Here is a 52,500-nt window from a genome sequence, read left to right as displayed (position 1 = left end):
ACTTTCAGAACTACAAGTTTCAACCTGAGACTGATCTGTATATACAGTAGGCCTATATGTAAATATTCATTATACTCAACCTATTTTCATTTATATATTTGATTATGTCACACAGCTCTGTTACACTTATGCTATTAGATCGTTGATCAGCTGTTTCTCTGTGTCGAGAGATGCGCAAAAAACAGCTGTTTTTCTGAAGCGTTGATAGAGATACAGTGGGGGAAATAAGTATTTGACCCCTTGCTGATTTTGCAGGTTTGCCCACTTACAAAGAATGCAAAAATCTACAATTGTAATCATATGTACATTCTAACAGTGAAAGACAGAATCCCAAAGAAAATTCCAGAAAATTACATATGAATTTATTAAAATTGATAACCATCTGATGAGGAAAAACAAGTATTTGACCCCCTGGACAAACAGCATGTTAATATTTTGTAGAAAAGCCATTATTGGCCAGCACAGATGTCAAACTGTTTTTATAGTTGGTGACAAGGTTTGTGCACATTTTGGCAGGGATGTTGTCCTACTCCTCCCTGCAGACAGCCTCCAAATCATTCAGGTTCCGAGGTTGTCGCCTGGCAACTCGAATTTTAAGCTCCCTCCAAAGATTTTCAAATCGGATTCAGGTCTGGAGACTGGCTAGGCCACTCCAGAACCTTGATGTGCTTCTTCTTCAGCCACTCTTTTGTTGCTTTGGCGGTGTGCTTAGGGTCGTTGTCGTGCTGAAACACCCATCCTCGACCCATCTTCAGCTCTCTCACTGAGGGAAGGAGATGTCGGTCCAGAATTCCACGACACATGGCCCCGTCCATCCTCCCCTCAATACGATGGAGTTGTCCCGTCCCCTTGGCTGAAAAGCACCCCCAAAGCATGATGTTGCCACCACCATGCTTGACGGTGGGGATGGTGTTCTTTGGGTTGTACTTGGTGTTCTTTGCCCTCAAAACACGACGAGTTGAGTTGAGGCCAAAAAGTTCTATTTTGGTCTCATCTGACCACATCACCTTCTTCCAGGCCTCTTCTGAGTCGTCCAGGTGGTGAATGGCGAACTTCATGCGGGCCTGTACATGTTTCTTCTTGAGCAGGGGGACCTTGTGTGCGCTGCAGGATTTCAATCCATGACGGCGTAGTGTGTTACCAACTGTTTCTTTTGTAACTGTGGTCCCAGCTGCCTTCAGTTGATTCATCAGTTCCCCCCTTGTGGTTTTGGGATGATTCCTCACCGTTCACATGATCAGGGACACCCCACGAGGCAAGATCTTGTGTGGAGGCCCTGACCAAGGAAGGTTGGCGGTGGTGTGGTGCTTCTTCCATTTCCTGATAACTGCACCAACAGTTGATCTTTTCTCTCCAAGTTGCTTTCCGATTCTCTTGTAGCCCATCCCAGCCTTGTGCAGATCAACAATCTTGTCCCTGATGTCCGAGAAAGCTCTTTGGTCTTGCCCATGGTGGTGATGTTGGATGCTGGTTGTTTGGGTGTTGACAGGTGTCTTTTATACAGGTAACGAGGTGAGGCAGGTGTATTTGATGTAGATAATTGGTTCGGATTGGGGCTGTGTCTTAAAGAAAGACTAACTGGCTTGTAGGAGCCAGAATACTTGCTGTTTGTCCGGGGGGTCAAATACTTGTTTTTCCTCATCAGATGGTTATCAATTTTAATAAATTCATATGATGTGATTTTCTGGAATTTTCTTTGGGATTCTGTCTTTCACTGTTAGAATGTACATATGATTACAATTGTAGATTTTTGCATTCTTTGTAAGTGGGCAAACCTGCAAAATCAGCAAGGGGTCAAATACTTATTTCCCCCACTGTATATCCACACTCTCACTCACTCACTCACTCACTGGCCCAATCCCAAAGTCCGGACTCACAGACTCACGGACTTTGGTGCGCGTTCTCGCGAAAATCGTAAGGGCTTAGGGTTGTCCCAATGTCGAATTTCAAAGGGCGTGAGGGTTTGAGTATACACTCACCGAGCCCTTTCCGTGAGTCTGCATCGATGCAGACTTCACCAAAGGGAATTACCCACAGTTCAAAGCATTGTGACGTTTACCGCGGAGACCGTATGGAAATCCGGAAATTACAAAGGTAAACAACATCATGACACACGGCCACGGAACAGACCAACCTGTTTTCCAGCTTGTAAAACAAGAGCTTGAAATAATGTGGAATCACGCAGCTGTCTCCTGTGCCTTGGCCGTGTGGAAAGCAACAAACTTAAAATAAAAATTCCCAAACCGGCAAGTGTCAGCAACATCTTTTTTATTAAACGTCGCCAAGGTAACATGTGATCTCATGTGAAGTGCTGTCCCAATCCCATTTATACCTATTTGAGCCCATGTGGCCTCACACACTCACTCACTTAGCACCTGAGATCAATTAAGTCTGTGAGTCTTTAGTCCTTAGTCCTCAGGGCTCACTTTGGGATTGGGCCAACCACACACACGAGTCCTCACTAAGACCAAGAAATTGGATCACATCCCTCCAGTTCTGAGGACTTTACATTGGCTTCCCGTCCCTCAAAGAACTGATTTCAAAATACTACTGTTGGTTTATGAAGCACTGAACTTAACAGCTTAGAGCCACAATACAATTCTGATCTGCTGCTACATTATGAACCACCCAGACCTCTCAGGTGGTCTGGGACAGGTCCACTTTCTGTCCCCCAGAGTCAGGACTAAAACTGGAGAAGCAGCGTTCCATTTTTATGCAACACACTAGGGCTGGGCGATATGGTTGAAAACTGTATCACGATATAAGTTTTTCATATTGGTTGATATCAATAATTATTGATATTTTTTATGACCCATTTAAAATAAGGACCAGGAGAAAAATATATTAAATTTAAACATTTTTATTTTAAACTTAACCCTGCTCTGATTATAATCCCCTCAGTTATAAAAGCAGAAATGTCAAAACAACCATGGAAAACACTCAAATAATTAAAATGTAAACCGGTCTAAAATCACAATGAACACTTAACGATTATCTCTTAACATTAAGGTGCAAAATTAAAGAATAAGAAAGAAATGCTTAATAAAGTGTCATAAAATAGTGCAAAGTGTTAGCTAAATATAAGAAACCTGAGAAGGAACTATTTTCTGCAGGTTTAGTGCTAGGTTGGTAACCTGGCTTCTGGACAGTGTTCAGCATGTCTGCCTTCGTTATTTCTTGGTAGCGTTTAGTAAGGCACTGATGCAGAGTACCTCTCCATGGTGGTCTGCTGCTTGTAGCGTTTAGTAAGGCGCTGATGCAGAGTACCTCTCCATGGTGGTCTGCTGCTTGTAGCGTTTAGTAAGGTGCTGATGCAGAGTACCTCTCCATGGTGGTCTGCTGCTTGTAGCGTTTAGTAAGGTGCTGATGCAGAGTACCTCTCCATGGTGGTCTGCTGCTTGTAGCGTTTAGTAAGGCTCTGATGCAGAGTACCTCTCCATGGTGGTCTGCTGCTTGTAGCGTTTAGTAAGGCGCTGATGCTAAAGTGGTAAAACAAGTTTATGGTATTACCAGTGTTGGTCAGATGAGATTGGTCTGTCTACGGTCAGACTTATAAAATCCCCAAAACTGCCATACTGACTTTTCCTGTTTTATCAACGATTTCCTCGCTCGCTGCGGCACTCACTTTCCACTCCACGCCGGTTCTGTTATTGAAGAACACAAGACAGCGATGTGGCGCAACCAAACATGATACGGTTACATGATTGGCTGTTAGAGTGTCACTCCCCACGTTGATAGGTTGCCAGAGAGTGAGGGCCTTTGTTCATGCAACCAAACTTGATTCACAACCTCGGGTTTCTTCTGATGAAGAAAAACAAGTTATCGAATGTTTTATCGACCGCATTTTCTATTGATTATGTGTCTATCGCGATACATATAGTTATCGTTTTATCGCCAAGCCCTACAACACACATCTGGAACAAAGTCCCAGAAAACTGCAGGTCAGCTGCAACTCTGTTCTATTATAGTGATGGGACAATCGACTCTTTTACGAGAGCCGGTTCAACCGGACGGTCGGTGATCGCGTTTAACTTTACACATCTATCAAGATAACATTACGTGTATTTGTATGTGATATAGGCCTAATACTTTCCCCTTGGTAATGTAGCATATGCATTTCCATGAACACAATTCTAAAATGCACGAGACATAAAGGCTTCTGCTATCGGTTGATAACTCAAACTTGCCGAGAACCTAGACACCCGTTTGATTACATGACTCACGCATTAGGCACGGTTACGGTCTTGTTCAGTAGTCTGGTGCACTGTCTCCTGGTGACAGCCTACCTATCACGTAACAAACATTTAACTTAACATAACTACTAAGATAACATGACGTGCATTTGTATGCGATATCCATCAATAATGTAATCTATTAATTTGTATGTACACAATCATCTAAGATGCACGAGACATAAAGGCTTCTGCTATTGGTTGATAACTCAAACTTGCCGAGAACCTAGACACCCGTTTGAATATAGACTCACGCAGTAGCCTCGGTTACGGTCCTTACAGTCTCGTTCAGTAGGCTGGTGCGCGGTCTCCTTGTGACAGCCTAGCCTAGCTACCACGTAGCAACATTCACTTCTCTAACATTTAACTTAACATAACTACCAAAATAACATTCGTGTATTTGTATGTGATGTACTGTACTTCCCCATCGATAATGTGTGAATTGCCGTGAACACAATCCTCTAAAATGCACCAGAAACAAGGTTTGGTTAATAACTCAAACTTGCCGAGAACCAAGACACCGCTTGATTACATTAGAGTCGAGCGGGCCGGCCGGTTGCATTTGGTCTCATTCTGCATAGGGTCTAGGCATTAGTAGCTCATTTTCCTGATTGATTCTACCACCACCACTCCAGTCCAGTGGAGGCGCTAATGAGCTAGATTACAACACACACAGTAGCAGAAGAATACCAGCTACACAACGGCCATATATATAATGCCAACGGCACGAATGAAGTAAAAGAAAAAAAACAGGAGTGAGTCGGTTCATTGACGTATGGCCCTCGATTCTCCCGGCTTAGTGACACGAGTCGGGTTAATTAACCGGCTCTTCGGTCAGTTCGTCAACACTATTCTATTAAATCAAGGCTGAACAAATCTAACAAATGTTAATTTCTTATATTGCATTAACTTTTATTCTTGTATTGCACATCTGTCGTATTCTTTTTTTAGCTGTGTAACTGCTCTTTAACGTTGTATGTAAAGCTGCCACGACCATGTAAGGGTTTAACCCGAGCCAGACAACCAATCTCATCCATACAGGTTAACTTAGAGAAGAATACGTATATAACATTGTAAACGTCTCCCACCTCTCCGCTGGTCCGCTGACAGTTTCCTCTCAGAGTTCATGTTGAAGTGCCTCTCCTCAACTTCTCCCCGACCTGCATTTGGGAACAAAATACGGAGCTTACGACACGATAACACGCGTTTGCAGGAGCTAGCTGAGGCTAACGTTAGCTTAGCGCACGGACTCCGTGTAACAACAGCCAGTTTCCGGTCGGAGAAAGAAAACAGACCTGCTCTTTGTAGCTTTGTTTCGTGTTTGAAATTCACAACCAGCAGTTGGTGATGTTTCTTTCTTTAGAAAAGTAAACAGTGACGTGTTTTACTCCACCGTCGTCAAATTATCTTACATACACATACATCACCCATGGGTTAATACATTTTATATATGTCAATTGTTAATACATCCGGAAACACAAACAAAACTTCCGCTACACTTCTTCTTCTATTGACGTTTTTTTGGTGGTTGGCAAACAGCTTTTGGTGTGCATTACCGCCACCTGCTGAAATGGAAGCGTGGATCAGAATAGCCTACAATCACAACCATTAAAAAAAATAAAATTAAATAAACCTCTATATTCTTCTAAAAAGACAATGTTTTTTTTTTCTCCAAAAATATAAATATTCCTCTATACTCCACATGCCCTGAATTTAGTTGCAATATTCCTTTAATATTAAATCTGATTTGTTCTCTACTTAGATTATCTTTCAGAATCCTCCTTTCCTGCTGATACCTATACAAGGACAATATAAAATTACATGTTGTACTGTTTTTTTAGACTATCACTGTGCTCACATATACCATTTTCATGTTTGCCAATTATTTTAAGTGCACTATTTAGTCTAGTATGTCCAAATCTCATCCATAAAATTATGTTGTTGTTTTTTTAATTATTATTATTTCTGCTATATTCTCTCATCTCTCCTACCTTCTTTTGAATACTGTAGAACATTCTAACTTTGGCTTCCCTATTCCAATCCTCCTGTCACTTCTTATTCATTTCTGCTTTGATTGTACTTGATTTAACTTCAGCCTTAACATAATTTACTTCCATATTTCTTGTGACCCCTTTTGCGTATTTGTCAGACAGTTCATTTCTGGGCTGGAATCCAGATTTTTGCTTTGCTTGGTTTGTTGTTTTCCACCCACTCAAGGGCTTAAAGAATGGCCAACATTTCTCCCGTATGCACTGATAAATTATTACTTATTCTTTTATTTGACATAACATTCAGATTCTGGAAATAATGAAAGCTACTCATACTTTATCTTTTTTCGAAGCATCAGTATATATTTTAACAAACATAGTATAACGTTCCTCTAAATATCTACTAACCTCAATCTTATCTTATTTTCTCTTTTTTACAGTCTAAAAGGTGCATATCTACCCCTAACTCCCCTAATATCTAATGTGGGACAATGGCAAATGGTACAGTTGGGCCTGGCATTATATCCCCTATCCCTATTTCATTTACTGCATCTCCAATTGTCCAACCAAAGCTCTTAAATCGGTCGTCTTTCCTTCTCTTGGCAAGGTTGTAACAGTAAGTGGGTAGGATGATTATCCTTATGACACTTCCGCTACACTTCAGAATAAAAAAAGCGTTTTAAAAGACAATTTTACGGTGCTTTAATACGATGGGATAAGATCATTGGTTCAGTGTACATTTACTCCTGTACTGTACAATTCCGAGGTATTCCATTATCCTACTCTGCACTTCTACTCTACTACATCTCAGAGTGAAATATTGTACTTTTTCATTTCGATTGACCGCACAGATTCCGGCAGTACTAAATGAGGTCTCTCTGTTCTCTTAAGCCTCTGGTTTACGTTTAAATATGAAAAATGAAAGTAAAAAAACTTTTTACTATTACGTGAGCTTAGAATTATAAGGTTCTATCTCCGTTTAGGGTAGTTCTGAGTTATTGAGCATCAAAGTTTTTACATCCCAGCTATTTTGTGAGATGGAACCTTTTTATTTTATTAATAACTAACTAAGAAAATATTTGTTTACAAAAATAACACCACACAGGCATTAATAAACACCTAAGGGATCAGATTATGTCAAAAACTCAATTTCGGCCAAAAGTGGAGATAGAACCTTATCATTCTAAGCTCACGATTAGCCTCTGAAACATCCCTGTAACGTTAAAGCTAAATATTTAGGGATCATCTATCTAATAAACCGGGAAGCCTTTTTGTGTGTGTGTGTGTGTGTGTGTGTGTGTGTTTGTGTGGTCTGTCTTTGAAATATCTCATGAACCATTAATCCAATCTACCTCACACTCGGCTTCCTGGGTACCTTTCATTTATTCAGGTGTGCTATCAATAAAGGCCTAAAAATGGCCAAAAACAAATATACAAAACATGACCAAATACTATATATATATATATATATATATATATATATATATATATATATATATATTCTGCAAATACAGAAACAATGCAAAATGGAAAGCACACAAACCCCCAAAACAAACGCACGAGTTTACACAACGGAAGACAAGGTTATGTCAGAGAGAGTGAGATATTTAGTTTTCTTAATTTTTTTTACAAGATTTTTAATAAGTGTTCTATGGACTTTTAACTAGTGTTAGCTAGCAAGCTCTTGTAAAAGTCAGTATCTAAAACGGTAAACCTGTTGCTCTTTCATAATACTGTAAAAGACTATAGGGCCAAACGTGAAAATGAATATGCACCATTTGATGTCGACACTCTTCAATACACTTTTCTTCTTGTTTCCAAAACTCTCTCTCTTCACACACAGTTTAATAGTTCTTCATCTCCATCCACGCAGACACAGAACAAGCAGCACACCGATTGGTTAATGCAAAGATAGAGGGCTATCATTACTATGAAAAACATTAAATATAACTGTATTCCTTTTTTACCCAGATTTCCTCTTAATAAAGGACTAGGAGAAGGGATACAGAGCAGATATGTTCACTGGAGCAGAACAGAGCAATTCAATTTCAGGTGGAGTTCAAAATGTAATGATATTTATAATATATTCAGAAATGTTCACGCTTTATGACAGAACGTGACTTAATAGTCACATGACTGCTACTATTAAAACAACAAGTGGTGTTTTCAGACATGTACAGACTGTACTTTTACTCCACTCCACACACATTTATCAGACAGCCTCATTTACTTTTCAGATGACAATGAATCCTATATTGTTAAGTCAAACTGAGCACAACCTAGTGCCCCGCTACGTCCTTTAACGCCCTGCAGTGCCCTGCTATGCCATGAACTACTACAACTACTATTTCTGGTCCCTGTTCCATTATCTTTATTGTGACAATTAATGCCATTGTTCATGTGATCAAAGTGATCCTGGTTATCAGACATGTACAGATTCCTCTGGTAGGATTCTCACCTGGTTATTTTTTCAGCATCATTTTCAGATGGGGCGAACTGACCATCTAATGAAATTACTTTCATCATTGGTACTTTTATTTTATTTATTTAACCTTTATTTAACCAGGTAGGCCGTTGAGAACAGGATCTCATTTGCAACGGCGACCTGGCCAAGAAAAGCATAGGCGTGCAAGACAACAAATCACATTCAATACAAATGGTTTCACATTCAAAACAGTACAAGAACACAGAATACAATATGCTACATAAAGTGCAGAAAAAGTGGGCAATTACAAATGCCGGCACGTTGTGAGGTGCGAATAGGTCGATGGATATGCAATATACATGAACAGAGAGTCCATATCACTGCTGAGATGGTGTAAAGAGTCGATGGTGTAAAGAGTCGATGGTGTAAAGAGTCGATGGTGTAAAGAGTCGATGGTGTAAAGAGTCGATGGTGTAAAGAGTCAATGGTGTAAAGAGTCAATACAAAAATAGTGTAGTGGTCTAGTTAGTGAGGTAGATCAGTTATAACACAATGTATATGAATAGACAGTCTAGATAAATGCTGAGGTGTAGTGAAGAGTCAATATACAGTTAGTGCAAGTTGTGGTCTATTAAGTAGATGTAGATCAGTAATAACACAGTAAGTAGTTATCAGTCTATATACATGCTGGATGTAGAAAAGAGACAATATACAGTTAGTGCAAATGGTGGTTTACGTAGTGATGTAGATCAGTAATAATTCAATATGCAAGAATAGACAGACTATATACTAGTAGATGTGTAAAAATTGTGTGACAACAAAGGTGGGAAGCAATAACGGTTGTGCTTACAAGGGCGAAAAGGTGAATAGTGCAAATTAGCGTAAACGGATTTGATAGTGCAATGCAGGTGAAGATGTGCATCCGTGCAACTCAGCAATGGGGCATGACAGAGATAATGGAGTAAGGGTGTGCAAAAACAGTGGATGAAAGATGGGGAACATGTAGCACGTACAGTACACTACTATGTCAGAATGAAAAAATAATTTATTGCATAAGTAGAACTTATTAACACTTAAATATTGGTCATTTTAAACAACGACAAAAAAACATTTTGAACAAAAACCAAAGAAAACTGCATTGCAGAATAATAAATTCAATATAATATAATAATAAATTTAAATATTTTTTTTCCCTCACTTCTATTTGTTAACCACAGAAGCCCTGAAAGGTGAACATTTATTTTTTGGGGGCATTGCCAAAACCTATGTTTATCTAGTATGTAGGAGATAGTATCACGTATGTAGGAGATTATATCTTAAAGTGTATCTCCCAATTAGTAGGTATTATCTCGTTCGTACAAGATAAACTTCTATAGGCTTAATTAGGCTGTTTTGAGGGCGAGAAAGTGGTGCAGAATGAGGCATCCAAAGTGGATGATACACAGGACACGTTCAGCCGAATACAGCATGAACAAATGTTTTCACCTTATTAGCTAACAATAAATGTCTACTGGAAACCATAATGGATAGGGTTAGACGGTGTAGATGGAATTTCGGCTCTGGTAATACAGGGAGGAAGGCCTGATCCAGTTCTAGTGTTGGATGAAGACATTAAGAAAGATTTAGTTAATAAGGAGGTGGTGGTAAGTGTGTGTTTTTTTTTTTTTACATAGATAAGCCTATGAAAGGTTGTGGAAAGAAGGAGCACAGAAAATCGAGCAAAGGTAATTACCTCTTCATGTACTTTTAATCCTCCGTGTCCTCCTTGGCTACTGGCAACTGCGTGGAGGAGGGATGAGGGTGGTGCACGATCATGGAAGGCTTGTATCATGTGGATGTGCCCAGTTTTGTTGTCATTACTTGGAATTCCTCATGGGGGAGACAGGAACTACGCACTATAGTTTTTACACTGTTTACTGGCTATATTAGCCCATAAGCACAACCCCTCCCTCCCTCCTTCCCCCAACCTGGACTGAGGTCTAACTTAATACTTGAACAATTAGCTGTAACCCTATTACTTCAAACCTGTAATACTGACTGTTGATTTGTGTCTATCATACTGTCTACTTTATTCCCTTATAATGCCCATATTTAATGCTGTCTTTTTTCAACTTTATCCTTGCACTGCCATAGTTTTTATATTACTATATGTCTACATTATTCTCTCATATTGTCCATATTTAGTGCTGGTCTATGGACTATATCCTTGCACTATTGGGCTTATTTGCACTACCACCATGACACACACTCTCATAGAGCACCTTACCTACCATGCATACTGAATCTGAATCTTTTCTTTTATTGTCCATATTATTCATGTGGATTTGTTATTTTATCATCCTGTTTGTGATGTATGTTGTGTGTGATGTCTATAAGCTACTGGGACCTTAAATTTCCCCTTGGAGATCAATAAAGTATCCATCTATCTGTCTGTCTGTCTGTCTATCTATTTTTTTTTTTTTTTTTTTTTTTTCAAGTTTTATTTCAAAATACAAATAACAAAAATTCAACCATGTAATATGACTATTTAAAAAAAAAAAAAAAAAAAAAAAAAAAAAAAAAAAAAAAAAAGACAGACTTACAAAAATGTTAAAAATAAGAGACAGCAAAATCACTTAAGGAAATTTAAGTAGATATCATATATTAGTATAGCTTTCTTATTAGATACCAACTTAAGAGACTCAAAGTATATGTCAAATTCAACTTGGAATAATTTGAAGCACGGTGTTGAGCTGGAAAATTTTGCCTTGTGGATATGAAACTTACCTAATAAAATAAAAAGATTTACAATATTACATAACTTCCGATCTTTACATTCAAAGTATGTAATAATATGTTTCCCTTCAAGTGTGATTGTATATTTTGTTTTAGATACCATATAATCTTCAAAACTTTTCCAGAATACAATACAAAATGAGCAACCATAAAAAAGATGGGTTAACGACTCTTGTTCTGTTTTACAAAAACTACAATAGTTATCAACAGGCATGAATTTCGAGATAAATAAGTTTGTAGGGTATATATTATGTAATATTTTCAAATGTAATTCCCTAACCTTGTTCGTGATACAATATCTAAAGGGAACAAGCCACGCCTTATGCCAGTTAACATCAGTAAAATGAGAATTCCAGAAAAATTTCCCACGAGGTGATATTTTCTTTAAATTTAGAAAGCATTTTCTAATGTGTTTATTGGTACAGTTACTGCTCATAATATCTATACCATTAATATAAAAAGTAAAATTAAAATCAGTAACTTCATTTTGTTTTTTATAACTTTTCATTAATTCTAAAATGCCAGTAGGTATAGATTTGAAAACTGAATTATATTCTTTGAACGTTATTGGGAATGCTTTCTCTCTGAGAAAAGATTCATAATTAAGTAAATGACCATTACAATCAAAAAGATCCTTCACGAAGATAATCTCTCTATTGATCCAGTTTTGCAAATAGAGTGACTTGTTCCCCCTAGTGATGCATTCATTATTCCATAAGATAGACTTGTGTGGAGAAAAGTTGTGAGAATGACATAACTTCCAGGCCAAAAGAGCTTGTTGATAAAATTGGGATAGTTTTAGTGGCAATCTTGTAATATTGTAGTTACATTTTAATACAAATTTAAGACCTCCTACACTATTAAAAATGTTATTGGGGATAAAGTACCACAAAGACTCAGGTGCTCTCAAACATTCCTTCAACCATTTCACCTTAAAGGTGTAATTCAAGTCCAAAAAGTCTAGAAGTTCAAATCCACCTTCATCCTTACAACCAGAGAGCACTGCTTTTTTTAAATGATGGTGTCTGTTTTTCCATACAAAATTAAGTAAATATGGAATTTATGTCTTTACATGTTGAATAATGGACATTGAGAGAGAGGGCAGGGTAAACAAATCTTGAAATTCCTTCTGCTTTTGTTAAAAGAATCCTACCTAGAATAGAAATGTCTCTTTGAAGCCATAAATTCAGTATTGTTTTAGTCTTCTTCAATTTAGATGAAAAATTAAGTTGTTGACGTTCCTTGTGGTCCTTGCAGATATGAATACCTAAATATTTGACACATTTCTTAACAGGTATATTAAACATTTTTTCCTCTTCAGTCTGATACAAACATAAAATTTCACATTTAGATTTGTTAAGTGTTAAACCCGAAGCATTGGAAAATTGGTCAATTAGGGATATAGCATATTCAATCTGATGTTTGTCACTCAAAAAGAGAGCCGTATCATCCGCTAGTTGAGTAACTCTAATTTCCTTACCAAAAATAGACAAACCTTTAAAAATATGATTATGTCGAATATGTAATGACAGTAATTCAACCACCAGCAGGAACAAGAACGGTGAAATAGGGCAGCCTTGGCGAACTGATCTCAGTACAGGAAATCTTTTTGTGGTATTTGGATATAATATCACAGAGCTATTAATATTTTTATAAAACATTTCAACTGCAGATATAAAATTTTGTCCAAAATCAAAAATTTGAAGTGCTTTGAGTAAAAAAATAGTGTTCTACCGTATCAAATGCTTTATAAAAATCAAGAAATACTATCAGTGCATCAGTATTGATGTTGTCAGAATAGTCCAGCAGGTCGAGAACAAGTCTTATATTAGAGCTAATGTGACGCTTAGACATAAAACCTGTTTGTGTTTCACTAATTATCTCATGAAGACCTCTTTTTAATCGTTTAGCAAAAATTAATGATACAATTTTGTAGTCAATATTTAAGAGCGTAATAGGTCTCCAATTTTCTATCAAAAAATGATCCTTATCAGGTTTAGGAAGAAGACATATTAAACCTTGTTTCATACTTGTGGACAATTCCTTTTTTAAAATGCACTCTTTGAATAAATCAAATAGAGGGTTTTCAATGATTTCCCAAAAATGCAAATAAAATTCAACTGAAAGCCCATCATTACCCGGAGATTTCCCTTTTTTCATTGAGCCAACAGCTTCTGATATTTCCCTTTTAGTAATGGGACGTTCGCATTCCATTTTAAATTGTTCAGATATAGTTGGTGTAAATGCTTTAACTGACTCGATAAATCTATCACATTCATCAAACTGGATATTTGACTTATATATATTGCTGTAAAATGTACCAACATATCTTGAAATGTCTAAAGAATTAGAAGTGACATTATCATTAATTTTAAGAGTGGTTAAATTATTTCTCTTACGATTTCGTTTCTCTAAAGCAAAAAAATAACTCGAATTTCTTTCTCCTTGTTCCAACCATTTTGCTCGAGATCTTACAAATGCCCCTTTAGCCATTTCAATATACATATTATCAATTTCCTCTTTTAATTTTTTCAACGTTATTTCTTCTTCCTCTGAAAGATTATCCTTAGTCATTAAAACATTCAATTTATCCATACTAAGTATTTCTTTAGCTAAGTTAATTTTTTTAACTGCTTTACTACGTTTAATTGCTATTTCTCTAATTTTAAACTTAAAATATTCCCATTTTTGTATAGGATCTCCTTCATTATTACCAAATATGCTTTTGGCTGCTCTTTTGACTGAATCACAAAACTCACCATCTTTTAATAAATTATTATTTAGTTTCCAATAACCGCGTATATTACCATATTGTTGTTTTGTTCCTACTAAGTGGATTGAAATCAATTTATGATCAGAAAGTGGGGCATAGCTATGAGATGATTCTGACACAAATTGCAGACAAGAGGGAGATATAAACCATAAATCAATTCTAGATTGTAAGGACCTACTGACTTTACTCCATGTAAATTCTTTAATGTCAGGGTTTAAGAAACGCCAAATATCTATAACTGCTAGTTGTTCACAAATATATGCAGTACTTTTGAATCTTGAATGTGAAATTAATCTTACAGGTACTCTGTCTACAAGATCATCTGGAGCATCATTATAATCGCCTCCAATAATCAAGTGTGCATCCTTATATTTGTTTTTAAAGGCTTCAAGTTTCATACATAGATGAAAAAACATATTTTTTGCTAAAGCTGTATTGTTATAGTTATATAAATTACAAACTATAAAGAAGGAATTGTCAAATTTGAAGATCAAGATTATCCATCTGCCTTCATTGGAGATCACTGATTCAACTATATCTCCTTTAAAATTGTTAAGGAGAATGGCAACACCTGCTGATTGTTGAGAAGCATGACAAAAATAACATGTATCACCCCATTGAGCACGCCAAAATTTTACATCACTGTCCACAGAATGAGTCTCTTGTAAAAAAATCAAATCAGCATTATTTCGTCTACAGAACAAAAAGATTGATTTCCTTTTGGTGCTGTCACGTATACCCCTGACATTAAGAGATATTATTTTTAAGGAACTAAAAGGGAAGTCTGTCATAAAGAAAGAAAAAAATAAAAATAAAATCTGAACTAGATATCTGTTAAGGTTATAGAAACTAGTTAAGTAAAATATGCTCTGAAATAGAGGAAATCAGAAATTAACTCACCGTCAGGTGGGAGACTCTTAACATGAGTACCTCAGTTAATTCTTAACAAAATAATCATTTTAACTAGTGGAGTGAACATATTGCCCTTTGAATTATACACAGGGAGAACCGAATAACCCCTTATGAATGGGTGGCATATTTAACTTAAACATTTACCTCACAATAAGGGAATTATAACAAGTTAAGCAGTGTGAACATTTTACCTTATAATAGAACTATAACAAGTTATGCAGTGTGTCTCACACCGTTGATGATGACAGCAGGACCCTGCCATTTAGTTTTCTTTCCATCGGCGCGTGCTTGCTTCACAAGAGGCCAAAGTTTATTTCTGCACTGTTTCTCCTGTTGAGTTAAATCCTCAGTCATCCGAAGGTTCTTTCTCTTCATGACATCAGCGTTGAGGGAAGCTCTCCATAAGTTGAATCTGAAGGTGCGCATGGTGAACTGAATGATGATGGGACGTGTGCTTTTATCCTCTCTTGGGCGTCTGACCCTGTGCACGGTGTCCACCATGAATCCAAGCTTGCTCTTTTCCTCTGGGATGATTTCAGCAATGATCTCCAGCACCTCCTTCCTCACATCCTCATTGCTTCTTTCTGGGAGATTCAGAAGACGGAGATTCCATCTCCTACTGTACCGCTCCGACTCTTCTTGTTTCTCTCTCAGGGTTGTCATCTGGTCACTCATCTTCTTCACTGTGTCATCGGTTCCTTTCCACTGGATTTCCAGCCCTTTGACGTTTTCTTGCACTTTAGCAATCTCAGCTGTATTTTTCATTATCATTTCTTCAAACATCAAAAAACGATCATTCAAGCCATTAATGGCTTTTAGGATGTCAGCATTCGATACCGATTCATCTTCTTTAGTGCAGACCTTCTTGGGATTTGGGCTTTTCGTGGGAGTATCAGGAAGAGGTGTACATAAACCAGAGAACGAATTATCAAAATCTATATCCACCATCAGGCCTCCCTTTCTCACACTCTTGGCGTCTCTCTTTGACATCTTAGCACACGTATCCTGGCTGTTAGCAAAATTACATCGCACTACGCACGTGTCCTGGAATAGCAAAACTTTGGCTAACAGCTAACAGTTCGTAAGCTAGTTGCTACTTCATAAAGATTGATCCGCAAAAGTCCTTTTGTTCAGGCGAAATAACTTACTAGATTCGAGAGCAACGTCCCACTCCTTGATTTATCGATACTTTATATTAAATGCATCAATTTAGACCATTGGTACTCAGTCAGAGTCTCGGAGCTCAGAAAAAGACGTCTGCATAGGTCGCCATCTTGGACCAACCCCGTCTGTCTATCTAGCTATAATCTAGCTGTAAGGTCCCATGACGTTCCACCGGAAGGGGAGGGACTTCGCCTCTCTATTGGTTTAGGTCACAGCGCCCTTGTTTGAAATGCGGAAGACGCGTATCGTGAGTAAATAGCAATAGTCGAACAGGTAAAACCTTATATAACCTTTTATACAATTTATGGTTTAACCATCTGCTGGAAAACACTCGGCAGCTGCTAGCGGCAGCCCTAACAGTTGGTTACTTATCTAACGTACCGATATAGTATCGCTAGCTATTTGATGACGTCTCGAAATCCGCTAACAGTAACAAATACAAACACCGCTAATATGACGTGGTAACATTAGCTGCAGAAGCTAACTGGATTAGCTAACGTTACTAACTCCAGATACAGTTGATGGTAACGCTAGCTGCAGAATGCTAACTAAACTACTAACTAACGCAACGGTTACAGCTATATTTGGAAGTGTTAACTTGGTTATATACATTGAAGTCAACTTGTATTAATAGAGCGTTTGATTTTAAATAAACTCAAATCTATAGCTGTCATTGCGGTTCGTTAGAATAGAGCGTGATAGTGAATGTCGTTTTAGGTAATAAAAGGCTCGCTTGGCTGTTTACTTGTGTGCCGAATTTACCAGAATAACCTCAAGATTGCTAAATTGTTTAGTTTTTTCCCCTAATTTGGAGGTATGTGTTGTTACCAAGAGCCCCGCTTTCAATTGTCTGCTTTTTAAAGTTCGGCTCTGAATTAAGCCTGAAAGACCGTATAGTAGCGCAGTCGGAAACTTACTGCAGCTCTCTGAACTAACGTGTTGCACTCTCTTTTATTTCCTGCAGTGTGTGAAACCATGCAACAGGTAAGTCAACATTAGCAAAACAATAACACTATTAGGTATACGTGCAGTTGAGTGTCCCAAATTCCCTATGGAAGATTCTGCGTGCAGTTTAATGTCCCAAATTCCCCATACAGTGTCCTTAATTATGAACCTGCTAAACCACCTGTTTAACAGGTGTTTTATAGCCCTAACCATAACCACCATCATTTGGGACACTCAGTTTTTGGAAAATAATTTGGGACACTAAACTGCACGTAAACTAGGGCTGGAGAAAATCAAACCTCACGATATTTTTGACCAAATACCTCAATATCGATACCGCAGTGATATTGTAGTGTTGACTATTGGTGCTTTCACAAAATATTTACACAATGAGATTTTGGATAAATAATCATCAATAATGTGGATATAATGACAAAGTGGGTAAAGGTAAATAATAGAACAGTTACTTACAGTCTGGTAAGTTCAGAAACGTACATCACTTTAATGTAATGCAGCCTTTAAAACCAGGAAAAGACACTTATGTCATATCACGATATTACGAAATCCAAGGACGATATCTAGTCTCATGTCACGATATCGATATAATATCAATATATTGCCCAGCTCTAACGTAAACCACATTGGTATTGTTATTGTTATTATAACTATTATTAAGCATCAGAGGCTATAGGGGCGTGTGTGGACAGATCGTCTTTCAGTAGTGGCAGCTGAAGCCCGAGTGTTCGGAAACCTGATCTCTGGTTACTCAGGTAATGATTCCGGCGAGGAGCGCTCGCCGCGCTTCAGCCGAGGACTTTTCATTTTGAAAGATGGACGCGGACAACAGGACAGCACCTTTTCCACAATCCAGAAATAAGACTTCTTATGTGTACGTGTGGACTTCCAGGCAGTTCCAGGTAGAGCTTAGACCTGTTCAGCAGCTGCACGTGCTGCTCTGTGACGTTTGTCTGCTCATTGCGTGTGTGTTTCTGTGCGCGTGTTGCAGGAACAGCAGGCAGAATGGGACGACGTGAATAAACTTCTGCAGCATCACGGTTTTAAGCCTGTGCACTTTGCAGATCCTGTAGAGAACAAGAATCTTTCAGGTAAGAGTTGGTCCTTCCGCTATTCTTTCAATTGTATGTGTCTACAAGTGCTACACTGTGTAGAAAATACAACTGTATGTAAGTCGTGGAAAACAGAAAAGTTTAGAAGCATGTTCACCTCAGTAGTGTTGGAGCCAAATGTGATTTTGATAATTTCGATGAATTGTGCATAGATGTATACTGATATTGAGAGTAAAACTAGACTCATAACATCAAAACTAGTGGCGTTGTGTTGAGCTGTCTTTGTTCTTATTTGTTGACTGCTAAGTACCGCTAAGTGACTGTGAAGTTGTTTTACTACACCATCTGCGCATTAGTTTCTCAGTGGAAAAGAAGAAAAACGTGACCCCATGAAGTCTGAATGAGAAAGGACAAATAAATGTGACAAAAGTAAGAAATCTGTGGACTCTTGAGTCTGTTTGAGCGTGTCGACCAAAAGGACAAGGAGGGAACATGTACACTGTTTGAAAGTTGCCCCTTTTTAGTTGTTTATTTTTGTCTCTGTGTAAGAACAGGATGGCTCTGATTGTCCGTGTGTCCTTAGATCTGATTCTTCTGGACAGGAAGTCGGCCGGTGAGATCAGGAGGACGCTAAAGACGATGCTCACGGATTCGGAGAGAAGACAGGCTCTGATCCAGGAGCTCGTCAAGTCCAACAACCAGCTCAAGTGAGTCTTACAGTCAAACCCACAGACGGATCACTGAACGGGCCGACCGTACAGAGGCAGTTAGGTCAGACAAAAAAAAAAAACACTTAGCCAAAAAACCAGACTGTATACAGAATGACTACAAACTGAGTACGGAAAGACACAAAACAACCACATAGACATGTGAAACAACAACAAATAGATGCAAGCAGACGTACAATGACTAAAAAGAGATGCATAAAAACTGCAAAATGACTAAAAACACACCTAAAACAACCACACAGAAACATAAAACGTCTAAAAATAGATGCACAGCAACTACAAGGAGACCCCAAGTTACTACAAAAAAATGCGAAATGACTAAACAGAGATGCCAAACAACTAGAAAGAGACACAGAAAGATGCAAAATGACACCAAGTAGATGCAGAATTTCTGAAAACAGACGTGAAACAACCACAAAGAGAGACCCAAAATGACAACTTGGAAGCATGCATGCAAAGGGACTACAATGAGACCCAAAATGAACACAAAAAGGAGCAAAATAACCAAAAATAGGTGCAAAACAATCACAAAGATGCAACATGGGGTACATCACAGAGACAAAATGACTGAAAACAGACCCATACCAACTACAAATGACCAAGAAGGACCACAAAGAGACACAAGGGTCCCTATAATGCACCCTGCGCTGCGCAACGCAAAGCCCGACGCAAGTGTCCATGCTAGTTTAAGACGCACCTGCGCCCATCTGTGCACCTGTGGGCGTGCTGGTCTTACAGGGAGGTGTGCCCAGGGGCATTCTGGGCCTATAGTTATCTTGGGGCAGCGCAAAATGACCGACAAAAACCTGGTCTGAAGTCAATAACGCAGCATTTAATTATTTTAACAGCGCATTAGTACAATGCAGGGACACGCAGCAGCAGCTGCAACCTGCATTGCAAGTTCCAAACGCTACTAGCAAAAGTGGATTCGTACACGCCCTAAACTCACTTGCGTAAGGTGCTTCACTCTGTGTGCTTAGACTGTTAAAATAACCCCAAATAGCCCAAGAAGTCTTAATAGAGATGTAAGAGAGCTACAAAACCACCACAAGGAGGCGCAAAAACAACTCAAAATAGATGTAACACGGCAACAACAAGATACAAAATGGCCAAATGGAAAACTACTAAAAAAATAGATGCAAACTACAAAACTATCACAAAGAGATGCACTGGGTGTGTTGTTCCTCAGTGGACAGGCTGGGAGCCTCTAACATGTCCGTGCCCAGCGGCCCATTGTCTGACAACTGTCCACAATCGTACACTTTTCATAAATTTATATCTGTGTCCCAGGAGAACAGCATTAAATAACCATGTTAGCAGTTTTTAAGTAGCACAAATAGCCAGTCAGAGTTTTGCGACTCAACGTCAAAGAGATTTGAGAGATTTCCAGTCAGACAGCGGTGACGTTTTTAAAAGCCGAATAAGCTTTAAACACCAGGGCTGCTCCGTCGTCTCACGCAACAACAGAAAACAAAGAGAGGTCCACAATCTCACTCGAGGCCGAGGGGCACGGAGATACGGTATGTGTGTGCGGTATACTGGAATGTGTGGAACGATTTGCGATGGAAGTGAAACCGGAGTCTTCCACGGCGCACACGTGCCTGCAGTGTCTGTTAACTGCTTAATAATGTATCTGCAGCGTGTGTCCACCACCTGTCCTCTTGTCATCTCTGGGAGGGGGTGGGGTGGGGTGGGTAGTACAGTCTTATTGTAAATGCTTTGTCAGATATTGTTTAGTTTAGTCTTGTGATGTCGGTAATGGAAATAATTGACGATTAACGATTTGTGGAAAAAAAAAAAATCTTATCACAAAAAAAATCTTTATCTATCTATCTTGCCACACTGAAGTGTATCGCTTTTTTACTGAAGTGTATCGCTTTATTCTTACACCCCTACTTTTAAGCTGTTAGATCACAAGTCAGAAATCAGCGAAAAAAGTGCCACAACCTTTGAAAAAATGCGTCAAATAGTGACTAGAATCTGAAAAGGTGACTAAAACGAAGAAAAAAGCGACAAACGTAAACAAAACAAAACGTGAAAAAAGCGACGAGTGTTGCAAAAAGTAAAAAAAAAAAGGGACAAAATCTAAGAAAAAAAAAACAATAATTTAAACTTTAGAAAATACTGTCTAAAGCGTCGTCTGACATCTATCTCTCTAATAAATCTGTCTGTGTGTCTGTCTGTCTCTATGTGTGTGTCTCTGTCTGTCTGTCTGTCTGTCTACGCCATCTGCGCATTAGTTTCTCAGTGGAAACGAAGAAAAACGTGACCCCATGAAGTCTGAATGAGAAAGGACAAATAAATGTGGCAAAAGTAAGAAATCTGTGGACTCTTGAGTCTGTTTGAGCGTGTCGACCAAAAGGACAAGGAGGAAACATGTACACTGTTTGAAAGTTGCCCCTTTTAGTTGTTTATTTTTGTCTCTGTGTAAGGACAGGATGCCTCTGATTGTCCGTGTGTCCTTAGATCTGATTCTTCTGGACAGGAAGTCGGCCGGTGAGATCAGAAGAAAAAAAAAAAAAAAAAAGCGACAAACGTAAACAAAAAAAAAATGTGAAAAAAGCGACGAGTGTTGCAAAAAGTAAAAAAAAAAAAAGGGACAAAATCTAAGAAAAAAAACAATAATATAAACGTTAGAAAATACTGTCTAAAGCGTCGTCTGACATCTATCTCTCTAATAAATGTGTGTGTGTGTGTGTGTGTGTGTGTGTGTGTGTGTGTGTGTGTGTGTGTGTGTGTGTGTGTGTGTGTGTGTGTGTGTGTGTGTGTGTGTGTGTGTGTGTGTGTGTGTGTGTGTGTGTGTGTGTGTGTGTGTGTGTGTGTTTAGAGAGGAGGCTCATGAGCACACTCTTGGAGCAGCTCAGCAGCGTGAGCGGGCTGCTGATCTGGAGGCGCTGCTGGCCGTGGTGAGGACCAGAGTCCAGGACCTGGAGGACCGCTACCTGGCCAAGGCTGTCCAGCAGCACAGCCACACGCAACAACTGCAGCGGGAAAACCAGGAGGCACAGGCACGTCAGCGCACACACTTTATCACAGTCAAATATTCACATTTAACTAGAGATGTTCCGATATCGGTATCGGCTCCGATACTGCCTAAAACGCTGGTATCGGAAAGTACTGGAGTTTATGCACCGATCCGATACCACGTAATAAAGCCCTAAAGAAAATCTACGTTAAAGTAGTTTATTTATGTTCTTTTTCCGTTATAACTGACTGAAGAGAATAAAAGAAAGTTCTGGGGCATTCATTGTTTGTGTTTGTTCCAGTTTCACAAAGAGTTTAACCTGAGCCAGACAGACAACAAAGATAGAAATCATATCACATCCATACAGGGATAGTAGTATACAGCTGTTAAAACATAATGAAATATATGACACTCTGGTATCGGATCAGTACTCGGTATCGGCCGATACGCAAGTTCAGGTATCGGAATCGGTATCGGGAAGCAAAAAAGTGGTATCGGGCCATCTCTACATTTAACAAGCGTTTTTTTTCAGCACTTCTCCACCCATGTTTTTGTTTAAAGAAGCTGCAGAGCTCTTAAAAAGAAATTCTAAATGTTTCCCAGGATAAGTCCAAAATTGTCAAACGGTGAATATTGTGACAGAATCTGCTCTTCTCTTATTAAGAAGCATCTGTCATCTGTGTAGGAACGGTGTCAGGTCCTGGAGCAGAAGCTGTCCGAACAGAGGGAGGAAGTCGCTCAGCTTCGGAGGAAACTGTATTTCACCGTCAAAGAAGAAGAGCAGCGATTGGCTCGCCAGGGCCGCGCTCTCCAGCCCGTCTGCAACACGGCGAGCCGGCCGGACTCCGCAGCAGAACAGCAGTAAGAACACGCCGCAGCCTCCTGTCGATGAACACTTGGATTACGGGCCGCAACTAATCGATTATTCTCATCGTTTGATTAATCTGTGGAATTACTTTCTGGATGAATGGATTAGTCCTTTGATCTGGATATTCAGTTTACTGTCACAGAGGAGTGAAAAAACTATTAAGTATTCATTAAGAAGCTGGAATTTTTCTTTTTTTAATGAAATGACTATTTCACTATTCATAACTATTGATCAAGGTTTTTGACGCTTTTTTCAACGTGTTTGTTTTTTTTGTGCAAAAGGTTTTCCAATGTTTTTGCCATTTTATCACTTTTTCTGAAGTTTTTTTCTCAAAGTTTTTTTTGCTTTTCTTCTGTTTTTGTCGCTATTTTCGTTTCTCCGATGTCATTGGCGCTTTTGGCAACGCTTTCCTACGTTTTTTTCTGATTTTGTTGAAAGCTTTTTCGACGTTTCTGTCGTGGGGGTTTCGATATAAACCGATTTAATCAATTCTAAAAATAGTTGGCCATTAATTTAAAAGATTACAACTAATCGACTTGTTTTTTTTAGTTTTTTCGACGCCTTTTTGCTGGTACAGACGTGAGAAATGTCTATTCGTACTGGACAGGAAACTAAGCTGTTTCTGTTAACCCCCAGATCTGTCAACGGAGAACCAGGAGGATCTAACGTGGCTCATCAGACCAAAATCAAGAATGTTACTCCATCTCTCAGAGCCATCCTCAAGGTAACCTGCCAAATGTTTACTCATTTCCACAATATCTTCTCTCTAAAGCAGAAGGTCATGCGCTCACATTTCTTCCAAGGCATACCAGGAACCGCAGAAGGGAAGCGCAGCTCAAATAGAAGAGCTTAAGAGGGAGGTGGAGCGCCTGAAGCGAGAGCTGGAGACGAGGTGTGTGTTCAAGTGCGCTTGCTGTCATATCAGGCTTCATCTACGTACTACACCTCGTGTCCTCACTACTTGAAACTCCGGGGTTGCTTTTGTAGTCTGGAGGAGCACAAACGGTGACCTTTGACAACAATGACGCACGTTAGTCAGTCTCATCGGCTAGGTAGGCTCACACACCTTTCAGTAACGGTTCCACCTCGTCGTTGGTCCAAGCTAATAAATCCCTGCTCATACTTTTCACCATTGTTGTTCTTTATCCAAGGTATTTTCTGTATTTTCAACTTCTGCGTCTATGATTTAAAAAAAAAAAAAGCAAACGTCTGTGTTCCTCTGGGCAGGCCCACACTCAAACAAGGAAATCAAAAATTGTCCTTTTGGCCAAAAAAAGCCAATATCACGAGGTAGAAGCTCGCATGATAAGGGTTGGGTATCGGTTGAGTGTCTTCCGACACCGGTGCCTAAACGGATACTTAAATTAAAGAGCACAAAATGACAAAGAACGGCTTGTTTGTGGCTTAGGCCACATGGTCAAATTTAAAACTGTAAAAACGATTTCAACTTATTTCACCAGTCAGCAGTGACGCAAACCGTACTGAAGACCACCTTTACAAATGGACCCAGGCACAGATCATCGAACAATAATACCCATACACTCGGTGACTCGTCATAGCTTGGGGGCGTGGCCTGTGGGGGAAAACGATCCATTCCCCCTGACCCGATAACCTAGCGTTAACCCAGTAAGGTCCACTGGAAATGGAATCCACTGGAATGGCCAGAGGTATCGTTTCCTGATTATTTTTTGTTAACGTTAGCTACCTGATTGAGTCTCCAGGTAAGAGACAGCTAACGGTAACCGTTCATTTTATGATGAGATGATTCCATCTGATTGGATTATGAGTAACGTTATCCCGTAACCGTCTATTGTCATCCCACGTTCGTTAAAGCTATATGAAGACAAGTATGTTGTATAAGGGTGTCACGATTTTGATTTTAAATCGAAACTGATCGAAATTAAGTCACAATCTTGAATACCGAATAAAAAAAAAATGGAATCGTCGATATTGCCACGCCCCCAAGTCACGTCCGGTCGGCTTGTCGAGCGGAAAAAAAACACGTGTTGAAGCGCTCCTTGTAACGGTTACAGTTTGGACTGTAGCAGCGTTATATTAACACCTCTGTCTATTCGACAGTATTTTATCGGAATTGTTTAACTTATTAGAGGCGCAGAACGCCACACGGCAACTTTTCGGCATTGTACCAAGCAAAAACAACCACAAATATAACAAAGATTAAAGATTAACCGCTAACAAGGTCTACGTTCATTAATTAGAATGGTTTGTTTGCCCTCACGACATAAACAGAAATTAAGTTTTAGTAGGCGTTCCCAGTAATGCCGACCAAGTCTGTACCCGTTCCCGGGTATTATTGATCTAATCAGAAGCACAGCACTTATCTACCAACCATCTTTGCAGATTGCCTAAAGAAGACAACATGGCTGAGAGCAGCGAGGACATCGGTTTGTGTGCCCACTATCGCCATGTAAGCATACTGTCTGAATACGTTGTTGTTTCCTGAAATCTGTTCTCTCAAAGGGTAAGTATGGGTTGTTTTTTTTTTTTTTTTCTCAAGGTGGACTCTATTTTGGCATGTTTTTGTGTCTAAGTTAACATTAAACCGCCCCGAAATCACTATTCGCCAAAACAAAGAGGATTTTATTCTATAACAAAAAGGTCTTTCTCTGTAGGGATCCTTTCCATAATCTTGTCAGAAAAATAATGGTAGCCTGTCAGTGGCAAAAACAGCGCTTTCACTGGACGGAAACTGATGGTGAACATTTCCTCTGTAGGATTTCATTGCAGCCCGGTTCGCAGCTGATGGTCACAGCGATCTCGCTTAATACTGGACCAATTTCAAAGATTTTTGTTCCCATTAGTCACTTAGACACCAAAACATGGAAGAAACTTTAAGTTACCCTTTTAAACATAACTTGAGGACAGTTTTTTCCTGATTTGTTCCAGCTGTTGGATGAGATCAGTGCCGTTGTGAACAATCCCAACGCTCCGTTACGCCTGCACCGACAGAAACCCTCCTCTGTTGGTTTGGAGCTGGCTGACTTTCAGACTCTGCTCCCCACACTTGAGGACTGGGCCCAGCAGCTCCACCTCCTGAAGGTAAACACCCACCACAGGGGTTGATGGGAAATATGAGAGAGCTTTGTGTAGTTTCTTACTGATCAGACTGCTGAAACTCCATCCTGAATAATGTGCTTTGGCAGGATGTTTTCTCCACTTCTGCAACTGTGTGTGTGTGTGTGTGTGTGTGTGTGTGTGTGTGTGTGTGTGTGTGTGTGTGTGTGTGTGTAGGATCTGCAAAGAGGTTTGTGTAAACTGAAAGGCAGACTGATGCCCTGGCAGCCTCCTGACGATGGCCATAATGCTGTAGAAGCATTGAAGGTGGAGGACATGATGTTGCTGGTGGACACCATGCTGGAAAACACCTTGTCTGGTGAGGAGAAGGTACAGCACTGCGCCAATGATGATTGTCCAAGATGGGTTTTAAATACACCCAAAAAAGCAGCCCTTTGTCTAATTCCAATTTTTTTTTATATGACTTCTCCAAGTCTGGACTCTCAAAGTCCAATTCATGTTATCCAGCCAGGTTATGTGTGACGGACCGATAGCATCATGGTTGGCGGATTTCCATTTGCCTATTTCATTATATGTAGTTGACAACACAGTTGGGTTAAGAATGCTTCAACGAAGGTTAAGACAAAAGATTGTGGTTTGGATTAAAAGACTCCCGGGACACCAACATGCGTTTCCTGGGTGAGAATATTATATTTACCTGGGGATGCAAACTCTGATCTGGGTTTTAGGACCCAAACATTCACCTCCACTTCCTCCCTACGCTGACGACAGCGCTCTTTTTACAGCAGCAGTTAATGTGGGGCATAAGGTAATAAATACGTGGAATGCATATATATTCATACCTGCAAACTTGTTGCTTTTCGGCGAAAATAGCCGTTTTGAATGGGAAAATGTCATCCACGTGAATCGTGTAGCTCTGAAGAGGTTGTTTTTTTTGGGGGGTGGGGGGGTTCCATGGGTCCATGCTAATACGGCACCGATATCTTAACAACCGTTATCTACCGGACCGATTAGCAACGCGGATTTCGGTGCCTTATTTAGGTGCCGCTTAAATGCCTGCGCTTCTCGCTGATGCTCCGAAAACGGACGTTAGAGGGAACTGAAAAATCGCCGCACGGGATGCTAGTTACGGTAACACCACACTCAACAGCAGGTAGCGTTAGCATACTGTTAGCTAGCAGCTGGATGGATTAAACACGGTTAAAATGCTGATAGATAAGCGGTGTAAAAGTGTGTTTGTATTTCACTAGAGGATTCCAACAACAGCCTATAGCTGCCTTTGTCTGAAATCAAGGGTGCTGATGGGTGATGTGTCACCTTTTTCAGCCCTTCTGAGTTTGCGGATATGCATATTACAGTGCATTACTTTTCGTAACTACTGTATATGTACGGCTAGGTTTATGAGGACAGCCTGGTTAGTTGGAGCCCTGGACGATATCTAGTCTTGTATATTATAACTTTTTTCTTAAAATATTGCAACTGTTTTTACTGAAATATTTCAACGCTTCCTAAAATATTTTAACTTCTCTGATGATATTCCAACTTTTCTCTTGAAACATTCCAATTTTTTTTCTAAAATATAAAAAAAAAAATCTCAAATATTCCAACTTTTTCCTGAAATATTCCAACTTTTTTCTATAATCAGTTTTTTCATGTTTGTCAAAAATATTTCAAATTTTTTCAAAAATATTCAAAAATAATTCTCAAAATATTAAAATTCCTTCTAAAAAAAAATAACGTCACCCAGCCTCCCTGCCTTCCCAGCTGCTACCTGGCGATGGCTAACAGGAGCTACATTAGGTCAGCAATGACTACTGGGGGGGCTAATGTTTACAGTCAAGTTTCCATGGTGCGGAGCTTTGCCTCCAACACGGCAAATAAAATACAGTTATTACACGCACACTTATCGCATTAGAAGGCAGAGGGATAGCTAAACATTTGATGTGCTGATCAGCAGAGAGCCTGGAGAGAGAGAGAGAAGCCATTGCTAACTGCTAAACTAAAGTAGCTAACAGAGCTACAGTAACATCCTGGTGGCGGTGGTGTTTCAGGTGCTCCAGAGTCCCACCCGCTACACTCTGGGCTCCATGGTGTCTCACTTCCAGAAGCTGTTTGACGTCCGCTCCCTCAGCGGAGTGCTCCCACGAATGAACGAGGTCTACACCCGGCTGGGAGAGATGACCAACACCATGAGGAACCTGCGAGATGTCCTGCAGCTAGGTGAATATAAGTAGGGGCGGGGGAAAGAATCGAGACAGAGATAGAGTATCTAGGGCTGCTCGATTATGAAAAGAAATTCATTATCGCAATTAATTTGGTCAATATTGAAATGAGGATTATTTAATAGAATTACTCATTGAAACATTAAAGAGCAGGAACTCTATATTTTGAGAGGGTTAAAAACAGCATTTTCTGACACTGAAAACGCTGAAAACTGACTCATTGATTTTCAAAATAGTTGGCAATTATTTTTCCGTCAAATGTCTAATCGATTAGTCGTGGCAAATATACATGATAATTAAACTTTTTGATGCTATAATAGTTAAATCAATTGCTTTTTCAGTCCACTAGATGGTGCACTCAAGCTTTTTTTTTTCTTAGTGAGGTCAGCTGGGTGACAAAGTTTGAAGTTGGAAAAAAGGTAATATCTAATTTACCCAAACATAAGACGACCCCGATAATTGGACAATCATGCTTATCATAACTCATCTTTAGGAAAAAGATATATATTTTTTTTTTTTATTTTAGTCAAAATCAAGCACGTCACCTTCAAACGGGATCTCCGTTTGAAGGGTTCAGGTTCTACCGGACCCTCCCGGTGATCATGGGGGAAGTGACCTGTTCATGCTAATTAAACAACAGGACTTGGACTTGAAGTGTTGTCCTATCCGGCCCATGTCCCAGATGTGAAAGCCCCCTTACTGGACTACTGAATAATATAATATTGCATTATATTTTGTATTTTCAATTGTTACCTGCCTAACTACCTAATATAGACGTTTTTAGCATAAATTGGTGGCTAAAAATGTATCAGAATGCAGGAATTGAAGTATTTTACCCTCAATCGTCCTTGCCATAAAATCATATTTACGTTGCAGAGTTAGAGTTAAAACCGATGAAAATATGGAGAACCAGACAGACAATATGTACAGTGTCAACTGGGAGAAACGCAGACAATCGAACAGACAAGACCGTGACAACAAAGAACAACATACTGTAGAGAATGACAGTAAGGCCTCCTGCACACTGCCTGCGTGAGCGTGGCACTTCTGTTGCGTGGCGTTTTCTATGTCTTTGATTACGGCAAAGACAACGTCTGCAGTATTGACGAGAAAAAAAAAAGCTACAGAATATTTCGTTCTGTATAGACGGGTGCAATATTTGAAAATTGATCATTCTTTTGTATTTTTTTAAATTACACTTATATCTGCATTTATGTCCTAAACCTAGAGGCTTTCAAGTTGACAAGCGCGATGGCGATACTTTGATCACTTTTGGATATTTGGACAGGAGCGAACATGTTCAGCTGTTCAGTTGGTGGTTGTGTGTCAGACTGCAGGGTTCCTCCGGCCGAGCTAGTGAACCACGTATCCAGGCTGGTTTCCTCCACTGAACGCGCTGCCGGACTCCACCAGCTGCTGGGAGAGGCAGACGTTGACAGGTTCGCACGCGTTGCTTGGAACATCCCGCGTTGCGGTTGTTGTTGTGCCACAGCGTTGACAAGCGATCTTCTCTCTGCTTGTGCTTTTCCAGGATCCTGGTCAAAGTGAAGCAGCACCGAGAGTTCTTCCCTGCTTTCCACGCCCTCATCACGGACATTTTACACACTCTGGGTAAATATGACCTAAGAACTATACATGTTAAGGTTTGCAGACACAAAGCAACACGTATTAAACGTATATTGAAGTAGGCTTGGGCTCATATGTTGCATAAGCAGCTCCCACTTTAATCATTCAATAGCTGCGTTTGCCGTTCCCTCATTCACTCACTCACTATTCCCTCTATAGTGTTTATTAAACAGTGAACTACCGTATTTTCCGGACTATAAGTCACACTTTTTTTCCTACTTTGGCTGGTCCTGCGACTTATAGTCAGGTGCGACTTATATATCAAAATATATATAATTTAACATGTTTTTGCATGTTTTACACATTACCGTCTACAGCCGCGAGAGGGCGCTCTAGGCTTGTGACAACTAGAACGCTGCTCCTAAAGACAACTGAGAAAGAAAAGAGATGACAAACTGCAGGGAGTAAAATATGCAGCCGAAAACGGTAATCGAGCAGCAGAAAGAGAGTTTGAAATGAGGGAGAAACTTATGAGGGAGACTCGGCGAAAAGGTGACTCTTACTGCAATGAAGAAAACAAAGAAAGCTAATCGGCTAATCGCGGGCTGAAAGCGAGACGGCCAGAGCTGGAGGAAGGAGTCGGGAGGGGCTCGTTCACGGTGCAGTTACGTCTCCACGCCTTTTAATACATCCATGCTCCACGCCCTGCTAGCTAGTTCTTCTGGGTGCTATTGTATAGTTCAATAACTGTTAATGTGTTACGTTAACATACCGGACACCTACCGTATTCAGCGTATTGTTCTGTGTGCTATTGTGTAGTTGAATAACTCTTGTATTTATATTCTAAATAAATGCGACTTATAGTCCGGTGCGACTTGTATATGTTTTTTTCCTCTTTATGACGCATTTTTTGACTGGTGCGACTTATACTCCGGAGCGACTTATAGTCCGAAAAATACGGTATATAGGGAACGACCAAACGAGACTTCGAACGCTCACTGAAAACGCAATGTTGCGTGACTTGCATCAGGAGATGCGCCCAGCGTCGTGTAAACCTACCGAAAAACAAAAAAACGTCACCGGGAACACACCGCAGGCGTAGCGCGGCTATTTTTATTTTGGCGCCCACGTTATCCAATCTAGCCGGCCACACCGGGCGCGTAGCGTTCGCATATGCCCGTGCGCTGCAGCAATAGTTTCGGCGTCTCCTCTATTTTTAACGTGATGCGTGAGCGTCATGTGTCAAGCCAGGCAGGTAATCGCATACAGGAAGACTAAGGTGCAGCCGGATTCTTTACAGAAAATACAGCACACTTCAAAATAAAACGCTCTGACCCTCCACTCGCCTTTGGTCTGGAACCTTTAAGGTACGTCAGTGGCTTTCCTTTTCTCAATTTGTGTGCATCGTGTTGCTCTGCGAGGGCCGGTACGCTGCGAAATTGTCTGTGGTCCCACTCCGCCCCTGATTTACACGGTTTAGAAACGAAAGCCCAGTTTCCACCAGGAAAACGCAACCGCGCTCCATTGTGGTATACAGAAATGAAACGTATGTAAACTCAAATTAGCTGTGCATTGTGGGTATTTTATAGTAGACTATATAGTGAATGAAATTAACCGCAAAGAATTCGGACACCACTACAAAAGGGCGAACACGCTATATAGTGCACTATTTCCACGATATGGAGCGGTTTCGAACACAGCTAATCTGTCCTGCCTGTGCAAAAATTGCAATATCGTATAGTATTTTATTTGCCGCGTCGGAGGCAAAGCTCCGCAGCAGGGAAACTTGACCGTAAACGTTAGCCACCCCGTAGTCATTGCTGGCCTAATGTAGCTCCTGTTAGCCGTTCCCCGGCAGCAGCCGGAAATACTGTACAGGGAGGCTGGGCGACTGCACTCAGTTTTGTAGAAAGAATTTGAATATTTTGAGAATTCTTCTTGAATATTTTGGAAAAAAGTTATTGTGTGTGCGTGCGTGCATGTGTTTTTCAGGAGTGAATCACCTGGACGCCATCATTCCCGCTCTGCAGTCTTTGAAACAAACGGCCCAGTGACGCCACGTTGGTTCTACTGAACTCGGAGCTCTTTTTTTTTTTGTTTTTTTTTATTCGACGTGAGGACTTTTGTTTGGAATAAAAAGTCAACATTTGATGAATGAGTCCCAGTGACTTTGAGTCTTAATGAATAAATGAATGAACAAATATGTCAAAGTTTAAAATTCAGTGAAACATAAATAAATGCTTTAAATATATTTCTACAGTTTTCTTCACAGCGTTGGAAAAGCTTCAAAAAACGACAAAAACATTGGAAAAAAAAAAAAAAGAGAGTGTGACAGTAGAACCTGAAGTGTAAAAAGGTACAAAAGCTTTAAAGGTCCTATGACACGGTGCTCTTTGGATACTTTTATTTAGACCTCAGTGGTCCCTTAATACTGTATCTGAAGTCTCTTTTATATAGACCTTAGTGGTCCCCTAATACTGTATCTGAAGTCTCTTTTATATAGACCTTAGTGGTCCCCTAATACTGTATCTGAAGTCTCTTTTATATAGACCTTAGTGGTCCCCTAATACTGTATCTGAAGTCTCTTTTATATAGACCTTAGTGGTCCCCTAATACTGTATCTGAAGTCTCTTTTTATAGACCTTAGTGGTCCCCTAATACTGTATCCCTTTTATATAGACCTTAGTGGTAATACTGTATCTGAAGTCTCTTTTATATAGACCTTAGTGGTCCCCTAATACTGTATCTGAAGTCTCTTTTATATAGGCCTTAGTGGTCCCCTAATACTGTATCTGAAGTCTCTTTTATATAGACCTTAGTGGTCCCCTAATACTGTATCTGAAGTCTCTTTTATATAGACCTTAGTGGTCCCCTAATACTGTATCTGAAGTCTCTTTTATATAGACCTTAGTGGTCCCCTAATACTGTATCTGAAGTCTCTTTCCCGAAATTCAGCATTGGTGCAGAATTACAGCCACTCATGCTTGCTCTTGAGGGAATCACTGTCATTGTTGGGGTTTTGGAATTTATAGAGTGTGGTCTAGACCATTGGTTCCCAACCTTTTTTCCTTGGCGCCCCCCCTACTCATGTCTAAGAAAAGCTGAGCCCCCCCCTAAACCAAAGTTGAGGTAACTCTCGAGATGAAGCCTTACTTTCCTTTTTGATACAGAGCAGTTATCAGCACTGTTACGTTTCTCCGCCATGTTTCATTCATAAAATAGTGATGCCGTGGCGGCAGGAAAAACGAGGATACAACAAAATATATAGTTTTCATACAGACTTTTGTATACATTATATATGCTAGTGTATTACCATAATTTGTTTAACGTGCAAATATTTCTTTTTTTACCTCAACCTCAAACCAGATAAAGACTCGCGCCCCCCCTGAGATCTTTGCCGCCCCCCCTGGGGGTGCCCGGACCCCAGGTTGGGAACCACTGGTCTAGACCTACTCTATCTGTAAAGTGTCTCGAGATAACTTTTGTTATGATTTGATACAATAAATAAAATTGAATTGAAAATGAATTAGAGCCAGTCCCACAATGAGCTTTCCTTAGGATGTGCCATTTCTGTGTCTGTAGCTATTGAGGAGGAGAGAGGGGGGGGAGGCAAGGTGGAGGGTGGGGGTGTGGCCTTGACCAACTGCCACTTTGCTCAATATGGTCCAGGCCGCTCATGCCACGCCCCCACTCACGCCATGCATTTGACTTTGTTTTAAAGATGTGGGGTCAGAAGTGGAGGAAGAAGAAATTGGTGACAGGAGGAAGGAAATACCAGGATTATTTGGCAGTGGGAAAGAAACGGGGGACAATGCCTTGGTTAAGGGAGTTTTGGAGGAATTACTGGAATTGTTGGGTCTCTGTAAATTATAGAATGTGATCTAGACCTGCTCTCTATCTGTAAAGTGTCTTGAGATAACTTGTTATTTTATACTATAAATACAATTGAATTGAATGAGATAATTTGTTGCTAATAACATTTTATTCAAAAACAAAATCAAAACGTACAGTATGCCTGTCACCAACAGCAGATTACTTCCAGTAAGGCGCAGTTAAAAGCCAACAATCAATCAATAGAGAGTCAATAGACTGGTCAAAGTTTTCACTTATCCAAATATTTCAAAATCTAGTGGATGGAGTGACACAACATCTGGTGCACATGTAGCTCAGGGTGTCTCTAGGGTCAAAGTCCCAGCTTATTGGAGGACACAAAAACAGGCAGCAGCTGTGTTTGTTGCATGGGTGAGTCCTGGTAATGCAACTACTGTCTATGTGTGCTCGCCTTTTCCTGGGCTGGTCACAATGGAGTAGTAGAAGGCTCTCTCTAGGTCACGTGTCAAACTCGAGGCCCGCGGGCCAAATCCGGCCCCTCGCAGATTATGATCCGGCCCGCATATCAATTTAGGTTCACAATACATTTTTGTCCACCTAGTTTTGTCCCTTTTTCTGACGTTTTTGTCACTTTTTCCGATTTTATTTACATTTTTTCTGACGTTTTTGTCACTTCATACAACATTTTTGTCACTTTTTCCAATTTTATTTACATTTTTTTTGACGTTTTTGTCACTTTATACAACATTTTGTCACTCTTTCCAACGTTTTTGGGCACTTCTTTTCTACGATGGCTGAGGAACTTTCTCCTGACTTCTTTAGGACTTTATGTCGACCAAACTGTACGTGAGAAGACTATACGACACATGCAATAATACAGTCAAATATATTTTACTTTTTCGATTAAATAAAAGCCTATCAATAAACTAAACATGTCTGGCCCTTGGTGTGATTCTTATTTTCCAGTGTGGCCCTCTGGGAAGTTGAGTTTGACACCCCTGCTCTAGATCGAAGCACTAAAAGAGAAAAAGAGAGTAAATAAATGCAGCAAGTAGATATTGAATTATTTTTTCACACCCCTTTGTTACATAAAAAGAATAGTAATTGTGTTATTTATTTGTTACATAAAACTAATTTCCCTTTTTCAGATGCTCAGAGCTATTTGTCAAAAGTTCAACGACAAAGTAAATGTCCTAGGGGACCATGTGTCAGGGTGTACATACAAAGTAATCTGTTCTGTTTCTTCTGGTGTAAATTAAAATACATCTGACAATGCAGTAATGATGTTGTGAAATGTCATGTAGCAATATTAATGAAGCCAGATATGCCAAACCGCGTTGTTATTACTCTGTGTTGCCTTTATTCAATTTGAATACACTTATTAACTTTACAACTAGTATTGTGACACTGCATTTTGCTGTACTTTAATGTGTAGGTCTTAAATGTCATCCATTGTTCACCACAGTCATGAGGCGATAGCAAATATATATTTGTAGTCAGTTATCGGTTATCGGCTCGGTTTCCAGGGCTCATTTCTAGCCACTGGGGGACCATAGGCAGGCTGGGGGGACTCATATTAATGTTAAAAAGCCTCATAAAGTGACATTTTTATGCCATGGGACCTTTAAAAAAAAAAAAAAAAAAAAAAAAAAAAAATAAAAAGGGGTCAAAATTATTTCATTCAAATAAGTGATCTTATGAAAAGGATCCTTACAGAGATAGACCATGATCCCTTTTGTTTAACATGAAACAGCCCAGCAATCACCAAACCCACCAGTCCCCGTTTAAATAAACAGCAATTTTATCCGCATAAAATTCACTTAATTCAAAGTCAACTAAAACAAAATCAAACCATCAAGAGCCGTCTTGATTCCTATTTCCACTGCTCCAACAATCACACACTCTGGTTTGGTTGAAATAAACCCTTAATTCACAGATTTAGATGTGAAAATAGGCTTGCTCTATATTGCTCTAAAAGCACAGTTTATTTAAATGGAGTCTGGTGGGTTTTGCGATGCTGATTCTTGTGATTCCTCTATTTCTGTGTCCATATGTTAATGAGGTATTTCTGCATGTATACCTGTATGTGTTTATTTATTGGGACTTAACTATCATATTTGTTCTCTATAGACCCAGGTTGTGAAACATAATCCTGGTTAATAACTGCATTCCTCAGGCCGTCACTAATCCTTCACATTACTAAGCAGCATTTTCCAAAGCTGGCTGTGTTCTTCACATTTTTCATTAGTTTCCTAATACCACATGGATGTACATACTGTACACACCAGGTTTAACCTGGCAAGTGTTTTATGAAACCATCCCATGTTTATATATTCACTTTAATGTTATTTATAGTTTCAAATCCTAACAGAAGTCATCTCAGGACACTTTTACACTTCATTATATACATTTTGTGGGAAAAGGTCATAATATTTTGAGAAAAAAGTCTGATTATTTTAGGAAAAAGACGAATATGAAATGAAAACATAGTAGTGTAGATGAAGGCTCATGAGATAAACCATCAAACTGATAGCTCAGCACTGATCTGACACACCGTCTCCCTTGAGCTGAAATGGCATGAGAAGTTAATCTACCTCTTGTGTTGAGTAGGCCTATCGGCTGACTCAGTCCTGTTGCGCAATGCAGCAACCACTTTCCCACAACATTCTGTACTCGCTGGCAAGATGACAAACATTTATTTCCCAATTGGTTGTACTCTTACTTTTTTTTTTTTTTTTTCTTCTTACTTTATTTTCTTATTCTTCTACTTGCAAGAGCTAATATTTATAAATCTAATAACAACCATCCCTTTTAATTTTTTAAAAACGACATCATCATCAATCTTTAAAACAAGAAAGCCAATAAAACCCTAAATCTATGTACCTATATAACATTTGTGTGAGCTTAATTATGATTCATGTCTGTTCTGATCCCCCTTTTGCATGTTTTTATACGTTTATCATGCTGTTAAACAAAATCCAGTTTAAGTTAATAATAATAATTGCTATTTCATTTTAAACAATCATGCTTGAACGTGTACAAAAGAATAGCAACACGATAACGTTTATTTTATTTTATTTATTATTATATATTTTTTTTAAACAATTTAATCCCCCCTACAGACTAAATGGTACAACCCGCAAAGTCTGTTCCCGGCCCTCGGTTGCTAAGAGGCAGAGAACGCCTGATTGAACGCTAGAAATACAACGCAGGTAAAAAGAGATGCCTCACACCTGTGTCGTCACTTGCGCGCAGTTTAACGAATCTACATTAGTCATTTCTGAATATTTCTGCTCGGGGGCGCTACGACAGAAAAGCATGCTTACAAAAGACGGTTTGTGACTTTTAACGGTTAACGTTATTCCACCCCCCCCCACCCTCTGGCTAACAATGGCCGCCGAGTATACTGAAGAGGCGATTCTGGACTTTGTGAAGGAGAACGGGGGCAGAGTGAAAAACACGGACTTAATTGAGCATTTCAAAGTCGTGTTCCCGGAGGACCCGGAGAAGAAAACGGCCGCCCGCGTGGCCTTTAAAAGCCACGTTGACCACATTGCGTATGTGAAAACCGAGAGCGGAGTTAAATACGTCTGTCTGAGAAAAAAGTTCCGCGGGTCAGAGGAGGAGAGTGGCACGGAGAGGGATTTAAACCAAGAGAGGCTCATTAAGCCGTATAATCCAGACCGAGCATGCGGCGGAGACGCAGCAGGCGGGGAGGCGCAGCGGCAAACCCTACCTGGCTCAGGTTACGGAAGCGACAGCCAGGTGAGGGTTCCGCATGCTTTCTCCGCTGCTAAAACTATTTCCCCGGACGAAACCGACGACGGGAGTCGGCGTCATGAGTCCGTCTGTGTAGTGGAAGAGGCGGACGGCCACTCGGGGGAGATGGGAAACCGAGGAAGCCTCCGCAGGGAGCAGAGGGAGTCCAAGAAGGAGCGTGTTGGGAAAGCTCCTCCGAGTCCTCGCATACAAGAGGTTGCCGTCACCGAGGCTTCGCCTCTCCCCGCGGCAGAGGGATCGGCGTTCAACCTGCCCGGGCCTGCACAAACTGGTCCCACAGGATTACCGGAGCAGGCAGCCGGACCCAGTCCCGGAGACACACCTGTCACCGAGTCTCTCTCACGAGAAGAAGCAGGGCAGGTTCCAAACTCTGAAGAGGATACACCCAAACGCGGTTTGTCCGGGAGTGAAGGAAGACCCTTCCCGCAGGTGAGTCTGGCTGGGAATGACGACATTAACCCTCCTGTTGTCCTCGTCAATTTTATTTTTTTAGATAATTTTTTTGGGGCATTTTTAGACCTTCATTTCCACAGGACAGATTTAGACATGAAAGGGGGGGGGAGGGAAATGACATGCAGCAAAGGGTTCAAAGTCGAACCCGCGGCCGCTGCGTCGAGGAGTAACATGTCCTCGTCAAATTTGACCTGTTTTCAAAGTTTCTCTATCATCATTTTTTTTTCAACCAAATTGCCCTGAAATAACATTGATGGTTCCATAAAACGCTCTTCACAAGTGAAATTTAAAGATCAGATCTCTACTTTCATTGCATTTTTATTCAATTTTATCCTGACTACACTTTGATTACTGTGATAACTGATAACTGTGATTACCCAACTTCGTTCCTCCATACTTAACTATTAGTCAAAATCATTCATCATTTCTGCGTTTTTATAAATCAAAAATTAGATAATTTCAGATGAGGTTTATTGGCTATGAATTCTAAAAAAAAAGAATTGTAAAACTAGTGTGAATATGTTGGTTCTAGTGGTGAATATACTGGTGGTAAGGGGGTAAAACAGTGCCAAAAATGTTGAAATAAGCGACAAACGTAAAAACAGTGTGTAAATGTTAAACATTGCGATATTTGGTGAGATATTGGCAATGTGTATTACCTTATTTACAACTTTTAAATAATGATAATAACAAGGCAACTTTCTCCGTTTGTTCCTCTTTGACGTTTTAAAAAAAAAACGTCTTATACCTTTTTTCCGACCCTTTAAAAAAAAAAAAAAAAAAAAAAATAATAATGCTTGTTTTGTTGCCTTTTTTTCAACCGTTTTTTTTTTTAACACTTTCAATGCTTTTCACTGCCGCATTTGCCGCAAATTTTTTTTTTTATGCTTTTTCTACGCTTCTTTTTGCACTGTTTTTCGAAACAAATGTATCCCTTTTTGGATAGCGTCCAGTATTTTTTTTTGTGCATAGCCCTTGTGTTGACTTGGGGTCACATTGACCCGTTTTCAATTTCTGTTTTTATATCTGAAAATATGGGACTTAGAAATAAGCACTGACAATGTGTAGAAGAAAAATGTAACAATTTAAAAACGCTCCTGTGGGTCTTATTAGAGGGAAGGAACAAACGACCCATATCCTCTTATGGTTTGGAGGACTGTTTGAAACTTTGCTGTCTGGATTACCCCCCCCCACTGTTCTTCCAGGTGAGGCGCAGCGGTGTGTTCCGCAGCTCAGCGTGGATGTCCTCCCGAAACGACAGCGACGCCGCCTCCGTGGTCTCCTCCAACCCGGACGACGACAGGGCCTCGGCCGCTCTGGACCCGCTGGAACACGAGTGGATGCTGTGCGCTTCGGACGGCGAGTGGGCCAGCTTATACCAGCTCCTCGCCGCCGAGCCCAGCCTCGTCCTGAGGAAGGATTTCGTCACGGGCTTCACGTGCCTGCACTGGGCGGCCAAGCTGGGCAAGCCGGAGCTCATCGCGCTCCTCGTCAACTTTGCCAAACGGCACGGCGTCCCCGCGAGCGTCGACGTCCGCTCGAGCAGCGGCTACACGCCGTTGCACGTCGCCGCCATGCACGGCCACGTGGAGGTGGTGAAGCTGCTGGTGGGCGCCTACAGCGCAGACGTGGACGCCCGAGACTACAGCGGGAGGAAGGCCTGCCACTACCTCACGGACAACGTGAGCGGGGACATACGGGACATCGTCGGCGCGCTCGAGCGCGCCGAGGACGAAGGCCCCAGGGACGCAGGAAGACGCTGGAGCGTCTCCAGGGTTCTCCAGTCTCACCTGAAGCCACTGGGCGACTCTGTGGACGGGGCGGCGGCCCCCAGAGAGAAACCCCTCAGGAGGAAGTCCTCGCTTTACAGGATGAAGCCCAAGCTGCAGAAGCTCCGCTCGAGGACGTCCCAAATCGTCCACAGCACGTCGTTCCGGGGCGCGGAGGAGCTGGACGGGTCCGCGAACGCTTCCTTTAAGTCCAGACCCAAGACGTATTTCTTTGGGTGAGCTCATCGTTATAGAGCTAAACGCCAGCGCCACACGGATGCAGAATTCTGCCGATTTTTTTTTTCTGTAGATTTTAAACAAATTAAATAAAAATAATATAAACTAGCAGAACAGTCTGCATTTTCTGCAGAATTTTTCCGCAGATTTGAAACAATTAAAAGTGGAAATAAAACTAACAGACCCACTCGCCGTTTAAAAATAAATAAAAGTTCGCTAAATTCAACAGATTTTATTCTGAAAACTGTAAAGCAAATAAAAAGAATCCCCAGATTCTGTTTGCGTCAGTTAATCTCAACTATTGTCGATAATCAATTTTATTTATTTTTTTTTGAAAGAAAAAAAGGTAACCTACAGGACATCAGACGTACTTATTACGGACACTGCACCACAGTGCAACGCCCGACGCAAGTGTCAATTTCCCGCCCAGCACCCGTGACTAGGATAAGCGCGTGTTTGACAGGGTGGGGGGCGTGGCATCACGATGGTGGCTCTCCATCACGATGATATCGTCCATTGGCACAACCCTAATAGGATATGGAGCAGGGGACTGACAGCGACATAACCAATCCCACTAGGCCAGACGCTCCATTTGGCACCAACTGCGGTGTTTAATTTGAAATGAATGTAGCCTGCTGGCAGTCTGGCACACGTGGGTGCTCAGTATTTTCGCCTATGGGCGCGAGTGTATGTAAGCCCTATCTTAAATCTGTAGATGAAAAGTTTGTAATGGCTGAGCTAAAAGTTTTGTATATTTTTTTTTTTTTCCATCTCAGGTATTGAAACCCATGATACGCTGCTTAAAGAAAATATACACCAGGTTTTTGTGGAACAGAAACTGCTGGCTGCATCTCATTGTAATTCAGTTACAATTACTTTTCTACAGTTACATTCTTTGTATCTATGTAAATGATTTACCCTATATTCTTTTCTTTACGACGATGGCACCTTGTTTACTGCATCTTTGCACATCAGAACAAGCTCTTAGATTTCCATTTGTTACATAATTTAGCTATGTATGAAATACTAGAGCTCAAGTGTAGTAAATGTTTCCTGGGTTCACGGGGCCATTTTTAATGATCTGATTAAATAAATTCTACTCCACGTCATTGCAGATGTGTGACGGACTGTGTCTGATTTGACTCTTCTTACTGTCGGTGCAAAATGTGAACATATGGATTTCTTTTCAGTTGTTGTGGTGGAGCTCCATCAATCTACGGTGGGTTTGCAGAGGTTCTTGAAGGGGGTTCTGCGGAGTCCCTAAAAATGGGAACACTGTGGATGACATGCAGTACAACTCTTTTCCCCAATAATGGATATGTTTGGCATAACTGTCATCAAACTATTGTTCACTTTGGTGCTTTTTCTTGAAGAATTAGTTTTTTACAGCATCATTAGCAAACATTTCATTTTGAAAGTCTTTCCAAAGAAACAAGATCTTTCGTTTATTGTGGGTAGTGATGGAAAAGACAATTACATAACAGGGTCCACTTGTGAATGTAACGGCCTCTCTCGGCCTCGAAAGTAATTAACATTTGGTCACAACTAATGACCAAAAGCATGTCATATTTTCTATAGAAGAGGAATCGTCCTGAACTCTCCTCACTCTGCTTGGTTTTATTGATACAGACTGGACTCTCCACGTGAGATTGCTGCTGCATATGACAGTTTGTGCTGAATGAAGGCTTTTCATTGTGTCCTTAATCCTCCCCCGAGAGGAAGAAAATCCCCAGTGAGGGGGCCTTCACATGATCAAAAACTCCATGTTGAAAGATTCTGAAGAATGATGTTTAATCAGTTGAAACCACACATTCTTTGAGTCATAAAAAGTTATAGTATATCATGTCAAAAAAAATCATTAAGTAGTAATTAGTATGTCGAAAGTCATACATCATATGGTAAGTCAAAAATTCATAGCATAGTATGTTGAAAAAAAGTTGTAGTATAGCATGATATAAATTAAAAGTTATGAAAAAAGCATAAAAAGTCAGTGTAGTATGTCCAAATCAGTCACACACGATGCATCTATCTGCTCTCAGAATAAGCCTCAGCTTTGCTGCTCTGCCTCTAAAAAGCGACCCAAACGTTGGAAAAAAAAGCCCAATAATGAAGAAGAAAAAAAATAAGGCATTGTTTTGTCTTCTGTTTAGGTGAAGCTAAGCTCTAAATGTGGGGGTTAATCGAGGGAAAAGATGCAAAAGTTTACAATTCAAAGTAAAGATTCAGCTTCACTTTGGTGAACAGTTCCACAGGGTACGATCTGAGCTCCCCTATTTTTTAAAGGGTACCTTTTGATATTTAGTGCTTTTTTTTTTTAATCTAAATGACTAATGGAGAAAAAAAGGGGCTTCTGGGGCTCCAGCCATGAATGTTTTCTCAACAAAAAAAACGGGATGAAAAAATCCACCAAAAATGTTGAAAAAAAAGCATCAAAAGCCTAAAAAAAGGAATGTAAAAATAACGTCAGACAAAGAGTGACCAAACCATCGAAAAAAGGGACAAAAAATGTCTGTAAAAAATAGAATGTTACAACTATGTTTTCCCAAATGATGAGTACAAGTGCTCTATCAAAAAAGGGACTTGAGTAGAAGTTGAAGTGCTCTTTAAGCACAACACTTAAGTGGAAGTACTAAAGTATTCAACATTTTTAAACAACATTAAAGAAAGCAGTCAAAAGTTTGAATATCATATTGTTGGAGTTCAACTTTTTACTTGGTATTAAGACTGCATTACAGGCAGTCACAAGCTGTACATTAAGTAAATTACGTAATTATCGTACGTTAGATAACGTAGTCGCAACTACGCACACTGTAACTTACACAGTAATGAGTAACGATGCAGCACATAAATGTATCGGAGTAAAAGTATTAAACTCATCAAAAATATGTACTCAAGTAAAAGTGGAAGTAGGAGAAAGAAATAATACTCCAGCAGAGTAGAGATACAGCTTTTTAGTACTTAAGTACAGTAGTGAAGTAGTTCTACTTCGTTACTATACAGCTCTGGTTTTACGTTAATTATGTGTTTAAAAGTGTGACCGTTAACGTTCAATATAGTCTCGCATTGCCAGACCTTCCTCCACAGCGCTCCGGAGGAAGGTCTATTCATTTCTAATGTCTATTCAAGCAACGAAAAAAAATCAAATTCAACAGATCTCTCAAGTGTTTAAAGCGGCCACCGTGCAGCCATTTCAAACAAAATGTTAAAAAGAGCGGTCATACAAGTAGTTTTGGGAGTCATTTAACATAAAAAGATTTCCAGGAAGTGAGACTGTAAGATAAAAAATAAATAAAAAGTAAATAAAAATAATGTAAGAAAGCGTCAAAAACATTTAAAAGATCTAGAAAAATTACCCATGTCAAAAAGCGACAAAAACTTTTTTTAAACTGTATATAAAAAAAAAATAAAATAAAAAAAGCTACAGAAAATGTTTATGCTTATGCCTTTATGCCATTGGTCCGGATCAAATGAACCATCGAAAAAAGCGTCAAAAACATAAAAACAGGGGAATGAGGGGAAAGTTTTTTTAAAAAAGTGACTTGGTCCAGACCGAATAAACAGTTAAAAAAGGCGTGAAAAAAAGTGTCCAACAAAGCTTTAAAAAAAAGCAACAAAAACAATGAAGAAAGTGTAAAGTAAAAAAAAAAAAAAAAAAATGCTAAGAAAAAAAAGTAACAATGTTGGAAAAAGTATAAAAAGATACACAAATGTCGGCAAAAAAGGACGAAAGCACCCTAAGACAAAAATCTATTAAAAAATCAGGAAATCCGTTGTCCCTGTGAAATTGAAATACTTTCAATTTAATTTTATTTATATTATCAAATCAAAACAAGACACTTTACAGATAGAGTAGGTCTAGACCACACTCTATAATTTATAAAGACCCAACAATTTTAGTAATTCCCCCAAGAGCAAGCATTTACTTTATATTATCATACTTGCGATCGTGTTCAGAAAAGTGCATCAATGTTGCAATAAAAATGGAAAGTTTGGACAACCAGTAAGGCAAATGTTGATAAACAAATCTTTACTTTCATAAAGTCATTTTACATCGTAGTTTATATTTTATGCCAGTGTTCAGCACAGCAAGCCATTTTTTTAAAATCTCATCCATTGTTGCAACATACAGGTATTTACATCAATTTTACTGTACGTTGATTATATAGACTCTTACACACTCCTTTCCTTCCATCTTCAAGTTCTTTCTTTTCCGAGACAGATGAAAATGATTTAATTTTGTTGCGTCAAGTACAGAACTGGAGACAGTTATTTCCAAATAACGCAGTACGCCTTTTGACTTTGATACATGAAAAGAAATGTTTTGAGTCGTATGCTAACATCTGGATTTTAACATGCTCACGATGCTAAAATGCAGAGGTTAGCAAGGCTGGATACGGCCACAGATTTCCTGAATTGATTTACGATTTAATTGTCGATTTGGGATTTTTTTAGTTGCAAAACAAATTTAGCTTTTTAAACTCCAGCCTTACGAGTCCTCATCATTATCATAAATGTCAGTTAAGTCATGAACCAAAAGTATTGGACAAACTGAACTCTGACCTGATGATGGCGATGGATGGAAAGTCAGGGGACATAAGATTGAATTGATAATCTTTTCACTCTCATGCAGCAAGCGTTATAATAAAATAAAATATATAAAAAAAAAAAAAAAAATGGCTGGGTTTGGCAATATAGGCCAACAGGGTATTTCCTGCAGAGAGGAATTTTTGGCGCCCCCCTAAAGAGGTTTTAGCCAGCCCCAAAAGAAAATCACTGGCACCTAAATGATAAGAATTGAGAATAAAAATAGTGATTCTCTGAATAATAATAATAATAATTTATACTGTTTATTGATCCCCAGTGGGGAAATTACAATTTACACTGTGTTTGTTAGAAATCACTACACACAGACATGCTCAGGACCTATTCATGCACAAATGTAGAGATGTTAGAGTGAGTGGGCTGCCAGTAATTTGTTTTACCCAGGTTTTGTTAATTGGAGTTTTATTTACTCAAGCATAACATACATTTGTTTATGTAATTGTCAGAAATATCAGACAAATGCATAGATTTCTGTCAACTAAGGGAACAGACTCTTTGCCTTGACTGTAAGAAGACTGATCATGCCTACTGCTGTGAGCAGTCTCTGGTATTAGGGGTGGAAATCACCAGAAGACCCACAATACAATATTATTACAATTTTAAATATATTTATTGATATATTCTGCAGTATATTGCAGTTTATTACCTTTCCCCCAACTTCAAATTATGTCCCCAAAAGAAAAACAGTGTCAACATCTGTTTTATCTAAAAAGATTCATTTCTCAACAAGACAAACTTAACTGCACCATCTAGTGGACTTAAAAGCAATTGAATTTATTCTACTACCAAAACGTTGAATACTCATATGCAATTTATATAATAAAAGATTAATACTCTTTATGGTTTTTATTTTAAAGATCTAAAATAAAAACCATAACAGCTAGAGCTTTCACTCTTTTTGCAGCACAAAGCTAAGGCATCGGTCCTTCACGTCATGACATTGTACGTAGGCCTGTAACAATTCCAAATTTTGCTGGACAATTAATTGTCTCCAAAATAATTGCGATTAACAATATAATCATCTCTTTTAGTAAAATAATACATTTTTTTACATTTATTTATCACTACAAACAAATTGAAGTTTAAATTAATCCCAGGATACATATTTTATCACTGTTATGTGACCCAGATACGCAGGTTCACAGCCTACGAAGTAAACCACGCCTCTTTATTATCATAAAACATTGTATTTTTTGCTTAAATGGACAAAAAATTTAAAGTAGCACATTTATTCCCGTCAAAAAACAAAGCATTAATCATAAACAAAAATGTTTGGAGTTGCTGTGGCAACAAGTGACAGCTGCCGCTAGCATAGTTTTAGCCAAACAATCCGAGCAATAATCACTTTTACAATTTGGCACATCTAAACAAAATCAACCATTACCATCAACAGTCATACCCCTTAGGACCTTAGCAAAAGTTAGCAAACAAGTTCTGTACAGATCCCCGTGGAACTACGTTAATTTTAACGAGTGACGTCAATTTCCGTTACAGCGTCGTCATTTATGGTAACGTTTCTAATTATTAATTAAATAGATTAAACACCACAGACGGGGGCGCCTGGATAGCTCAGTTGGTAGAGCGGGTGCCCATATACAGAAGTTTGCTCCTCGACGCAGCAGGCCCGGGTTTAACTCCGACCTGTGGCCCTTTGCTGCATGTCATTCCCCCTCTCTCCCCCCTTTCATGTATTCTGCTGTCCTATACATAAATAAATAAATAAATATAAAAAAAAAAGCTGAAAAAACACCACAGACGGACTAACTAACAACTTCGGTGGATTTTTAAGTTCGAAAGCTGACTGGACTTGCAACTGCGGGTGGGGCGTCCTCTGGTAGGAATCCATAGTATCATAGGCCAGCTAACATTACTGCCGTACGTTAATGCCGCGTTCGCAATACCGGCGATGGTGGATCCAAACAATAGTGTGACCAATCTCATAAAAAAAAAATGCTCTAATGCTTAAATTGCGGTTGTACAAAATAATGTGATCATGTAAAAAAAATTAAATAAATGTGGTTAGACAATTACTTAGTAATTATTACAGGCCTATCTCTACGCTTGTGATGTCGTCATCACCTTATGTGAAGTCCTATGCAAACTATGAAACGATGAAACTATCAAAATAATACCCAGCCCTAGTTAAGTTATTACGGGTCCATAACATTGATAATGACCGACTGATAAACCTTGATCTCATTTCTTAATGCACCTTACGCGTGGCGTAAGGTCAGCAAAATACTAGAGATGTTCCGATACCGAGATCGGCTCCGATACTGCCTAAAACGCTGGTATCGGAAAGTACTGGAGTTTATGCACCGATCCGATACCACGTAATAAAGCCTTAAAGAAAATCTACGTTAAAGTAGTTTATTTATGTTCTTTTTCCGTTATAACTGACTGTCAAACTGGAGAATAAAAGAAAGTTCTGGGGCATTCATTGTTTGTGTTTGTTCATGTTTCACAAAGAGTTTAACCTGAGCCAGACCGACAACAGAGATAGAAATCATATCACATCCATACAGGGATAGTAGTATACAGCTGTTAAAACATAATGAAATATATGGCACTCTGGTATCGGATCGGTACTCGGTATCGGCCGATACGCAAGTTCAGGTATCGGAATCGGTATCGGGAAGCAAAAAAGTGATATCGGGCCATCTCTACAAAATACTATGACTTTTTGCAATTTTCAGCCCAGTCATTCAAGTTGCTGGCCCAGATTACCACTTCCCTCATTGTCCAAATCGTCCTCACAGGCTTCAGGCTCACAGTAGCTCCGCGAGTTCTCATACAAGAAGACCTGCTGATCTACTAAAGCTGGAGCTATGCGGTTCCTTTTCCCAGACAGGACCGTCCCAGAGGAACTTAACAGCCTGTGAGGAGGGACACAGGTGGCAGGAACACACCAGTACTTCTGGAGCACCTTGGGGAGGGTGGGAAACAAGGGCGCATGACTCGACCACCACAGCAAAGGGTCTTCATTCAGACCTAGGACTCTTTGCGATTTGTAGTTGCTCAGCTCCTCTACAACCTGGGCATGCAGCTCCTCCTGGCTCTGGTCTGCATCGGACTGACGAAATATGGCAGCCAAAGGGTTGTCTTGGGTTGCACTGCCGACTGAAGACTCTCGTAGAGGCGTCTGCTTTTTGCTAGGTGGCTCGTCTGATATCAAGGAGAATTCCCCTAGGCACGGTCGCTCGGCAATCTGCTTCTCAAGGACTGCTTTTGCCTCGTCCACGATGTTACTCTCAATTTTGGAGCGTTCCTGAGTGGACAGGAAAGGCAGCTTCTTGTATCGAGGATCCAAGAATGTCGCAATGTTGAGGAACGTCGAAATTTCTTGCGATAGCTGGGTGTTCTGTGAATAGGTGCTTGACAGGACCTTTGAGATGACCTCTTTGGTCATGCTGATCTCTTTGAGGTCCCCTTCCTTGGCTTTAAGAGTGGTGTTCAGCAGCATATGAAGCACGGGCCTAACCATGCTAATGGTCGGGTACCTGCAAGAAGTGATCATGTTTGCCACAACTTTAAAAGGCTGGAGAACGCAAATCAAGCCCTCCAACAAGGCCCAGTCAGGGCTATCAAAGCTGAAATGATGAGCGCTTGAACCCTCTACAAGCGTTGCAGTTACAACAACCTGTTGCTCTTTCAGTCGCTGCAACATTGCCAACGTGGCCAACCAAGGTCTACCTCGGTCTGTGATGAGTGCACACTGAGGGAGGCCATGCTGCTTCTGTTTATCCCTTAGCAGATACATTGCCGGTTCTTGGAAATGATCGATGAGCTTGCGGCAACATCCCAAAAAGCTGTCGACACGCGGCAGCTGGAAGGCTTCATCCATTGCGCGATTGACAGTATGTCCAAGGCAAGGCATTTCCACGGACAGCTCCAGGAGGGAGCATGCTTTCATGATGTCCACCGAACCGTTTGTGGTGGCACCGCTGACTTTATGGGTTATTCCCCATTCAACAAATGCCTCATACATCGCTCTTGTGATGTTCTCGGCCGTGTTGTCCTCTTGCACTTCGAAAGTCTTAAGACACTTGTTGGTCATAGAGAAGCCAGTAGCACTGTTGTAATTAACAGAATGCACAGAGAGCGAAATGTACGACCGGTTCTGGGTTTGGCTTTGCCAAAGATCTGTAGTAACGCCACAGTTCACAACCCCAGCAAGTTCACTAAAGACCATGTCCCGGGCACGGCAGTACATCTGAGGAAGCATTTTAACTGCCAGGTCACTTTTGCTCGGTGGAGAGTACCCAGGGTCAACGGTGCTCATTAACGTCTTGAAAGTAGGCTCTTCAACGACAGACACAGGGTACAACCCCTCACAGATGAAGTTGATGACGGCCGTTGTCAGGTCATTGTGTCGTCTGTTTTCATAGCCCGAGCTCTGCCTTAAGTTGGTGTCCTGCGATTGCTGCTGAACGTGTGGACCCGAGGGCTCAGTCTTTATCCTGGAGAACGCTGTGGCAAACGCCTCTCGCATCTGATCCGTGTTGCTCTTCACAAACTCGCTGAACTCCACGGGGTGGTTCTTTTCAAGGTGGTAAGAAAGATTGGAGGTGTTTCCAGAGTAGGCAATTTGACTCATACATACACGGCAGTAAATCCGTTTCCAGTGCAATATGCAGCCATAGGCGTCGGTGTCAAAGCCAAAGTATTTCCAGACTTTGCTTTTCGCCCGCGGGTGTGCCACCAGATTGGGGCCAGAGCATGAAGGTCCTGAACTTTTACCCTCCATTGGTTCCTTTTTGTAAGCAATCCACTTTGATGCCTTCACTTACTGAGCACCTGACAAGAATGGAAACATGGGAGGATGTTGATTAAAAAAAAACATTCCAGACATTTATGAAGCTACACTGAGATGGAAAATCTAAATCTAACGATATAATCACACACAACTCACTAACCCTTGTGTGGTCCTTCGGGTCCTTGTGACCCAAAGGACAAAACAAGGGTTAATATAGCACCTTAGTGCTTGTTTGTACAACATTTTGGCCAGCTTAAACTGTGTTTAAATGTGCTCTAGAAACAAACTTTCTTACTTACTTTACAAGAGACAGGGTTTAGATAGCAATTCTAAACAAAATAAACGGAAGTACATAACCCTTGTGTTGTCCTTTGGGTCCCGGTGACCCGAAGGACAACACAAGGGCTAATCACGTTTTTAAGTTGACAATATATACAGTATTCAGGATTCTAAACGAAATGAATGAGGTGCAGACAAATTAAAATAAAGAATTAAACAAAACCACTAAGGTCTATATAAAAGAGACTTCAGATACAGTATTAGGGGACCACTAAGGTCTATATAAAAGAGACTTCAGATACAGTATTAGGGGACCACTAAGGTCTATATAAAAGAGACTTCAGATACAGTATTAGGGGACCACTAAGGTCTATATAAAAGAGACTTCAGATACAGTATTAGGGGACCACTAAGGTCTATATAAAAGAGACTTCAGATACAGTATTAGGGGACCACTAAGGTCTATATAAAAGAGACTTCAGATACAGTATTATCTAAGGTCTATATAAAAGCATCCAAAGAGCACCATGTCATGGGACCTTTAACAAAATGAGCTGAGTTATGTTTTATCTTAAATAACAAAAACATTTCTAAAACAAATCCGATGACAAATTAACTACATAAATAGAAAACAATCTTCAAATGAATAAACTAAGACAAAAAAGCAATAAAAACTCAGAAAACATCGTAAAAAGCGACAAAAACGTAAACTGACAAAAACACGCTTCAAATATAGCCATCTTTAATCCATTCACGTTGCATCTTTACATCCCTAATGTTGACATGCATACATAACAAGAAACTCAATTACAAGGAAAAATCACATCAAGGCAGGAAATCCGTTAACTGATAAAATCTACCTTCATGAACTTTATAATGTAGCCTAAAGTTCTTTTTTTTAAACCATTTAAGAGAGATGTTGTATAGGATCATATAAAAGGTCATTATTATTTTGAGCTTGTAAAAACGTTTGGTAGCTGTAGAATTATTTCGTGCAGGTGTTAAAAAAAGAAATCACTGGAGGTTTCACAAAGTCTGAGCAACAATCACACAAATTTCCTATCTGCGTTTGGGACCTTTACATCAAAAAAATGTCCTTTGTGCCCGTGTGACACTGAAGTTACAAACACGAGGCATGAATTACAAGTGAGAATTTTGACTTTTTTTTTTTCACGCCCACGAGCCTCAAAGTTTAAAATATTCCTCCACAAATTTGAAAAACACATGCACAAAATAGATTTACGGCTACAAAACTCATATAATCCCATAGTGTTTGGCAATTTTGGCAGCTAGTTAAGCTATCGTGCTGTTAAAATTAGGGCTGGGCAATACATTATATTGATATCGTGATATGAGACTGGATATCGTCTTAGATTTTGGATATCCTAATATCGTGATATGACACAAGTGTTGTCTGTCCATGGTTTTAATGGCTGGATTACAGTAGAGTGATGTAATTTTTTTGACTCTACCAGATTGTTCTATCTTTTCTACTATTTGCCTTTACCCACTTATTATATACACATTAGCCCCAATATCGATATTGAGGTATTTGGTCAACAATATCGTGATATTAGATTTTTTCCATATCGCCCAGCTCTAGTCAAATATACTAGGGTTGCAACTAACACTTATTTTCACTTTGGATTAATGTGTGGATTATTTTCTCGGATGAATGGATTAGTTGTTTGGTCCATAAAATGTCAGAAAATGGAGAAAAATGTCAAAGATTGTTTCCCGAAAGCCGAAGTAGAGTCCTCAAATGTCTTGCTTTGTCAACTCAAAAGATGTTTAGTTTACTGTCACAGAGGAGTGAAGAAACTAGAACATAGTCACATTTAACAAGCCACAATCAGAAGTTTTACTTTTTTTCCATCTAAAAAGATGACTCACGGATTAAATCTAGTCTAATCAATAAAAGAAATAGAGGAAGAAAGACAAGAAGAAAGAAATCGAGAAATAAAGGACCAAAAGAATAAAAAAACAAAAAGGGAAAGAAAGGAGAATGAGAGTAAAAGAGGAATAAAAGGGGAAAAAACATGAAAAGAACGTTTTCAAATTAGACTTTGAAATTGGGGGAGTAAAAGAGAAAAATATCTGAAGAGCTGATTTGTCGGGCTGAATAAGGACTTTATCCTCATGTGATGTCATCCCTTTCTCTTTTTTATTGATTTGATCCTTTTTATTTGCATTTTCTTATGTCATGTTTAGGGTTGGGCATCGTTTTGATTTTAACAACTTGTGCATGTTGAATTTGGAACCGATGATCGTATTGGAAACCAAATTTTCCAAACGATTCCATTAAAGAAATGATTCCATTGGAATCGTGATTTTTTTTAACCAATTCCAAGTCGGAAACAGTTCTCGATGCCCAATCCTAGTCATGTTTTTATTTTGTCTTCTCTCTCTGTTATTTGTTCTTTGGCATCTTTTGTCTTCTTGGTTTTTAATTTAACTACATTTTGTCTTGCTTTTGTTCAGCTCTCCATTGTTTTATTGGTATCCTCCTTTGGCTCTGCTTTGTCTGGCAATTACAAAAGCACTTACAGCTGCTTTTTGAATATAGTTATTTGAATGTGTATTAGGCTACTATAGGGCTGGGTGATATGGAGAAAATCAGATATCACGAAATATTCTTACTCTAACACCTCGATGACGATATTGTGGCGATATTATAGGGTTGAAAATTGGTGCTTTAACAAGATATTTTCACAATGAGATTTTAGATAAATAATCTTCAGTAATGTAGTTATAGTGACTAAGTGGGTAAAGGTAAACAAATAATAGAAGAGCTAGAACAGTCAGGTAACAGAAAATGACATCACTTTACTGTAATGCAGCCTTTAAAACCAGGAAAAGACCAAATTTAAGCCATTTACGATATTACTGACCACCCACACATGTGTGACACGTGTGTGTGTGTGTGTGTGTGTGTGTGTGTGTGTGTGTGTGTGTGTGTGTGTGTGTGTATATATATATATATATATATATATATATATATATATATATATATATATATATATATATATATACAGTGGGGGAAATAAGTATTTGACCCCTTGCTGATTTTGCAGGTTTGCCCACTTACAAAGAGTCATCTTTCATATGTACATTCTAACAGTGAAAG

At 39.7% G+C, this 52,500-nt stretch overlaps 4 protein-coding genes across 7 annotated transcripts in view; 2 read left to right on the top strand and 2 right to left on the bottom strand.

Moving 5' to 3' along the window:
* The window catches only part of LOC114550726 (gastrula zinc finger protein XlCGF8.2DB-like), a 12,761-nt gene extending 7,091 nt beyond the window's left edge, over positions 1-5,670 (bottom strand). The window contains exons 1-2 of the mRNA XM_028571514.1: positions 5,528-5,670; positions 5,321-5,392 (exon numbers count right to left, since the gene is read on the bottom strand). Coding sequence (XP_028427315.1) covers positions 5,321-5,360 — 40 coding nt within the window. The 5' untranslated portion in view covers positions 5,361-5,392; positions 5,528-5,670. The remainder of the gene's footprint in view (positions 1-5,320; positions 5,393-5,527) is intronic.
* Positions 5,671-16,426: 10,756 nt separating this feature from the next.
* On the top strand, positions 16,427-31,917 carry cep70 (centrosomal protein 70). 4 transcript variants are annotated; one of them, XM_028571482.1, is made up of 15 exons: positions 16,427-16,542; positions 17,234-17,253; positions 18,221-18,320; positions 18,865-18,988; positions 21,837-22,017; positions 22,660-22,835; positions 23,479-23,566; positions 23,646-23,734; positions 25,204-25,270; positions 25,750-25,902; positions 26,095-26,247; positions 27,930-28,098; positions 29,431-29,539; positions 29,632-29,711; positions 31,659-31,917. In XM_028571482.1, exons 2-15 carry the CDS (start codon positions 17,245-17,247, stop codon positions 31,718-31,720), a joined length of 1,560 nt encoding a protein of 519 aa, XP_028427283.1. In that variant the 5' UTR covers positions 16,427-16,542; positions 17,234-17,244; the 3' UTR covers positions 31,721-31,917. The 4 variants fall into 4 exon arrangements, with proteins under 4 accessions (XP_028427283.1, XP_028427287.1, XP_028427284.1 ...); XM_028571483.1 differs by lacking the exon at positions 16,427-16,542 and adding an exon at positions 16,705-17,083; XM_028571486.1 differs by lacking the exons at positions 29,632-29,711; positions 31,659-31,917 and adding an exon at positions 28,480-28,519 and having other exon boundaries at positions 29,431-29,503.
* A 4,734-nt stretch (positions 31,918-36,651) lies between these two features.
* LOC114550707 (ankyrin repeat domain-containing protein SOWAHC) lies at positions 36,652-40,845 on the top strand. Its single transcript, XM_028571481.1, has 2 exons — positions 36,652-37,706; positions 38,936-40,845. Exons 1-2 carry the CDS (start codon positions 36,888-36,890, stop codon positions 39,737-39,739), a joined length of 1,623 nt encoding a protein of 540 aa, XP_028427282.1. The 5' UTR covers positions 36,652-36,887; the 3' UTR covers positions 39,740-40,845.
* A 6,115-nt stretch (positions 40,846-46,960) lies between these two features.
* LOC114550701 (zinc finger BED domain-containing protein 1) overlaps positions 46,961-52,500 on the bottom strand; it is a 7,981-nt gene continuing 2,441 nt past the window's right edge. Inside the window, exon 2 of the mRNA XM_028571474.1 lies at positions 46,961-49,135. Coding sequence (XP_028427275.1) covers positions 47,040-49,085 — 2,046 coding nt within the window. The 5' untranslated portion in view covers positions 49,086-49,135 and the 3' untranslated portion in view covers positions 46,961-47,039. The remainder of the gene's footprint in view (positions 49,136-52,500) is intronic.

Source organism: Perca flavescens, chromosome 24 (assembly GCF_004354835.1).
Source record: "Perca flavescens isolate YP-PL-M2 chromosome 24, PFLA_1.0, whole genome shotgun sequence".
Classification (NCBI taxonomy): Eukaryota; Metazoa; Chordata; class Actinopteri; order Perciformes; family Percidae; genus Perca; species Perca flavescens.
This window is presented reverse-complemented; position numbering and strand designations above follow the sequence as displayed.

What these genes read in the sequence shown, in the direction of transcription:
- LOC114550707 (XM_028571481.1), top strand. Translation starts at nt 36,888, where the DNA reads ATGGCCGCCGAGTATACTGAAGAGGCGATTCTGGACTTTGTGAAGGAG. An exon ending in AAGGAAGACCCTTCCCGCAG is followed by an intron (nt 37,707 to 38,935) that starts GTGAGTCTGGCT and finishes CTGTTCTTCCAG; the next exon opens with GTGAGGCGCAGCGGTGTGTT.
- cep70 (XM_028571482.1), top strand. An exon ending in AAGTCCAACAACCAGCTCAA is followed by an intron (nt 18,989 to 21,836) that starts GTGAGTCTTACA and finishes GTGTGTGTTTAG; the next exon opens with AGAGGAGGCTCATGAGCACA. An exon ending in GCGAGATGTCCTGCAGCTAG is followed by an intron (nt 28,099 to 29,430) that starts GTGAATATAAGT and finishes GTTGTGTGTCAG; the next exon opens with ACTGCAGGGTTCCTCCGGCC.